Raw genomic sequence first — 72,089 nt, 5'->3', positions numbered from 1 at the left:
ACCCTTCGCATCAGTGATATCCTTCCGATCCAAAACAAAGTTCTGCAGTTAGTGGTGTTCTTTGTTCGATTTCTGAAATATTGCACGCTATAATCTAATCATATTTATATAAATACAGTATCGAGGTGAGTTATTATTATTATATATATATATTTTTAAATTTGTGATTCATCCTTTGATAACTTGGTGGGTTAGCAGCACACCTAAATATTTACCACAAATGCAGAATATAAATATACAGATTAAATATATAAATATACAGGTTCGTACACCAACAGTATATAATAACCATAATGTAACGAATGTGGTGCGAGTTATATCTTTTTATTTACAAACATTCTACACATGCTGTAAGTGATCTTGACAGACGATGCATCACTTCAAGATGCAATTGCAATTAGTATATATTGCTTATATTTATCATTCTGCTTTCTGTTAACCTATGTATATTACATACTTTGTATTTTTGTGACATGGCTGACTAGTTTTTAGCTTTTAGCAAGTATTTAGCCGTTATCGCTTTCCGTTTAGCCATGGCAACTAAACGCTGCCTACGGTTAAGTCCGAAACCACGTATTAGCACCCTAAATAGTACATCAACATGCTATAGGTCACAATACAGTAGGTAGTGCACTAGTTTGACATGCTACGCTGCTCTATTGCAGCAGGCTCGCGGAGTGATACAGCACTCTGCATATATAAACTATACACTCTAGAAAAATCGTCCCGTCCTTCTTTTACTCCACTGCGTCAGAGTGTGGAGGAGATAGGAAAGTGTTTGGTTGCATTTTGTTCAAGAGAAGTCAACGAAACGGAAGTCAAGGTACGAATTTTTTTTAAAATTATTAGTATTGTTATTCATTTTTATGTATTCGAAACGGGTCAAAGCCTTTAAAATGTAGAGTATAATTAGTTAGGTTTGTGGTGAGAATGCTTAGGGTTCCATTCAGCCGGTAACAAAGATGGTGGTTATGTGGGTGGCTAAATCAGCTAGCATTGCTTTTCGCTTAATTTAATTAAAAAACCGTGGTCTTGTGTTCACATTGACTAGTTAACTTCGTTAGCCAGCTAGTCAGTTATCTGTGGACGGAAAGGCTGCTATTAGCAGGTGCCGAGCTAAATTCAAGCCAAATATGGATATTCCTGTATAAAGTGTAGCTTGCTTTTTAAAGGTACTATTTTCCATTTAGATTATAATGGAGCAGAAATGATATGACCTTTTTAGTATTATTTAACGTCGACAGAAACAATGGGTCAGGCTAGCACGTTTTACGCCTAGCTCGCTATTTATTAACCGGCTCCATTCCAAATGGCGCGCTGCGCCCTGTCTAAGTGCACTACCTAGGGAGCGAAAGAATGGCGTTTCTGCACTACGCAGTGAAATGCGCGTCCAATAGCGAGTCGTTTGGGATTCAGCGATCGACCGCATTGCTCTCTTCTCTATGCTGTAGCTAGTCGTGTATGTGTGAATCGATAATGTACCGCGAGCTGTGTGTAACATCAGCATTACATGTATATTTATGAACACCGGACATAAAAGGCACTTCTTTTAAATCATTCAATAGTTTATCAGGGCGTTTTGCTGTTACTTCCTCATGGAACAAACTGTCTATGTTTAGGCGGTTTCGTTAGATAATCCTTTAGATATATGATTACCTAATCATTAGTTCTATGATTTTTGGGGTAAGCAGTCATCAATATTACTACATTTTGTTAAACTGCACGTGCGCCGCTGTCTCGTGCGCTTTCATGAAGCACGTGGCTGTGCCCTTTGTGCAGCCGGAAGTTCGGCCATGTTGAAGTGTATGGTGTAGGATCTGCTCTAGTTGCTAGGACTGTCAATTTAAGTTGCTGACTGATGTTTGTTTATTTATGCCCGTAACTCAGTTATGGTTTTAACCGTGTCTATCCGTACATTGAATATGATCACTATATGCATACACTAATGATGGTTCAGTTATTGGCATGGAGTCGAAATCTCTACTTTCTACTGCCAAGATAGTGTGTGAAAGAATCTAGTCAGTGTAGGGGTGGGATAGAAGCATGAGTATGAAATAAAGCTGTATCAGTAGATGAGAGTTGGTTGTTGTAATGTTATCAGTCAAAAAAAATGTTTTTTCGCCCCCCAGATGCCTGAAGAAATGCGCCAAGAGGAGGAGGCTGAGACCTTTGCCTTCCAAGCAGAGATTGCTCAGCTGATGTCCCTCATCATTAACACTTTTTATTCCAACAAGGAGATTTTCCTCAGGGAGCTTATTTCCAACGCCTCTGATGTAAGTGCTGTTACAGTAAAGGGAGGAGGTGTGGGTTGTATTGTCAAGATAAGAATTTTTATATCTATACTGTGGACAAATAAAGTTTGGCGTATCTGGAATAGCAGCATGCGTTCAACTTGGATGAGAAATGATGACCAATATATTACTGTTGCTGAGTAACTGCAGACTTCTCAGACCAATTTTAACCGGTTGTACAGAGCCAGATTAATCCAGTTTCTTACAGCTAATTTTTAGCAAACCTCAGAAATTGAATTACTTTGTCACACAATGAGTCATGTATCCATCTTCAATTATAGTATTTTACCCATTACAAGTTCTACATCTGTACATTTTTTAGTATGAAAAATTAAATGTGTTCTTGTCCTTTTTTATGTTGTAGGCCCTTGACAAAATCAGATATGAAAGTCTGACTGATCCATCTAAACTGGACAGTGGGAAGGACCTCAAGATTGACATCATTCCCAACAAGCATGAACGCACACTGACCATTATTGACACTGGAATCGGCATGACCAAGGCTGACCTCATCAATAACCTGGGAACCATCGCAAAGTCCGGAACCAAGGCCTTCATGGAGGCTCTTCAGGTAGTGTTGTGAAACATGAGCCACATCTCATTGCATTAATGAGTAATGCACTCGGAAAGCAAGAGGGGAGGAAATTAAATGGTCATTTTAGTACTGCACTCTGGCAGATGGTGAATGATTCTGCCCTTGATAAACAGGGTTCAGAATTTGTACCCTTTAAAAATATCCAGTTTCCTCTTGGGTATCAGTAAAGTCCGACTTTTTTATTAAACTGAACCTTTACTTGTTCGACTGTTTGCACAAGCTGCTTAAAACTTGACTGGAGTGGACACATTTATAGTGCAGTGGGACCTAATGCTGAATCTAAACAAATTGGTACCTGAAAGATGTACAGTTTAAACACCCCTACTTGAATAGGCAAGCTTTCTTTTTTTCCTTTTTTTTTTTTTTTAAAAGCCATCTTTTCCTCTTCAGGCTGGTGCAGATATCTCCATGATTGGGCAGTTTGGTGTGGGTTTCTACTCTGCCTATCTTGTGGCTGAGAAAGTGGTGGTCATCACTAAAAACAACGATGATGAGCAGTATGCCTGGGAGTCTTCAGCTGGTGGATCCTTCACAGTAAAGGTTGACCATGGTAGGTTGAGTCTAGTGCTTCTTTAACACTAGATGGCTGGTGTGCATTTTAGGGTGGAACCATTCGTTTCATGCTCGTCATATGCATATGAAACATGGTGACTTGGTTTGAAAACTTCAAATTTGCTAGGTTTGTCCAAGTTACTGATGGTTGGGGGGTCTGTTTACAGGTGAGCCCATTGGCCGTGGAACCAAAGTCATCCTTCATCTGAAGGAGGATCAGACAGAGTACGTTGAGGAGAAGCGGGTGAAGGAGGTGGTCAAGAAGCACTCTCAGTTCATCGGATACCCCATCACACTCTTTGTAAGTGTTGATGCTTCTGTACAGCCAAGTTCATTCTAGTCAGGTCCATATGAGCTCACTGCATTGATTGTTCAGTAATGCTGTGAATTTACTCAGGAAGCAGAAACTGGTGGCTAATGATGGCTTTGCATAAATGTCTGTGTAGGTAGAGAAGGAGCGTGACAAGGAGATCAGTGACGACGAGGCTGAAGACGAAAAAGAAGAGAAGGAAGAGAAAGAGGAGGAGGAGGAAGGAGAGGACAAGCCCAAAATTGAGGATGTAGGCTCTGATGATGAAGAGGACTCTTCCAAGGATAAAGACAAGAAGAAGAAGAAGAAAATCAAGGAGAAGTATATTGACCAGGAGGAGCTGAACAAGACCAAGCCCATCTGGACCAGGAACCCTGATGACATCACCAACGAGGAGTATGGAGAGTTCTACAAGAGCCTGACCAATGACTGGGAGGACCACCTTGCTGTTAAGGTGCAAAATCTCTGATGAATCAAATTCTTCATTTAGTAAGAATGGGTCTCTAGGCAGCAGTAAGTGGGACATGAATAGTTTCTGGAAGCAGTGGGTTATATAACTGTCCTAGCTGTACAACTAAGGAGCTAAATCCCTTTTTAGAAATATTTGAGTCATGGGCTTTCACGAGGTGTCTAGTTTCTTGTACGTGTTCAATAAACTTGGTTGAAGGCCTTCAGTGCCAGTCATTTGTAGTTCTTGTAAGTAAAGCCCACGTTGTCCAGCTCTAACATTTCCATTACATCTATGCCACAGCACTTCTCTGTTGAGGGACAGCTGGAATTCAGAGCCCTGCTCTTCATCCCCCGTCGTGCACCCTTCGACCTCTTTGAGAACAAGAAAAAGAAGAATAACATCAAACTGTACGTGAGGAGGGTGTTCATCATGGACAGCTGTGAGGAGCTCATCCCTGAGTACCTGAGTAAGTTCAGCCCTCAAGCCTCAACATCTGAACCTTTTATTAATTTTTTTGTTTAAAGTGATTCACAGTGAACTAATGCACATGCAGCTTGATGCACGATTTATCAGGGGTGCATTACTTCAGTAGCTATTTACGTGTTACCTTTTTACTTGTTTATTTACCTCAGACTTCATCCGTGGTGTGGTCGACTCTGAGGATCTTCCTCTGAACATCTCCAGAGAGATGCTGCAGCAGAGCAAAATTCTGAAGGTGATCCGTAAGAACATTGTGAAGAAATGCTTGGAACTGTTTGCTGAGCTCTGTGAGGACAAGGACAATTACAAGAAGTTCTATGAAGCCTTTTCCAAGAACATCAAGGTAAGAACAGACCCTGTAAATTAACAATTGTAGAGGCTTACCACTGTGCTTGGAGCTGTTACATCCACAATGACTCTGCCCTTTTTTTTTTTTTTTTTTTTTTTTTTTTTACACTTGCATTCATAGAGGTTTACCATGGATTAAGGTTTGCCTCACTTATGTGGCTCCTGTGACCTAGTACATATTGTTTAGTATTAATGATGTAGTCTCTCTAGTATTGTCTCCTGCAGCTGTGGTGCTTTTTGAAATGCTTTTAATGTTGTGTAGGTTTTTTATTCTTTTATTAAGCTTTTTTTTTTTTTTTTTTTTTTTTTTTTTTAACAATCGCTAGTAACTTAATGCAGTTAAGCACCTTACACTTCCAATAGTGTAAATATCCCATTAAGAAATTAGCTGTATTTGATACAAAGAGCAATAACATGGTTTTTTTTTTTTTTTTTTTTTTTTTTTTTTTTTTTTCCCCTTCTCCTCTTTTAAATATATTAAATAGCTGGGCATCCATGAGGACTCCCAGAACCGTAAGAAGCTCTCGGAGCTGCTGCGTTATCATAGCTCCCAGTCAGGAGATGAAATGACCTCACTCTCTGAGTACCTCAGCCGCATGAAGGACAACCAGAAATCCATTTACTACATCACTGGTGAGGCTTGTGGCATCTCTCTCTCCTTCCTCCAACCCTTATTACAATTTTCACTGTGTGATGGGTTCTGAGAATTTCTTCTTTCCCCAAAGGTGAGAGCAAGGACCAGGTGGCTAACTCTGCATTTGTTGAGCGTGTTCGTAAGCGTGGCTTTGAGGTGCTCTACATGGTGGAGCCTATTGATGAGTACTGTGTGCAACAGCTGAAGGAATTTGAGGGCAAGACCCTGGTCTCTGTCACAAAGGAGGGGCTGGAGCTGCCTGAGGATGAGGAGGAGAAGAAAAAGATGGAGGAGGACAAGGCCAAGTTTGAGAGCCTCTGCAAGCTGATGAAGGAGATCCTGGATAAGAAAGTTGAAAAGGTAAACACAATCTTGGGCATTAAATTGATGACATCCAGTGACAACCTTTTGGGTTTACATTCTCTTTCTATAACGATAACAGGTATCCTAGTTCTTGGAGTCAAGCTTTGTGGTAAGTCCAAGTACTCTATCGAGGCTTGGTGTGGTTGAACAAAGATGAACGGTTTGTGTTGTGATAAAGCTTGTTTGTGCAGCTGTCTTAAGAGCATTTTCAGTAATCTGGTCTTTATTTGATGCCCACTAAATCAAGGCCACACTCAGCTAAAATTCTCAGTCTTGGGTTGAACAGAATCCAGTTGCTTTGAGTTGTCAGACCTCCACTATCTTAAATATTTACTTTGTATGGTGTTATGAGACTTGTGGACTTGCATGTGATTGGATACCTTCCAATATGACTGAAGGATAATTAGTCCACGTCAAAATCTGTTCAGAAACCAGTGCCATTGGTCTATAAAAATCACCTGCATCTAATTAAGAGTTTGGCTGAAATCAAATGACTACCAAGTATGCAGAAAACTGTTAACTAGGACCTTTTGTGCCCACTAATGTTTTCCTGTGTGGCTGCTTACTACATGCCTTCTTACTAACAGTGGCATCACTGACTAGACCAACACACTTGTGATTTCTTATGCATGATAATCTCCCCCCATATCACCACAGGTTACCGTGTCTAACAGACTGGTTTCTTCACCTTGCTGCATCGTGACTAGCACGTACGGCTGGACTGCCAACATGGAGCGCATCATGAAGGCCCAAGCCCTGAGAGACAACTCCACCATGGGCTACATGATGGCAAAGAAGCACCTAGAGATCAATCCTGACCATCCTATCATGGAGATGCTGAGGCAAAAGGCAGAGGCTGATAAGAACGACAAGGCTGTGAAGGATCTGGTGATCCTGCTCTTTGAGACAGCGCTGCTCTCCTCAGGCTTCTCTCTGGATGACCCTCAGACACATTCTAACCGTATCTACAGGATGATCAAATTGGGACTTGGTAAGATTTCAGACACTACCAGATTTGGTCTCGGTAGTGTCTCACTGCTGATGTTCAGATGCGTTCTCAATACATCAGTATCGTTGTGTTTTACCAAATACTCCTCTTTCCACACAGGTATTGATGATGACGACGTACCCGCAGACGAACCGACTTCTGCTCCTGCTCCAGAGGAAATCCCACCACTAGAGGGAGATGATGATGCCTCTCGCATGGAGGAAGTTGATTAAATTCTTATGCCATCTATTATCCATTCAGCCTCTTTTTTTTTTTTTCTTTTCTTTTTTTTCTTTTACCAATATCATTCCCTTTGCCCTGTATTAGGGTAATTTGGTCAAACCCCCTTTTTTTTTGTTGTACAAATTGTAATTGGATGGTTCGTCTAGCTATAATTCGAGTACCTCGTTGCACTGAACTTCCTAAAGTGAGGGGACTTCTGGGTAATAACATTCCATCAGGTTTCGGATGTTGAGGGAGGGTTGGCTCTGCTACTCCATACGTTAAGAGGCGGACTGCAAAATGTGTTGTGCCTGAATCCAGGCTGGTCTGTTCAATGTTTGTTTTTTTGCAGAAATTAAATGTGATACAATGATTTGAGGCTCTTGGCTTTATTTATTTATTTTTTTTGTGCACGCATCAAGAGGATTCTAATGAATTAGATCAGTTTATGAACACTACCATTACTTCAGAGTGAAAAATGACATCAGATGTTCAGTCCCAAATTGGCATTAAAGTACTGCAGGACAGGTGCTCTTCAGGGGTGTGTAGTATACAGCATAGTGGGGTTTATCCTGTTACGAAATTGTAAGATTTCAAAAATGAGATTTTGGTGAGAAGCTGTGGTCCAAAGATCACTGTGTATTAATATTGAGTGATTGCAAGCCAGAGAATGCTGACTGAATGTGTGTGGGTTGGGGTTTTTTTTTTTTTTTTTTTTTATTTATTTATTTTTTTTTTAAGAGGAATTTCAAAGTTGCCTTGCTGGAAGTTCTATTAGTGACTGTGTCAAGCTGCTTTCATGTAAAGTGGCTGCATGCAACAGGCTGCAGAACACTACCTTTATACTAATGCAGAGGTTTCTCAACCTTTTGTAACTGAAGCCTCCCCTGTCATGTGGCAAACCCCCCCCCCCCCCCCCCCCCATATTGGAGAACAGGTATAATGATTATCTATTCTATATAAAATATATCTAATCTATAATGTGTTTTAGGTAGACTTAAATATTTATTTAACTCTAATTACTTCTCAACTTGTGATTTAAAAAAAAAAAAAAAAACTTATAAAACTAACACAGGTATGGAACATGAGTGATGAAAGATGTTTCAACACTAACTACTTTTGAACAGGCTGTAATAACTATTTTAAAGAGCTGTGATGACTACTTTCATGTTGCAGTCCATTTGTCTTGCATTTTAAAACATAAGAATGATGTAAATTGGGGTGAAGGGTGTGTCTCGTTATCCAGCACCGTGTTAAAGCGCCGGTTCTCAGCCCCTCACTGAACAGGGCAGACTCCGAGACAGGTGTGAGTGCAGTGGGAATGCAAGACCTCGTGTTTTGCAGGATAGTACTGGTGTCGTTTGGAAAGTCATAAGGTTTGTCCAAAAAGTTGCTAGATTTGTTGCTAGGTGCCTTTTTTTTTTTTTCTCCCCTTTTCACTGAAGGGGTCTGAAAAGTCACTAAGTAGGAAACACTGGTCTGCACTGACCGCTAGATAAAAGGCAGCTAAGCTCCACCTCTCCCCAGCAAAAAGTAAATACAGAGGGAGACGGAACACGGGGTTTTTCATTTATACACATTTTAAAAGCAATAAAATACACAGTACCAAAATGATTCCCTGTCTGTGTTTTTCTCTTAAACAATTTGCACCCCCCTTCCGATCTCTCCGTGCCCCCCTAGGTTGAGAACCACTGTACTAAGGTTTTCCAACCTTGTAGTGGCTTGTCTCAAAAAAATGTTTCTTTAGCCCAGAATAATTCTCCACTTGGAGCGATTTGTCACTACGTAACTGAACGTTGTTGATGTAATTTTATATCTTCAGTGGACGGAGCTGAGACCAACCACACAGGATTTACAGGAAAATACGTGGAAATACACGTTAATAGCTCTCAATTCTGCCAAACACTAGCTCACAAAGTCAGTTGATGTGGAGGGGGATGTGTATATATGCTGGTTTTTCTACCTGTAAATGGGTTGAAACTGAAAGAGTAACATTCTCTGAAGCTGAGCAGCAAAACAAGGCGTTTAAATATCTACATGAGTTCCAGTTCATGTGAACATGATATGAGCAGAGCATAAAGACAGGTAATGTACTCTGCATGGCACTGTAGCAGCTAAACCCATACAATGATAGCTTAGCTGTGCCCCCCCTTCGCTAGCGACACCAAACTAGCCTAGTTATAAATGTTTTATATTTTATCAGTCTGACAGTCCTACAAACAGTGACAACACCTGAAACATGTTTTCTGATCATATCATGATTGACGCACATCAAAGAGTTTCACTTTGTAGTATATTTGTGTAGGCGTGAGAACTTGGTAACTTGAAAGTAAAGTAATTAGTAATCTGATAACTTTTCACATGCAGTAATCAGTAATGTAATCAAATGACAATTTGAAAGCAGTCAGCCATCTGTAGTGCATTACTTTTTTTTTTGAGTATCTTACCCAACACTGCTAGCCTAGTTTTGTGTTAGATAGCCATAAAGTGTTATATTTTATTGTTCTGGAAGTCCTACAAACAGTGATAAGATACCTTGTGGCAAGTTTTTGTCCAATTTTCAAAATTTTTATGCAATTAGCCCTCACATGCAAGAAAAAAAAAAAAAAGCATGGAAACAGTCTATTTAGAAGTACATTTTTAAAGTTTTTTTTTGATGGAGAAGAATCTGGGCTCAGCCCAGGATGATTAACAGTCTGGCTAATGCTCCTGGGTCAATTTAGCCATAATTATAATAATTTTAACTTAAAATGTTGGTCCTTAGGCGCATGGTGGCTTAGTGGTTAGCACGTTCGCCTCACCTCCAGGGTCGGGGGTTCGAGTCCCACTGTGACCCTGTGTGTGCGGAGTTTGCATGTTCTCCCCGTGCTGCGGGGGTTTCCTCCGGTTACTCCGGTTTCCTCCCCCAGTCCAAAGATGCATGGTAGGCTGATTGGCGTGTCTAAAGTGTCCGTAGTGTATGAATGGCTGTGTGAATGTGTACCCCGCCTTGTGCCCAGTGCTCCCTGGGATAGGCTCCAGGTTCCCTGTGACCCTGAAGGAAGGATAAGTGGTATAGAACATGGATGGATGGATGTTGGTCCTTTCCCATTCACTAACATGGGAATAGGCAGGGTTAAAAACTGCACCGCAGCCAACCACTAGAAGGCCTCAGAGACCTTTTGGCTTCACTTTTGAATCCCTGTTATGTCGTCCACCCCATACACACACTGTCATTGGACTAACTGGCAGGGCATTCAGGCATTTCTGTTGAAATGAAAAATTTCATTGTAATTCCACTAGGTGGCGCTCCTCAATCAGGACACAAATAACATCTATATGGAAAAACAGACCTCCAATAACATGAGTGAACAGTATGTCATTTAAAAATGTAAAAGCACTTTGGCATTGCATTGTATTGCATGCAAACTAAAAAAAAGCAAAGCAAAGCAAAAAAAAAAAAAAACCCTCCAGAAGGTGATGCTAATAAACCTAATGAGAAGTGTAAGCTTTTTTTAAATTAAAAATCAAAAAAAAATTTTAACTAGTCACAGAAAGGTAAATGTCTACAGCTTTATTTCAGATAAATGAGGTATAAACTCTATACCTTAAATCTGGAAAATAAATAAATAAATCCATGTAATCAGCCACATGTCCTGCATGTACGTCAACTGCTGTGCTCATTCATTTAACCTTTAGTGTTTAACCTGAAGCCTTGCCTTCAGAAATGTTGCATCATATTTAGGCTTCTTCTAAGTCACATGTTTGAGAGAAAAAAGAGGCACCGCTGCGGGGGTGGCAGAGGAGGAGGCCTCCACTGAGGCCTCATGTCACATTCTCAGGTGCAGGAATGAGTCGCTCAAAGTCACTGAACAGGATTAAAGATCCTATCTCATCGTATGCTGGGAATCACAGAAACTGTGCGGTTTACATTGAACTTGAGCAAACTACAGGGACTAGTCTGCAGATAAGTTACAAATAACTATTCAAGAACAGGTGGTGCTTTCACCATTTGTCTGGTTGCTGAAACCCCAAACGTTGCTCTGCAACAAATCTGAGACTCAGCTATTAGCTGAAAACAGCACTAATTTACTGGGTTTACTTCTCTTCACCTAGTTTTTATCAACAGACATTGTCACAAAGTATCTTTACAGAAATCTGGATGTAGATTTCGATGCCTAATGAGCAAACCAGTGACAAGGAAAACCTCAGAGACAACATGAGGAAGACCCCTTAAAAGGGAACAAGACTCAAAAGGGAACCTATTATTATCATTACTCTTATTTATACTATTCTAACTGTACACTATAAAGTCAAAGTTCTTTAAAAAAAAAAAAAAAAAAAATTCAGCGTGAACATGTTTGTTAAAGGGAACACGTATTAATCGAGGCATAAATGCTTCATTACGTGACGCACAATGAAGCTCATAACGTTCCTCTAAATGTCTATAAAATAACACAAAAGCCCACAGCCAGGTTTACCCATCCCACTTCCTGTGGAAACTTGGTTCTTTTGTCTAATAAAAAGCAGACTGTGGTGTACAATTTCTAGGTCTGTCGTTTTCTAAACACCTACATGGTTTTAAGAGTTAGAACAAATCAGGAAGTGAGGGTGTTTTCTAAATCTGGGAATCCCTCTTCACCCACGGCCCAGAAAAGCTCTCAGTGGGACGCACTACGACCATGTGTCTTCATATCAAAACAACATAAAGCAAGAGCGCTCAGTGAAACACTGAGTCATTCCAGTTTGGTTTGATACCTAAGGGTATGGGGGATCTCATTTGCGTCATCTGATTTTTGCAAAATGTCTTTTCTCAACAGAACTGACCTTTTCGAACATTTCAATGAAACAAACTACGTAGTAGATTCTCATAAATGTTCTCTAGTCGGGTGAAGCTTGTGAACCTTCAAACTGATCAAGTCTGTTAGTCAATCCACCAAATAACCCTTTGCATTATACTTTGCTTTAAAAAAAAAAAAAAAAAAAAAAAAATCCTAACCCGTTATTCCCAGTGCTTGCCAGAAAAGAATGGACTTCCCCAGTTAAGTCTTGGTTCTTCCCGAAGTTACGTTATAAGTTCCATGTTCCTATAGAAGTTTCCCTTCACCATCAATGTCCTCAGATTGCGGTAAAACCGCTTTGAGACCGTCTGCGATGTCGAAAGCATGAAAACATTTGTGTTATTCTCTGATAAACCAGAAACAAGCAGAATACCTGAACAAAACAACATGATTTTACAAAACAGCACAATGTCCTCAAATCAGCAGGACAGTAGATGTATTTCTGAAAAATCACTGATTGTGTCAAACAGGCACAGGATGACGTGATGGTATGATGATGTAGAAATCAGAAATGATTGTACCATTAACTCTGGTGCTGTACCAGTAGCAGATAATGATATCTATCTAGTGATTCAGCTGATATTATATACAGGCAGGGGTTAACAAAATACCGAGAAGTTATACTTAAGTGAGAGCACGTATAATGTGTCAAGATCTTACGTGATGAAAAGTGGAAGTATCCAGGCAAAAAAAAGTAACTTTTTAAATGTATTATAGAGTAAAAAGTAAACGATTTTACCTGATGAAATTCTGATGTTAATGTCGGGTTTGAATGTGGAAAATAACTTTCACATTTCTTATCTAAAACTGCTAGAAGATGATGCATCATAAAACGTCATTCAATCTCTGTACTTTTTGATTATTTACCATTAAATAGAATTGGATTTGCTGCCCAGCGGTTAGGCTAGCTACTGGAACGGATGCTGTTCTATTCAAACATGGCATTAGTGAAGAAAACAGGTTAATTTAATTCAATATAGCCTTGTTAGTTTGTTAGAGAAACTTATTTCGACATGCCTTTCAGGGAGGCAAAGAAGATGCTCTGTTTTAAAGGACTCTTTGATTACTCCAGCATAGTGAAACGTTTCGTATTCAGATGCACACAAATAGGACTAACTACATGGTGTTGCCTGAGTAGGTCAACCACATGATGCTTTTCAACTGAAATGGGAATAGAATGTACTGGGGCTCATTTGATTGATACACTAAATAGTGCACAGTGAGATTTGAGATTTCCATCCATCTTCTATACCGCTTATCCTTTTCAGGGTCACGGGGAAACCTGGAGTCTATCCCAGGGAATATCAGGCACAAGGCGGGGTACACCCTGGACACTGTCAATCCATCACAGGGCACAATCACATACACACTCACACACCCATTCATACACTACGGACACTTTGGACACGCCAATCAGCCTACCGTGCATGTCTTTGGACTGGGGGAGGAAACCGGAGTACCCGGAGGAAACCCCCGCAGCACGGGGAGAACATGCAAACTCCACACACACAGGGCCACGGTGGGAATCGACCCCCCGACCCTGGAGGTGTGAGGCGACCGTGCTAACCTTTAAGCCACCGTGCGCGATTTGAGACGTACGAATTTAAAGGTCTAAATAAAATTGTAAGGAGTGAAAAAATTTCGAAACTAATATTTTTTTTTCCCACAAATAATAATTAAGTATAGTAACGAAGTACAATTACTCAAGTGTTTTCCACCCATGTATAGGCGAGTGCAAAAGCTTTATTAAAAAGAAACTTTTAATAACCTTAGAGAGCAGGGTTTCACAGGCTTTCCTTTTTAAATGGCGAAAATGGTCAACATGTGTATTTTAAAGTATTAGTAAATGTAAAAATCACCTCAGAAGGTAGTATTTCCAGTTTAAATCTTTTTTTAAATGTATTTTCCAATCACTTGTATGTCTACCTTAGTTACTGACAGAGGTGGGTAATAACGTGCTACATTTACTTGAGTAACTTTTTGAAAGAAAAAAGAGTACTTTTAAGAGCAGGTTTAACTGGCCATACTCATACTCTTACTCCAGCTCATGTTTAATCACAGAAATGTACTTGTACTTCGCTACATTCGCGTCACTGTTAAATATTAATGAATATATATCGTTTTAATAATTAGTATAATGAAGTCACGAGTCTTGTGGTACGCTGCTGTGGTCTGAATGCGTCCACAACGACCGCACACTCTTTTAGCTGCTCAGTACTGGAAGACAATGGCCGAAAAGGGGGGAGAAGCGAGCGTGTGGACGGAGGCAGGACACACACACACACACACTTTCTCTTCTCTGATCCACAGTCTGTTCTTTTGTTCTCTGTTGTCTTGTTTAAATGCAGATGCTGACAAGTTTGTGTTGTTAACATGTTGTGAAAATAAAGACAGTCAACTGTGATGTTTTTTTTTTTGTTTGTTTTTTGAGTGCGTGTGAGAGATTTTGTGTTGAAAATGACAGGTTCCGTGTAATTCTACCCATCACCAGATTGGGATATGGTGCTTCATCTTGAACCCAGGTTTTAAATCATATAAACCGAACAGACAGATGTTCAAGGAGAGATGGGACTTACAGTTCTCCATGTAGTCTGAGATTCAGTATTTTCCCTTCATTTGAATAATTTCTGTAGTAATTATAGTAACTTGCTACTTGAGTAGTCTTCTCATTATTATTCTTACTCAAGCAGTTACTACTACTGTAACTTGAGTCATTATTTTTATAAGTAGTTTTACTTGAGTAAAATGTTTTGCCTACTCTACTCACCTCTGTGTAGTTTCATATCGTTTGAATATCTTTTGGATCCACTCAGCTGTAATACTCGCCTATTGTTTCCTCCAACGATATCTCAGTTGTAACTCAGACGACTTGGCCAATCTTTGTAGATTTTTTAAATGATATTATTGACATTGATTTCTTTCTTTTGGTTCGTTTGAAACGTTCTTTAAAATCTTCAGTCTTGGATTGTAGTCTTGTTACAGGACACACCCATGTATACTTAGCATTACTAAAAATAAAAATAATAAAAAAGAAGGATAAAATGTAAACTAGAGGTACATTTTTCTTTTTTTTCTAATCCAAAATCCATGGGGGACACAAATATTTGCACACTGTACATATTATATAATCAGGCTACTTGATAAACAGGTGAAAATGGAAAAAGGACGGTTTCTACGTGGTTATGATGACACCGAAGGCTGAGAATGATTCTCAACAATGTCCGCTTTAAACAAAATTCTAGCAGTTTCCTGCCAGATTGGTGAATTTCCTGCTCAGGGGCACCTGCTTGAGCTCAACATTTAATATTAAGGTTCATTAGGTGTTTGAGAATGAGGACATCACCCAGTTGTGCTGGAATTCGCAAAAATCCAGCACTAATGACATAATCAAACCAGTGCATTGCTGCTAGAGGAAGGAAAACTAAAAACATAAAAGTGCTTACAGATTAACTCTGTACATTCCACTCTTCCCCCTTCTAACCCACCTTCTTTCTGACCCTTTCTGCACATTTATGCCCACGTTAGTGGATGTGAAACGATCACACTGCTGTGGCTGAAACTGTACTTGAGTGGGCGTCTCTCCGTTTCTGACCAAGCTGATGGGATTTTAATGTTAAACCCCAAGATGTCACTGAAAACATGATTCACTGCATTGCTGATATTTAACACGTGTCAAAATGATCCCCCTTTGAAGTGGATGACTTCGTAATCTTTGTGTCAAACAATTTACAGTTAATACAGTCCATGAAGTAATTATTCTAGGGCACGTTGTAACGATTATCATTATTAACAGCTGTAAAGAAATAAATTCATTAATTAAATTAAACGCCCCGTGAAACAAAACATATCAGCACAAGTCTGTATTAGATATAAAAGTGCTGTTGTACAAGTTGATGAGACTATTGTTTAAATGTCTTTACAGAAGTCATATACTACAGTTGAGTGCAAAAGTTTGCTTCCCCATGGGTATCTTGATTTTCCAGTTTGTCTACAAGACACATTTCTTTAGTAGAGTTTTCCTTCCTAATGCAAAGCTGTTACAACATGGCGTAAATGCTACGGCAATTACAACCAATTCATCATTTAACTTGATTAACAAGCTCAAAAGTTTCCCACAATGTTCACATGCTCTAATTAGTTTATTTGAATGTGCCTCATTATGTCACATCATTTACAGTTATGATTGGTTATATGGTTGGTTATATGGTTGGTTATATGATTGGTTATATGGTTGGTTACATGATTGGTTATATTATTGGTTATATTATTGGTTATATTGTTGGTTATATGGTTGGTTATATGGTTGGTTATACGATTGGTCATATTGTTGGTTATATGATTGGTTATATGATTGGTTACATGGTTGGTTACATGATTGGTTATATTGTTGGTTATATGGTCGGTTATATGATTAGTTATATGATTGGTTATATGATTGGTTATATGGTTGGTTATATGGTTGGTTATATGATTGGTTACATGGTTGGTTATATGATTGGTTATATGGTTGGTTATATGGTTGGTTATATGATTGGTTACATGGTTGGTTATATGATTGGTTATATTGTTAGTTATATGGTCGGTTATATGATTGGTTATATGATTGGTTATATGGTTGGTTATATGGTTGGTTATATGATTGGTTATATGGTTGGTTATATGATTGGTTATATGGTTGGTTATATGATTGGTTATATGATTGGTTATATGGTTGGTTACATGGTTGGTTACATGATTGGTTATATTGTTGGTTATATGATTGGGTTATATGGTTGGTTATATGATTGGGTATACGATTGGTTATATTGTTGGTTATATGATTGGTTATATAGTTGTTTAGTCAGGTTTCATTTAGGGTATAAAAAGTTCAAACAGGTTCAAACATCACATGACCTAAGAAGGAAAATACTGACGTTTCACAGTGCTGTAGAAGAGAATAAGAAGATATAAAAACAATTATTTAGGCATACCATTATTTATTTTTTCGTCTCCCGTAAGCGATTTGTCTGGAGCTTATACCAGGAATACTGGGCATAAAGCAGGAATATAGCAAGGAGAGGAATATCAGTCCATTGTAGGGTATCACCTAGCAGCCTACAGGCATGTTTTTGGGAAGCAGGAGGAACCTGGAGAACCCGAAGGAAAGCCACATAGACATGGAATGAACATGTGAAATCCCACACACAAACACTACAGTAATACCATTACCAATGGTTACAAAAAAAAAAATTCTGAAATTGAAGAAAAATAACGGGGGAAATTGGATTAACTGAGTGAAAAATGAGATTCGTAAATAATCAAAGACCTGAAATGTCCTTAGAGATAAGTGAGCTCAAAATCCACATATAGAAATATTTTTTAATGATCAATTATATTATGATCAATACTGATAATTTTTCTATCTTTGTTGCATTACATTGAAATTTAATTTGTATTTAATATCTATTTGACTAATCATTTTGACATAAGGGTCACTAGTGTAAGAAACTACAGTGTTTACCTGAAAGTGGATATTTATCAAGCAGCCCTGATGACTGCTTTTACACCATAAAGCTTATTATGCCGTTATGAAGAATGGTTGGATCGACAGGTTCCCCACCCTGGTCCCGGAGTACACCCTCTCCTGCACAGCTCAGTGTTTTCTCTGCTTTAACACACCCGATTCAAAGACTCAGAAATGAAGCCATACCCGAGTTAAAGTGGGTGTGTTAGACCAGGAAAAACACTAAGATGTGCAGGACAGGAGGAACCCCAGGACCTGGGAACCTGAGGTTCAATCCACAGACAAGAAATACAAGAAAGATCCTTTATGATACCTTAAATAAAAAAATACAGAAATTGATCAGAGTACAACATAAGGCCGAAGTGAAACATATTTAGATTGTAGTTGTCAATTAATTCCTTCGAATTGTGTTTGACTCTAAAACCCCACTTATCGGGTTACTTTAGCTGCGAGTCACTTGGTGACAGAAGGAAAAAACACCTCATTTGCATTACTGAAAAGACTGAAGTGTGTGGGTTTAGCTGGTAAGAGGAGTGGGAACATGTAGGTGGTGTATTTGCAGAAAAGTGGTGAAGTGTTGAGGTTGTAATCCTGAACTGATTTCCTAAATCTTGGGGTGAAGGTCAGATTTCTACAGGTTACTGTTAGGGCTGATTGTGAATCACTCTACATGTCATAAAGAACTGCTACACATACCTTCAGCGTGATGATTTATAGGAATTCAAGTATTTTATGAGCAAGAGAGAGAGAAAAAAAAACCCGGTTTAATGCATCTTTGTTTTTTAATATTCTCAGGAAAGCTTTGCTTGAACAACAAAAGACTTTATTTCTTTTGGTAATTTATACATATGTTATAACACTATATTTGGAGAAAACCCTACGATTCAATACGATTTCAGGTGCCACGATATTTCTACCATGTGATTATCTTCAACATAAATCGATGTACCTCGCTGTTATTCACACTACTCTCTTACTGTTAATAGTGTGCATTATTAGGCATCCTAACTAACCATCATATAGAAGCAGACGTTATACATAATAATACAGACTTGTACTAACAGACACATACAGTACGACCAAGTATGGCCGCTTTAGGTTTCGGTCACTTGTGGAACATTTGTACTGTTGCCAAGTCTTTGAACATCTCTGTATGTGGACTGAATTCAACCTCAGTTGAATTAAAATCATCTGTCTGCTTGAGAAATATAAATATAGACATGTCAACAGCCAATTTTAGATATCAGAGTTTGCTTTTACTAGACGCAATAGGGGTGGGGGGGTGGGGGGGAGAAGAAATACACCAGTTTCTTCAAGTATTCCAATGCATTTAATCCGCCAAACATAACATTAATACAGCCTTAAAAAAGTAGAAACAGAATACATTAGATAGATAGATTGCATTCCTTTCTCATTTCTCATGACTTCTACATGAACGATTTAAAAAAAGGGACACTTTCGCCTGATCAGTAGATACATAAATACAGTCTCTCTCCTGGAGAGAAGCCTGGCAGAAAGACGAGGATGACGAACGAGTCAAAGACCATCTCTTGAAGGACTCTTGGTGGTTTGTTTGGTGATTTTCTGTAAAAAAAAAAAAAGTGCCGTAAAACCATTTTCCTATTAATTTGCATAGCAGCATATGAAGCTATTAAAGGAGATCTGATCATGTAAGTAAAGGATTTACTCATCAAAAGCCCAGTAACACTATGCTTGATCAAATGTCACATGGTGAGGGAAGAAACAAGAACCTTCTAAATGAATCTGATCACTTACAGATTGCCATAGGTGTAAACTCTGAATAACCAGTATGTGTTCTTTATTTTATATATATAACATCATGGTATCAAGTAGGATGTTAGTATTAAAATAAAAAACAGGTATTGTTTGTGTAGTTCAAATAACCATAGTTACCACAAATTAAGGCAGATGACAAATCACACGGTGTTCTCTCTTTTAAAAATAAGGTGTAAAACAGCATCACTGCATTGTCTACCTGGTGCTTCTTCATATATGCTGAAAGCAGATCACCTGTGTTCATTTGGCTGACCGTTACTGCATACAGAACAACAACCCAAAGAAAGCTTAAACACTACAACTTAAACACATTAGTATCACATACAAACATTAGTGTTACTCAAAGGAACGAATGCAGAGTCATCTGTACAATCCTGTTACACGCTCAAGTCTTGTTTTGTTTTTTTGATGAATCATTAAAACAAGATAAAGAAGAAGAAGAAAAATAAAGCATTACTAGATCTGATCCTTTATATGGATAGTTTGCTGCCCAAAATAATCGGAGAAAATATCATACGTGTACATACGACACACGGTACATCCCTCACACCATTATTACTGACGGGCTGAGCGCTGGGTTCCCATGTAGCTGTGAAAAATGAACTTTGTGCAAAATACACTGATTACAGCTTCATTTTGAGTCACAAATTCACGGTCATCGATAAATCTGAAGCTGTTAGCGTAGTCATGTGTTAACCGATGTCTTGGCAGATATCCCATTTTCATACACGTACATCCTCCATCTATGATTCAGTGGTTACTCTGCCAAAGCACTCCAGATATATCACTAGTGTAACCTGCAGTGGAAGACTGGTAGGTTTCCTCCACATGGATTGGCTGTTTGTAACCTCACAAGGGAGGTTCAAACAGGGGCTCGAAATGGCAGCCATTATATTTACTGTAAATATAATTTTGTCAGAGGCTTCATAAACCATGAATATGTATATACAGTTACACTCAGAATCTCGCAAGCCGGTCTCTAAGGTTTTGAAGAGAGAGGACCAGGTGATCAGCTCCAGAGTGCTGAGTGGGTGTAGCTGAAAGCAAAACTCTACTAGGAATTTGCAAACTCTAAACAGGCCTACAGGTTCTACGTGGGGAAAGAAAACTACTGGCTTCTCTGGATCCTCTTCATCGATTCCTCTTACTTTCCACATTCAAATTGCGAACTTCAAAAATCAGTATCCCAGCTGAAAGGTGAATGAACTGTGGGGTTTGTAACGTGGTCGGTTGGGACACCCACTGCAAGCGACCCGGCATCATTAAACCCAAGCATACGGTACACGTGGTGAACAAACAGGACAGGAGAACGTCATACGAGAAAACATTTTTTTTTTTTTTTTTTTACAAGATCATTTAATCAAATCGTGTGCAAATGCACACACGGCCATGTCGAGTAGAACGACTGGCTGTCTTAAGTCATAATCTGACCCTCCGATGAACAATGGACCGATACGATGGAAAAGATTTAAAAGGTTCAAACACCACTTGAGTGAGAATATAGTGCTTCTAAGAAGGTAAATTAGCCCCGTGCTGATATTAAGTTTTCATAACAACAACCGGCTAGCCTTTAATCAAATGCTTAATAATAATTAGCATCAGGATGGTAATGGTACATAATAATAATAATAATAATAATAATAATAATAAGGCAAGAGTCTGCGCTTCTAGATTCATAGATTTCTCTTTACGTCATTTTGGCATTGTTATTCAGCCATGTTCAAAGGTGGTGAATATTTATTTTTAGAGAAATATGGATTTTTTTTTTTGTTCTGAACAAACCTGTGCCTCATCAGAAAAGTCCTCTTCTCAGCCAGTAAGAGAAGAAGAAGAAGAAGAAGAAAGAGCACCTTTTTAATCGGAGACATTAAAATGACCAGCGATGTTTCGTATAATATAGATCAGAGTAAAACGCCACACCTAATGTATGCTTTTATCAAAAAAAATCCGCACAATATTGTATTTAACAAAGATACCATGATCATCTGTATGTGTTCTGACTGAGCAGCGTTTTAATGTTAAATTAACCTCGGTCTTATCCTGCGTCTTATCCTGGCTAAGAAGGATGTAACTCCAGATTTGGCTAAATCAAGTCTCCTTGGACAGATTTTTAACTCCAGTGAATGTAACTTAGGTTAAGTGATGGTATTTGGAATAACAACAGCTGTTTATGTATGTATGTGTGTGTGTGTGTGTGTGTGTGTGTGTGTTATGTAGCACACGCAGCATAACTAATGATCAGCACATGCCCAATGTTCATTTTGAGTCTTGCTCAAGGTAAAGAACGCTGTGATTGCAGATCACCTGTTTCTATCTGCCAAGCTCCTATAATTACAGAAAAATCTACTTTATAATACAGTAGGCACTCACGGTCTGGTGCTGAAGAAATCTCAGCACTTACTCCAATCATCTTATTCAAGGGTAGAAAATACACACAAAAAAACAAAAAAAAAAAACAGACCCTCTGAAGGAAAAAATAAATAAATAAATAAATAAAAGCACAGGTGGATTTAAATATGTTTAGACAAGTTTTGAAAGGTGACAAGATTCAACTTAATCCCTTCACTCCATGTTTCCACTGTAACGACCATCAGATGATTGAGGGATTTTCTTACTTAAGCACACAGATTAAGTGAAAGTCCATCAATTGGATGTTGAATTGTATGACTGAACCAATCAGAGAAGGTATCTGACAGAAGTGTGAGATTTAGAGGCAGGATTAAAGGAGCAGATCAGTTACTGGCCTGAAATGCTGGATGTATTCGTCACATTCAGATGTTTTTTTTTAAATTACGAAAACAGTTTGCTTTTTAAGCAACGCTCAATGAGGATCGTCTCAAACTCATCATTACCTAAAAGAAATGGGAATGGGGTATCGTCACAAATAATAATGAAGCATTTTAAATGATTGTTTTTTTTTTTTTTAATTTGATGGGGGTAAAAATGATCAGCGGGTTGTAATTAAAATCTAAACCATAAATAATAAAGTTCACACTTATTCAGTAACAAAGACATACAGAGAAATCTTTGCACGTACCCAAGGGAGAGAATCCAACCTCTGACCAAACGCCGGCTCAGCAAAAACAGAACCCACAACAAACACACAACACAAAGTATGTAACTATCCCTTCTCTTCTCTTTTAGTCTGTGTTTAAAAAAAGAAAGAAGAAGAAAAAAAAAAAGAAAGAAAAAAAAAGATAAAGAGTGCCACCCTTTTCAGTACTTTTTTTATGCACAGAGTAGAAACAAAGCTTTATGAAACACACCCCCAGCTCGCACGCACGCACACAAGATACGCACAAGAAAATAGAGGAAGCAAAACCACAAATAACGTGGCTGTGTTATCACTGTCCTTCATCTAGACCTTCTGTAATGGTGCCTGTGCTGACTTCTTGCTGCTCTTTTTCACTCGGCTACGTGCATAGACCCGGAGAAAGAGTGCAAAGAACACCACGGCCACCCCAAAGATTCCCGTTGATGAGATGGCATGGCCGTAGAGGAGGCAGGAGAGCAGGATAGCGAAGGCCTGGCGCAGTGTCATAATGATGGTGAAGATGGCGGCGCCGAACTGTGCGATGGTATAGAAGATGAAGAGCTGGCCACAAGCGGAGCAGAGCGAGAGCAGAGCAGCGTGAGCTGCAAACTCGCTGTGGCGGCCCATGAACGCCAGCGAGTCGAACAGAGCACCTGTCTCCAACAGAGAGCCCACCGTCAGGAGGCAGGAGAACAGGTTCACGCCGAACATCATCTGCACCGAGGACATCTTGTGGCGGAAAAGCTCGTCCTGCCAGTTGGAAGTGAAGCTGTCGAACACGATGTAGCCGGCCAGGATGATGATGCCGGAGAAAGTAGTGATGGTTGCGTGCTTGGTACTGCTAGAGCTCGACAAAAGGAACATGCTCACACCCACTGAGATCAGCACAGCTGTAAAATATTCCCAGTATTCATAGCTCTTGTGTGACACCAGCTTGCCCATCAGCATCACAGGGATGACTTTAGATGCTTTGGCCAGCACCTGAAAACGTCAGCAAGAGAGCTCATTTTAAACCATACAGATACATAGAGCGTTAGACTGGAAAAATAGCAAACGACTGGAATTAGACTCGTAAATGTTCATAATCTTCACTGCTAACACTAGCCATGATTAACTTGGTACGAGACCTGAAATAAACCTCATCCGATTATAAAAAATGCGATTATAAAAAATGCTTTTGCGGGACAGATGCCAGTTCAAAAACATATGATGGATATATGTCTGAGTTTATACAAGACCTCGATCACCTTAAACATGAATGCCTGAAATAACTGATATCAAATTACTGTGCTGAGAACTGTTTACCACTGACTGCAATTTTCAAAGATCAAATTTCAGCATTTGTTTTGTCTTAAATAGTTCAACAGCATTTTAAGTAAAAACCTTGATAATTAGAGTGAAACTTTATGAGTTTATCATTTATTATGAATTACGTGTAGAATATCTGAATGATCAGTTTGCATCTTATTGGCATTTATTTATTTATTTATTTTTTAAAAACATGGCTGATAATTAAGACAAGAACTTTTATTTTAGCTTGTTTGTCTTGTTTCCACAGAATCAGAATTAAACTGCACAGCCTCCGACCACAAGACCCTACAGCGGATTGTGAGGACAGCTGAAAAGATCATCGGGGTCTCTCTATCCACCATCGACCCCTCTCACCCCTCTCACGGACTCGTCACCCTCCTGCCATCTGGCAGAAGTTACAGGAGCATCGATGCCACCACCAGCAGACTCCACAACAGTTCCTTCCCTGAGGCAGTCAGATTACTCAACACCCTGCTGCCTCCCAGTGCTTACCTGGGCTAATCAACCAGCTAACCCAGTAAGACTCATACCACTGAACACTGCACGTTACATAGCTGCATCACTCAAGTTATACCATGGAACTAATTTTTGCTGCCAGTATTGCTGCTACACTTGTACTGATACATTACGCAATAGTTTATAGTTTACAGCCCATGTCCGGTGTATTTATCGTCTTGCACTTGTCTCACATTGTTGTGTATTTGCTCTGTGTGTAGTCCTGCGTACTGTTCTGTGCTGCACCATGGTCCGGAAGAAACGACATTTCGTTCCAATGTATACAAGCTATATAGAGGATTGACAGTAAAAACGCCCTTGACTTGACTTGACTTGACCAAGGACAGGTTTGTATACTCCTATAGTTACTGAGCATCACCTGTGTAGGGAAGCTGATGTATTTGAGGGCTTCGTACTGACACCAGCTGCTCAGGACATTGGAGATGGAGGCAAACGAGTACTTGTACATGGGTGACGTGTGCCTGGGCTGTTTAAACAGTACGCAGCAGAGGCCGGACACGGTAAGAGCCAGGATGCGGTTCATGAACACCAGGAACTGAGAGTCCGTGAACCGCTCGCCGTTTTGCCCATCTTCACTGGCTCCATAGGAACGCGTCATCACTCGCTCCTGCAGCACGCCCCACGTCAAATACGAGCCCTATGACACCAAAAACATATTATACACTGCGGACTAAATACACTAAAGAACTCTCGTTAACTTGATTTTAAAACACTCTATTTGTCACGATGTTGTGCAGCAGTTTCGCACTTTGCTAAGATTTGATCGTTGTGTAGTGTGCACCTTCACAGGTAAAGTCTTATTTAAATGCAGAATTTGCATGTGCAGCCGTTTAAGAAAAACAGATCTTTGTCTTAAACAACTTTCTGTAATATTTCTTTAAGGAAAGACATCTTAGAATTATTCTGGACATATAAAGAAGCACAAATGACCAAAGATAAATGAAGGTTACATTTAAATGTCACAATTAAAGCTATCAGTTACCGTCTCATGCTTACCTGCAGTCCTGCTGCACAGAAAACAAGTTTGATGGCTTGCCATGACGGTGAAGTGGACTCGATTCTGGGTGTCTCAGTTACCTCATCCGGCAGCGTCGATTTAGAGTCAGTGCCAAACACACATGCTTTTATAAGGGGAAAACAGATCCCTCGGCCTGCAAGACAACAGAAAACGAGAAGCCTTTAGGAACCATCATGACCAAGATGAGAGACAAAAAGTGAAACACCACCAATAAGGCGAAGGGGAAGCTGGTCCAGTACAACAGATCTCACCAGATCACCGTTAAGGCAAGTGAGACCACTACAATATCCTTACAATATATTTTTGCCATCACCTACCGCTAATTATTATTAAGAGAAGAAACATTACTGAGCAAACCTGTCTCAAGATAGTTAATCCTCTTGAAGTAGTGAATCAGGAGATATCCAGGGATGATGATGGTGCTGTAGCCCAGGATGTTGAGGAAAAAACGGAAAACCCACACATCCTGCCAACTTTCCAGGAGCAGAGTTTCCCCGATGCCTGCCACCAGAGGCGTACAGAGGCATAGCAGCAGGACAGGACACACACTGCAAACACACACGGACACACAGCGGTTCGGGCTCATGTTTACTTTCTTAGCCGTTGGTGGACACTTCACACTCAAGGTACATAAAGACAACATTCAACTACACAACTGCCCCTTTCAGCAGATTTTCCATGCTAGTCCAAAACTCGATCACATCGTTGGGATTCAGCACACTCTCCTAAAATAAACCCAAATTCTTAGCTACGCTGAAAGTGAAGTCAAATATGAAATGCTTTCCGGGGCCCTCTGCTTGCACTGTATGAGTGCGGCGCGAAACCACTCTTTACAACCGTGGGGAGCAGAAAAGCATCGAAAGAACGCACAACACGTTGAACCTTGACGTAAACGTGCTACAAAAGTCAAAAGAAAACCACATCTGGTTCCAGTCCTGTCAGCCAAGAGCAGGAACCTGAGGCTACAGTGGTCACAGGTGACTCGTGATCTGTCTCTGTATGATTTTATGCACTGCACTGCTGCCTCACGATTGGCTTACTGGATAACCGCATGAAGCAGGTGTACAGGTGATTGATCCAAGATGGCGACGTGGCAGTAGCACGCAGCGGCCTCTCCGGATCCAAAATAGAGTTATGTAGAAATGTGTAGATCTTATTTAGTTCTGTGTCGCCTCATGTGGTTAGTGTGTTGTTGTACGTAGCACCGTGGTCCTGGACGAACGCTGTTTCGTTTCACTGTGTATTGTACAAGCTGTAAATGTTTGAAATGACAATAACGCGTCTTGACTTGACAGATGTGTTCATATACAGTACGATTATAAGGTTTACATTAGCATACCTACCAAAGGAAAATATTTGTTTTACAAAAGTCCATACGGAGCAGGACTTTGTCTTTCAATGGCTGTTGATTACGAGAAGAACAAACACGGCTTGCTTATGCATCAGCAAAAATTGCTTTTTGAAAAAAATTCCGGACATATATCCTGCGTATATCTCGAGTTAGAGACTCTGAATACTTTCGTTCAAAACCTGCTAGAATAACTGCCCCTGACGCACTTCAAATTACTGCCACCCCAATGATTAAAAACACCCAAAGTATGTCTGAGAGCAGAGCTTGAGCTACTGAGATAAGGACTGTCCAAGTACGAAGGCAGCATAAGAACAGCTGTACTCTAAAGGCTCTAGGAAATATTACGTGTCCTTCTCGATGAAGGCCATGCTATAATTCCTGTAGTGATTAGGTATGTTTTATGCAATAAACAGTCTGGTAGTATGAAATGTCGATAGTGGCTCATGACTAATATGGAGGAAAAATGGTCGAAAATAAAGAGAGAGAGAGAGAGAGAGAGAGAGAGAGAGAGAGAGAGAGAGAGAGAGAGAGAGAGAGAGAGAGAGAGAGAGAGTGTGTGAGTGTATGAATTACACATTCTTGGAGTGGGCCTCCTTCAAAGCCAAACAGAGCGTCTTTGTGAATGAGTCTCAACTCCTTAAGGCCACGACGGCAGGAGAGGAAACTCTGCTCAGTAAGGACGATGCACTAACCTATCCTGTCATTTGTTTATCTATCCATTTTTTTTTTCTTTCAGAACGAAAAGCACTAGACCTGAAGAATGCACGTCACCTCACGTCATTGATGACACCTGAAAGTATATGAACCGATCAAAGTGCATGAAGAAAACCCTTCAAATCTCAATGAGAAAAGTTCAAAGGTCACTACAACTTCTACATATAGAACACCTTTAAATAAAGAAAATATCTGCATACGGGATATCCATGCATTTTCACAATTAACTTGGACACACCTCCACGCAGACTATTTCAAATTCCTGTATAATCTCAGGGTTTCAAATGTAGACTGCAATTTTTATGCTCCTGCTGCAATTCCTGAGTTGATTTAGATGAATGTACCAGAAGAGAAAATCTTATTGAAATATACAACAGTGGCCAAAAGTATAGGATAGATACTGTGTGTTTTAAAACTGGAGGCTGTTTTAGCACAGATCAATAATGTGAGGTACTGCTCACTGCTTCAGTTTCATTTTTTTTTGTTTAACTATTCATTTTGTTTAACTATTATGGCTAAAATTACTTGTTGTTTGGCTTAATAAAGTGGGCAAATTAAAAATACAGTGGTTAAATTCAAACTTTTATTTTCTACTGGTCTTTAAAAAAAAAAAAAAAAAAAAGATTCAAATTGATCAATAATTATGGATACCGAAATATATGAAACATTATATCGTGATAGATTTTTTTTAGCTGTAGCACCCAGCCCTACTAGGCAGGCAAAAACATAGTGTACACAGATTCAGACTCTGTGTTTATCATGTCTTAATACAAATAAAAGAAATTACACTGCACCGATGGGTCACAGTTGGGAGCTTAAGAGGTTTTAAACCACTCGGCCCAAGCTAATACTTGACTATACAAGTCTGCATTAAAACTAATTCTCCTGTCAAATAGATCCCCCCCCCCCACGCCCAGACAAATAAAAAACACGCCACACCCACCTCGAGCAAATCCAGGATGTGGTGACACCCATCTTCGCAAATTATGAGGACCAAATATTTATGTATGATTTCTAGTGACACGATATGTCCATGGATGGATGGATGGCAATATGTATTCTCTGTATATTTGAGTGTTTTAACATTTCAAAATATCGGGTTTCCCAGACCAGAGCGTTCTGTGACCAGATAGGAGATCTTCATTTGTCCACTAAGACCTGACCATCAATTTGCTGGATTCCTCTGAACAACAAGCTAAATTTGTTAGCATTCCCAGCATTATACAATGTGATATATTAACTAAATGCTCGTCAATACACGTCTAGGCAAACTGTACTTTATATAAAACTTCCATTCATCCATTTCAGAAACAGGACTATTCACTGTATAAATAACCAGCTCCATATCATTTCCTACGCTCCAGACAGGATTGCTAAAGATGCTTTCAAATGAATATATGAAGAAATTTTGAATTTACAAGGCCCTAGTTTTTTTTTATTGTTTTTTTTTAAAGTTATACCTGAAGTGATATTCAGCATACAGGATTTTCAAGATTCCCCACAGTGAATTTCTAAAGCTGTACTACATTCATCTGATATATTATTATATTGATAGACAACACATTAGTCTTTAAGGCTCTTTGCGATGGAGCGTTGTAGTAATTCTTTGATTCTGAAAATTTTTCCGATTTTCATCAAAGGTGGATATTTTCCAGGATTTGTAGTCGTTAAATTTCAAAACACCTTAAGAAAACCCTGTTTAAACCGTCCTCACTCCATGCGTCACAGGGTGGTGTAACAGACAGATCACGATTAATGTCATCTCATTCATTTTCCTGCATGACGTGGGGGTTAAGTCATTAGCTGTCACTGACATTTCTCTGCACTGCAGTTTACAACAGCTTCAGCTCATAAAGGTTTCGGGTGTGAAGGGGTCTGTTAGTGTATAAACACCACAACAGTGGAAAATACCTACATCCATGAATAGCATAACCACATTACTAAATACTGCTCTAGATATCATAATAACATCTACAAAATCAGACATGAACTGCATAGATATGAAGTACCTGCTCCACAACATACCACAAATGTCATATCTATTCATTTAACAGGGATCAGGGAGTGGAAGATTCTTTTGTTAAGCCTTTTGTGAAGCCCTAACCTCTTGCATAATGTTTCAGTGAACATGAGAAATGCATGTTGTTGTTTTTTTTAAAGCTCTGTTGGTACTTTTAAATCCATTTGTTTAGCCAGGCCTATTCCACGTTCTTGGATCTTTCATCACGTTAAATATACTTTACGATTTTCATATATCTATAGTATCTAAGACAATACTGATTGCAGTCCGTCTTTAGAAAGATTTTATTCATTTATGAATAAAGCGTTACAATTTTGATATTTAACAGTGGTTGTTAGGGATCTTTATTAGGGGTTCAAGCCTGAAGGGCTGAAACCCTACTGTAATACTAAGGATTCTTCTTCTTCTCTTCTTATTATTATTCTGCCCTAAAACTGCTAGTGCAGATCAAACCATAAGTCGGAGAGAGCTGAAACTTTGAGGGAAGATAGGACCCCAGAGTATTACACTCGCAAAGCGCGATAGTGAGCATTTTTAGAAGAATGCCCATAACTTTTGAACCGTTTATCACAGACGCAAGTGTTATATCTATGGAATACTTGTGACCACTTGAACAAAACGTATATCTCGCCATCTTGGACTTGAAAAACATACGTTTGCGAACAAGTACTTGGTTTTTTTTGTCCGATCGAGATGAAACCAGTGCCACACGATTCTATGGAGTCTCTTTATCAATAATTATCAAAAAAAAAGTTTGAACTTTCGACTCTAGGTAGCTACGGTATGTTTCGCTTTTACGTAAATGGCTAGAACTCTGGAACGGAATGAGCTCTTTTCACCAAACTTGGGGTACGTTTACGCATGGGCTCAATCTGAGGACAGACCTAAAACAATTGTGACTAGTTGGTGGCGCTATGACAGAACAAAACCTGAAATTGGCACTAAATGTGGAACCATTGGTCCAATAGACATGATAAACAAATCTTGAAAAATGGACCTGGTCAAAAGGTCCAACCAGCATATACGAGGACAATTGTGAATCGTGAAAAACATGGCCACCATTGGTCGAGCAATGTTCAGCAGCTATTAGACGAGCTTGACTAAGGCCGATATTTCTTGAAATTATCTAGGTTTTTTCTTTGATTTAGGTGCTTATAGGATTACACAATAGTAATTAATATCTTTTAACGTCTTTAAGGGCCCTAAACGGCTTGCTGCTTGCAGCTATGTTTATTATTACAATTATTATTATTAGCATTAACCAACCTTCCCTAAACCAATGTCATGGATGAATCCTCCTGTCTGATTACACATCTAATTCTACTGACATATCAATTACTAACCACTTAATTAATAATTTGGCTGCACATCTATACATGAAGAGACGTTAAAGGGGTATATAAAGGGCATATTCTAGTAACTAGTACAGGTAAATCTCACACGTGTCCAATACCAGCCAGTTTGTTCAGTAGAACAGGTTTGTTACTGTTCTTGGCGCTCTGCCTGTAAAGTTAATTTAGTGAATTCCCCTCTGGGATTAATAAAGTGATCTAACAAACAAACAAACAAACAAACAAACAAACAAACAAACACACAAACCCATGCATTATTCCTATTCATTTCTAATCATTTGATTCAAAATGATTTTTATTTATGCAAATGTTAACATTACCAAGTTAACAACACAGCAATTAACATGGCGTCATATGGGATATGGACATTATTATTATTATTGGATTATAATAATGGAATAATTGTGTTTATGATGTCTTTATCTGTGAAATGTGCATCTGTGCAAGATTCTTCTTTCTTTCTTACAGTGCATTAGATGTATGCAGTATCCACAGTATGTACAAAGCAAGTGTGTGTGTGACGTTATCAGTCTTGTCTGAGTCCTGATCTTTATTTTATTGCAATATAAACATCCGAGCTACATTGCCTGTGATCTAGTGCACTTGGTGAGTCAATAAAGCAGTACTCTGATTATCGGGTACATCTGGAAGTCAGCCCACACACAGCTAACAGGCTACGAAGCACAGTAACAATGACAATAAACAGTCTCTTTGTTATTTGCGCGCTTGTTATTATAGACTACCATATTTGTACGCTCTATAATAGAGAAAGATAAACCCAGTCCGCTCTTACCTGCGGTGTAAAGGTGGCATTTTTCACAGGAAAGTTTTGCTAAGCTAGCTAGCTGGACGGCTAGCGTTACACCCCCCGAATAACTCTCTCACAGCCCTTACTTGTGCGGAACATGAACACTTAATACTTAGAGCCGGTACACAACTAAATGGTTAACATAAAGTGAAAATATTTCAGAACGCCTTCTTCCTCGAAAAGAAACTTTGCTCGTAACGAACTTATCGGTTAACAGTGACTCACTGATACGGCTCTCTTTCTGTACTGAGCCGACACCGATGAGCTGCTGGTGTCGCGACTACGTCTGTGTGCGCATGCGCAATGGAGATCAGGAACTATCCTGTGGTTGCTATTGCTGGCTTTAAAAAATAAAAACAAATAAATCATAATAACGGAAAGACAGAAATAACAGTCTGTTGAATGTGATTGGGAATATAGTATCATCATTAACGCACCTAGACCGCAAAATATATAACACGTAATTTAATAAAGAATAAGTTTGAAATTATTCCGGAAAATGCTATCGCTAGCTTTCATTAGCACGTTTCCCTGGTAACAAAGCCGCTTCCGGTGTTGCAGAAGTAAAGCACATTTTATAGATTCGTTGAGCTAGACCAAGACTGACAAAGGCTTTATAAAAGATACTAAATATTACAACTGGTCAAACTCCGTCCAATATATTTTTATGGCAAATTTTCGTGGTGATAAAATGCACAACGTGTTTTTTTTGCGTGTGTTTTTATTGTAATACAAAAACCGGAAATGACAAGAGCATTAGAAACAAACAGAAGTGTAAAGGAGACGGGCTTTTAAATGTTTTAAACAAACAAACAATAAAATAAAATCGACAGACCGTTTATTTTATGAACATAATTCAATTCAACTATTCAGATATTAGATACGTGTACAATAATATTTTGGCAATCCCTGCTGCAAAAAATAGTAGAAAACATCACAGAAATTCTAATGGTTTCCACTACAAATACCATTACAAACAATCAACTAACCATTAAAAGCATTACCATTACTGCACATGCACATTACCATTACCATTACCGGTCATTAATGGTGTCCACTAGACATAAAATGTTACCGATAGAAGGCAACAAATGACCAGTAGAGACCCACAGGGACTATTACAGCTTCCATTAAACCCAATACTTTTCCCATTATTACCGTTAAAACTATTACAAATTCTATGAGGGTTAGTATTGTTTTATTCAGCAGGGATTTGTCAGAGGACTTTTTTTTTTTTTTACATTAAAATTGTCGTTATGTTCAAATTGACATTTATAAGCCTACATTTTATTTTGAGTCATTAAGGTTTTATTCAGTGCAGTCAAATAGCCTAAAAAGTATGTGATCTCAATAATAAATATAATAATTTTGGTATTGGTGGGTTGTGATTTCCACCACTGTAATAAAATGTAATAAATTCTGGGCTCTCTGTATGGCTGTACTTCTCAGATCCCACTTTGAGAACCATGAGTGTCAACTATTTGCATGGTCATGTAATCCAAAAGTAATGGGCAAAAATCAATAAGTCATGATGATATAAAATCCTATCTTGATGTGAGAGTAGGTAAATTGTTAGTGGCCATTATAATCAAATGCAGGTGTGATATTTATTCCTGGCCATTATGAGCCATAGGCCTCAGTATGTCCTGATTCATGATACTAACTTTACAATAGAATCTTATACAAAAAAATTATTCCAAAAGCTATGAATTATTTCCCCATAAACATAACACTTTTACAATTAAATGTTATTTGTTTTTTTTTTAGAAATAAGAAATAAGCACAGAAGTTTACTATATGACTGATTTAACATAAATAGTTTAAAACCAGGAAATAATATGGAAAACAAGTAATGGGAATTCCCTCCATCCAAATCATTCACTTGCCTGTATGGACACAGCACTTCATTCACATGACACCTGAGGTTTTATTTTGCTATACAAACAGATCATTTTCTTGTCAAACGTTTCTGACGTGACCTTCTTCCCTTTCATGTTGCTGCTCTGATGTCTCTTCTACCCAGTAAGATAATGAGTAAACTGACCGTAATGAGATCGATAAACACAGACTACCTTCATGAAGATGTATCATTTTATTTATAAGGTACTTTTTAAAAAATAAAACGTTCCCAAAATGTTTCACACAAAGCAACTGTAACAGAAATATAAGAGTAAAAAGACACTATTAAATAAGAGCAAAAACAAGCCAATGCAGAATGCTCATGAAGCGTATTTTCATACTCTTTTAAAAGTCAGTGAAGTGGTTTGAGGTCAGGAGCGATGCGATCGTTAAAAATGACAGTTTCTTGCTGTCAGCAGTGGAGAGAACGTCCCAGACCTTGGAGATAGAATACAATCATCTTTGTGATTGTCTTGCACACATTTACATTGTCAACTTTGAAATTGAAGTCAATATCAAAGTGATTCTTCACAGGACATCAGTATCAAAGGACCGTGACAGTTTTTGGCCATCAGAGACAAGGAGTTACGAGAAGTTAGGAAGTCTTTCTTTTATAATTTGTATCTAATAATTTGAACCTTTTTTAAATTTTTTTTTTAATTATAGCACATCTCCGAGTTAATGTAATTTAAGCAGTAATGCAGGGACATAACCTGTTAACTGCATACCTGGGTGTCATTCTGAATAAAACCATGTGGCAAATCTGATGCCATACTGTGACATATCAAACCTTAAAAAGGTACGACCAACCTTATCAAACAAACAAACAACCTTTTTTTGTGTTTATTTTTTTTTATTTTTTACTACAAACGCTAAAACTCATATGATGCAAAAGGGATTTTCAGATGGAACACATACGACAAAGTGACTTTTTGTTACTATAAGTTCAATACAAAATAATCCTTTCTTGTGCTGTTTCAAAATGCATATGTATAAAATTGTAACTGTACATCTTGCAAGTGTGGATTTAAAGACATTTAAAAGAAAACAACAGTTTATGAGCATATCAAACATGTTTTTGAAATCCTTGGTTAAACCATTAAAATCCATCAACTGGTCCGGGTTAATTATTGTGAATTTGCCAGAAATACAGATTTTTTTCCCAACTGTTCAAAACGTATCAGTAGGGTGTAGTAAAAGGAGCAAATTCTGAAAAAAAAAAAAAAACACAACAAAAAAAACCCCCCAAAACAACAGAAAAAAAAAACCTACATAAAAACACAATTGCACAAGCTTATACATGGATATATAAATCTTTCGCATGTTAAGACAAATTCTAATAACTGTTACAGTTTATATGAATAGAAAATGATATATATTAAAATACGTATGAAATATTTGAAGACAACGATTGTTGTGATGGATCGAATATTTAGGATTAAGGTTGATCGCTGAAGATCCTTTCTTACTGCGTACACGGACAACCGATTTAGCAACCATTCGAAAGGATTCTCTATGCTTCGTCGGCAGCAGATATACAATGAATCAGTCTACAAACACCAATCACACTTTACAGTGGTGGTGCGAAACTATTCTCAAGTCTAGTATCTGAGGAGCAAAGGCCTGAACTCATGGCTGCTAAACTGAGAGATTAGATTCGGTTATTTTTCTACAGTTCATGGCTGGAGTTGGTCTTAATATACATTTGGCATTGATATGAATCATTTCAAATTTGAAGCCACATACTGTAAAACGGATCACTTGGTGTGCAGGTAACGTCGAAGTGATAGCTCATTGGAAAAAAACCCAAAAAAACACATTTACACACCTTCGGCCAAAATATGGGTGATGTTGGACACTAGCATTGTTTAGTTTTGCACTAAGTGGCTAATATTGCTAATGCAAAAAAAAAAATCCAAACAAACCCAAAAACACACCATAAAAAACCAAAAGACTCTCAACCAAGAACTTTGATGTAAATACAACAAATATACAAGTATCCTTGTTATATTTACAAACTGTTCATTTACGGAAAGCAGTGAAAACGATCTCTATTACGTGTTCGCTTCGTTAACCTCATAGCTTTTAACCTTGGCTGATGGCTAATGGAGGAACTTTATATAAATCTAATTTTCGTCAGAACAGAAGCGGGCTTTCAATAAAATCAGTAAATCCACCACGTGAGCATGATGTGCGGCCAGTGAAATTCTACTTGAGTAACAATACTGTCATTTACAAACAATTTTAAGAAGCATGAAACCAAACAATAATATATCCCTGCTAGGTCAATACCAGAATTATTTACATGAGGGAAATTACAGAGTTTAACAAAAACAACCCGGGAAGGCGGGGTTATAAAAAAAAAAAAAAAAAAAAAAGGGATTCGACAAACTTGTTACTTGAAGTCAGTTTAAAACTCAAAAGGGACATTTCCCTAAACCAGAAAAGTTGAGTGATGCTGTAAACTATGATTTGTGTTCTTACTCCTTATCTGAGCCTCCTCATCCTTCTACGAAGTGATAGTCACTTTCATAACCTAACAATTTAATGTCCGTTTCCATACTGTATGAGGTATTCCATAATTCAAGCTATACGTTCATACACATTTCAGCATGTGTGGCATTAAATGGTTAAGAAGCAACCACCAGAAACTGAAATATAGAAGAATATAGAAGAGAAAGGAAAAAAAAAAAAAAAAAAAAAAAACAACAACAAAAAACCAGGACATTCATTTGATTACTACAGAACAATTTGGAACAGATTTGGAAAATAAAAACTTCACTCCAAACTCGTGTATAAATTAACAGCTCTAATATAATCAACATTTAAAATAAACAAGGTCATAGAAAGTAAAGCCATGTAAAAATGGTAATAACTGAAGTCCCCAGAGTTTACAGATAGAGGAACACGCCGATTTTCACACTCAGTAGTTCAAGCTGACAGTCCTGCCCATGATCTGGATGTCATCAAACGGCAGTAGTGCAAGTATCTGAAAGGCAAAACACAGTCATCACTTAGACATGGTCCTGACACTGCATCCATTTTTAAAATAAAATAAATAAATAAATAAAAAAATTTAAAATCTGATCGTGTGTAAAGGTCACTGGAAATTCTCAGTATTCATCAGTTACATCTTCGCCATGTGCGTAATAATAATAATCTCACAAATCCTTATCAGTATTATCAATAGCGTAACACACGGTGGTGCTGTCATTTTTGTGAACCCTTTATAAAAATTTCTGCTATATATATATAAATCTGGTGGAATAATGTTTTGGAATGGCCGAGTCAAAGTCCTGACCTTAATCCAATAGAAATGTTTTGGAAGGACCTGAAGCAAGCAGTTCATGTGAGGAGGAAACCCACCAACATCCCAGAGTCGAAGCTGTTCTGTACTGAGGAACGGGATAAAACTCCTCCAAGCCGATGTGCAGGACTGATCGACAGTTACCAGAAATGTTTAGTTTGAATTATTTCTGCACAAGGGCGGTCACACCAGACACTGAAAGCACTGAAAGGTTCACATACTTTTGCCGCTCACAGAAATGTAATATTGGATCATTTCCCTCAAGAAATAAATGACAGAGTATAATATTTTTTCGTCTCATTTGTTTAACTGGGTTCTCTTTATCTACTTTTAGGACTATCTGTTGGTGTTTTAGGTCATATTCATGCAGATATATAGAGAAATTCTAAAGGGTTCACAAACTTTCAAGCACCACTGTATAATCGATGAAAACTAGACAAAAACTAAACATAATAATAAACGTGGAAGCCTGTCGTAAATCTCTGGCAAGTCAGAAATGTTTTATTTTTACCAACTTTGGCTCATCTTTAGAAGGCTTTAGCTTTAGTTAGCTTTGTCCTGCGTATCATGTCCAACATTAATCTCACCCGAAAGCAGGTAGTGATTTGGGTTCACTCGGGATTTAAAGGGGGAAGCCGTGAAATGAGCAGATATTATAGTCAAATGACTAATTCTTCTAAAAGTAGAGCTCTTCAAGGAATTCAGGTTATTCGTGTAGTGCCAGTGAGCTGTTCCGAAAAAGAGAACGCTCAGAATTTGAAGGAAGCGTTCAACACAAAAATCAAAACTACTAATGATCAAGATTTGCATGACATCAGTTAGAAGAACCACAACTGCCTTTTCACGGGCATTTCAGTTAGAGGTCATGTGACTTAGCGCTTCTGGCACGAGGAAGTGAAAATCATACTCGGTACAAATGATACTGACATAATGGCAACCAGCAGGATGAAACCTCAGGATTTGGGCATGTATACAAGACCTTTACCTGCACATTTCAGTGACAGCATTGGGTTCTACTTCACTTATAAGTGGATTTGGATTATTTCATGCAAATACACTCATATGAAGGTCAGAATGCTGTATTTGGACTTATAAAGGCTGGACTTTTGGGGGGGGGGTTTGCTGTCTCGTGTTGAAATCAAATCATTCTTACGTCATCGTTGCCGTCGGCGAGGTCCAACGCAGTCTCGTCCTCCATGTTGCGAATCATTTTATCAGCTCCCGCCTGGCACAGGTGGCTGGTGATGGCGGTGTCTTGACGCCCGACTGCCAGGTGGAGTGCCGTGCAACCGTTCAGCATAGCAGCATCTACGTTGGCGCCTCTTTTTAGCAGCAGAATCACTGCATCCACGTCATGCAGCTCCACGGCCATGTGTAACGCCGTTTTCCCACTCGTTCCCTCCTGAGGGCAGACGTGTAGCAGGGTCAGTACGTGTCAAAAAGCAGGGCCAAAGCTTGATTCGTGCTTATATAAGTGTTATGACAATGTGTTAGCATTTGTTAGAACTAAAGAAGAAAAAAACAAACAAACAAAAAAAAAAAAAACACAACAGTCTGTGCTAAATAAGGTATAAAAATTAGGTGATCTACAATATAAAAGTTACGAAAATCAAAGTTTCTATATTTTAAGTTTCTATAATTTATATATTAAGCAGATACTGCAACGTCAGGCATCCAGCAATGAGACGCAAACAGGTAGTGCAGCTTAGAGAAAGGAAAGCTTGGTCTTTTTAACTGACACTTCAGTGAATAAAAGTGTATTATTATTATTATTATTGTTGTTGTTGTTGTTGTTGTCGTCGTCATCATTATTATAACTGTATAAAAGCTCCGCTCACTTCTCACCTGGAGGTTCAGATCCACACTTTTCTTAATCATCATTTTCATGATTCTGTGTCGTTTGTGCAGTGTGGCAACGTGTAGGCAAGTCAGACCTGGTTAAAAACAAAACAAAACAAAACTCCTTAATGGTGCATTTATTAAAATAACAAAGAAAGAACAAAATATACGCTTCTGTATAATTTAAGAAAACCCGAAACATATCCTAAAATCTTGCACAAAATATTTGTACTAGAATTTGCCGAAACTCGTTAACATACCCAAGAGGCCGAGCTACAGATCAGTAGGTGTGTTTACACGCACCCGTTTTCATCCTTCACAATCCGAAAGTACCGTTTATACGGACCCTAAACACCGCAAGCCGATTCAGATATTCGTTTACACGTGCGTTATATACATTCTGAACAAAAACGTCTGCGAAAGTGCCGAGCGTCTGTCGTCGGGTTTCACTGCCCTGCGCATGCGAGTCGGATTCAAGCATTTACGTGGCTATTTTTTCCCCACTTTAATGGATTTTTTCAGATCTACACTTTCAATCCAATCGAAATTTCCATTCAAGCTCGATTGGATCGATCGAGGTGTTTACATGAAGGCTTTTCGAGCCGATTACTAACGGATTATTTGGTCGCATGTACATGCATCTAGTGAAGAATGGACCGAGTGTCATATACCGTATGCTACACCAAGAGGTTCTAGGCACTACTGGTGTGTGACACCATCAGGTGCAACGCTGAACTGCGCTAGCGCTGATGTCTCACTACATTTATTTATTTATTTTTTTAAAAATCTCCAAAAGTATAGTGGATTAGCAACGTGATCCCAGATTAATACCCCACAATCCTTTTATATTTAACGTGACTGGGTGTGTGGTATTTCTGTGGTATAAACCGTTACTACACAACGGTTTATTACGGTTTTATTCCGCTCATACCACAGTAATTTGTCAATGATTACAATTATGTACTTACTGAAGAACGACAAAGTACTTGGAACCGTTTAGTGTTATGTAGTTGTTATGGAATGTCTGCAGACAGGCTAGTCCCTGTTGTCACGTACATTATAACAGCTATAAACAGTTGTTCCCTCACTAGCCGGTCTTTTTTTCCCCCCTCTCTCGAGGTTTATACGACAAACATCTCGTCGTGTTACCGAGAAACCGGAACGCGCAAACTCCCGAGTCCCGAAGACATCCCTGTGGCAGAAAACGTACTAATAACCCTTACAAAGCGCTGACACCCGAGACTCTTTCCATAAACGTTACATAAAACGTCTCCATAATCAGTGCTTACGCGTCTTCGTTGTTTTGTGTTGTGGAGCGTCTGCAGGCTGCTACTATAGAACGAAGATTAAAAACAACTTCGAACCAATCAGACTGAAGAATTCAACAGCGCTGCGGTATAAACGCAGAACATGGTAGAACACGAATAAATAAATAAATAAATAAATAAATAAATAAATAACTGATTTTGTGGTATTCATTACGAAGCTCTGACTTAAAACCGAAAGGAGGACACTGTTAAAACTGCAACGTCAATGCGGATGTCAATTCCAAAACCTTTACACGGACTTCCCTGTTCTCTTACTGCTACGTTTCTGTTCGCTAAAAGGCCTAGACAAATGGAAAATGATCTCTCGCATTAAAATGCCAGCACATTATGTACTGTGCTTAACGTCCTTGTTTTGGTGCAAGTTGCCCAGATACGCAGAAAACTTGAAAGCAAACAGGAAGGATGAAACATTAACTAAAACCTTTACATGAGGAGATCATATTACGCTTTCATACTGCTTAGAGGGAAGTGAATGAATCAGCCCCAACTACACACACACACACACCCACACACCTGTTTATCAGGTACACCTACGACATAGATAGATCACTTTGTAGGTGTACAATCACTAAATGAAGATCATCGCTCACTCTGTGAAGTCCGACCATTAATGGAAATAGACCTCTACAGGATCACTGATGAGCAGATATCATTTGGGCGTTGGACCATTCTCAGAACAGCAGCAACGACGCCATGGCGACGTGCGTTATTGTTGCACCAGCCAATCAGGCATAGCAGAACTGTTGGGATTTATTTATTTATTTATTTATTTTAAACAAAAAACAGACCAGCGATGGAAAATACCCAGCGAACAGTGATAAGACACTGAAACCGAAAGGCCAGAGGACGATTAACACACTCCGTGAGCTTGGAGAAAGATGAGATCTAGTCTTTCGGTAGAAGTGTGCCGATGAATTACGCACTAAAGTGGTCTGTACGGTAGGAGGACCTCACTAGGGGGTTAAAGAATACCCGCACATGGCATGTGTAGCTGATAAACAGGCCAGTCTGTGAAGGTGTACGCCAAAATTAAGCTACGAGAGGATGTGAGTTACATTGATTTTATCACAGGGTTAAGGGGGTTTTAGGCAAATCGCTTAGCGTCATATCTAAAAGTGATCGAACCACTGTGAGCAAAACTGTGACAAAATTGATATGATAAAATCCAGTGTTGAATAAACAATTAAACGTATTAGTAGTAATATTCGCTATAAGAAATTCTTCTGCCACAAAACATAGTCCGTTAACAGTAACCTCTGGTCACTAAGCAACAAAACAGGCAGAAATTAGGATTAGGGTATTCAATGGACAGAACGATGTCCTAATGATTAGCATTAATCATTGCATTAATACAGAATTCAGTTATTATATGTAACGTATTGGATTTTATAACGGCTTTGAACAAAGCTCAGCCAATCAGAGGTCAGAACCAAGACTATCCATTTTTTATTTATTTATTTTTAAAAAAACAAAAGACGTTTTGGACGATTTTGGGAAGGTTAAGGAAGGTCGCCGTTATTTTATTTCATTCAGTTGCTCTGACTTATTGTGCTCATTTCAATTGACCACCGATCGCTCACAAGCACTTCCTTATCATCCCGTTTGGTGAAGTGTTCTGTAAATGGTCAGTGAAGGCAGTGATGCTGCTTCTCCTTCCCGACAACAACCATCATCAAATCAGACCAGAAGTGTCACCACTGACAGCAAACATACTTCTCTATTCGTCAGAATGACTTCAGTTGCCACAGAATCCTTATGGTTAATCTTTCTCTGTTGTGACATTCTATATTGCAGAGAAAAGCTGTTACACAAGCTAGCCTGGGAAATTCTAGACAGTCACTAGGCCAAAAACATAACTGCCGTTGTCCTGCCGCTGAAATGGTTCCTAGACCGTTTCATATATATTTATTAAAATGTAGTATGCTGCAGTATTACCTCTCCAGTTCTGTGTCTCGAACACCGGGGTCAGCATGGAGGGCGAAGCCTGACGGAGCATCTCATTAGCACAATCGAGCCTGCCTTGTTCGCAGGCCACGTGGAGCGGCGTGTTTCCATCCTGGTCCTGGAGCTCTAGACATGCACCGTTCGCCACCAGAGCCTTTACCACGGACACCTGGTTCAGGTAGACGGCCAGGTGCAGCGGCGTCTGAGTGAGAAGATCAGGCAGAAAAATCGTCTCAGCAACATCGCTTTCCAAAACAGAGTACACCTGCACGTCAGCGTTTAGGTGGTGATGTCAATGCGATTTATTTAACTAAGCTGAATATTATGGGAATTTTATGGTGGGCGGGAATGGGAGGTTCGAATCCTGCCTGTGCACGGAGCTTGCATGCTCTACCCGTGCTTTGGGGGTTTCCTCCGGGTACTCCGGTTTCCTCCCAAATACGTGATTGACATTTCCAAATTGTCCGGAGTGTGCGGGATTGTGCCCTGCGATGGGTTAGCACCCTGGCCAGGGTGACCCCGACCCTTTGCCCTGATCTCCCTTCAACAGACTTCCTGTGACCCGGTGTAGGATAAGCAGGATGGAAATATTATCTAGCTAAATCTTTTTACTTGGTTAAGATGTTATACACGATACGATATTGACACTGCAATAAATGACTTCATATCACTAATACACTCTTCTGAGAGTATCGTGGTTCTCAGAAATTACTACTCACAGCAACAAGAAGAACGATTTGACTAAATCGACAATTTTCGGGCAAATAAATTTCACGACTGGGGAACTCAACGGCGACGTTTTCCTCTAAAAGGTTCTCACGAAGGACGCGGTCCTTCTAGATCCAAAATACAGGAAGCGCTGATTTCGGCAGTGTGAGTGATTTAGAAGTCCCTCAATTATCTTTGGGCTATCGATTATTAAATGATTCTAATTAAATTTATCTATCGATTATTTGCCAAGCCGGTAAAACCAGAATAAATTCTCGAATACGGTAAAAACGGCACGTCTAAACTTGCTCAACTGCTAACTCCTCCACAAAGTTCCACTGGGACAGGATCGTTACTCTACCGGCCAGCTGAAGATATTAAGAACGAAATAAAACATGTTCATTCTGATCTAAACATTCATTTTAAACACGTTTTGGACAAATAGAACAGCACATACGAAATCATTGGCCTTTCCTAGAACGTGAAAACGCCGATCGTGAATTTGGATCACGTTTAAATGCGGCGTTTCCCCAAATTGCACCAGAGTTTTACGGTATAAATATAAATATGGAGCTAGGCAACAAGACGCCTGACGTTACAAACTGATACGAGTTTCATGAAACGATAGGATTATTATTTTAGATCTATGGGCTGAGAACCTGTTTACGGACTACTGTAGTATATTGCAGAACAATCATCATTATTGAAGACATTTTTAAGCGTCGTCACATGTGCGTATCTTTTAAACAAGAAAACTGTTCAAATACAATAATGTACAAAGGGGAAAACTCAACATGAGAGCACAAATATTCATATATAGAGTATATTATTGCCCCATGTGTGGCATGAGACCTCATTAAAGGGGATCTTGTAAGAGTGAAACACACATCTGTTAAACGCTTGCATCATATAGTAACTCATCCATGGTCTTTTGATAGCAGCAGTGCATAGTGAATTAGACTGAACCTACCCCAGCAGAACGAGAGCACCACTACATAGCTTACTCAGTTTAAGAGTGCTCACTTGTAGTGCTGAGGTGTTACTGACTAATCCGACCAAAGCCCCGACCTGCTTACGTGGATTTCGGTAAGCTTGGTGCACTACTACATTTCCATTAGTCACATGTTTTGAGTGCTGACTGCAACAGATTTGCTTCTTCTCACTTAATAGGCTTCTTATTTGAGACACTCTGCAGTGCAGCACCGATACGCCACGATTCTTTCAGATACTGCACGCTAGAGCAAAATCAGCCGACAATCAAACGCACACAATGTTCCTCTTACCCCAAATATAATCAAACATGTGATGTCTGATGCACTAGAGCTATTAGGCTAATGTAGCTAACAAGTAAAAGCCATTTAACGGCATGTCTAAATCTTTATGCTCCAAAAGACACTGCTCGGCACAGTAACAACATTTTCATGAAATCTCAGAATAACTCGGTATTAATGGAAATGTATAAAATATGGACAAATTTGACGTGTTCCTTTGTTTGTAATTTAAACACCATGCCAACTACCGTGGCTATTTGTAGCAAAATGTGAAGAATTCACAAAAAGTTTATCTTTAAAAATCTAAAACGAATTCTGGCCTCACGTAATTAAAAGTCTTTTCAGATGAATCAATCGAATAATAATAATAATAATAATAATAATAATAATAATAATAAAAAAGTCACAGAGGAGTTGAACCCATCACAGTCCATTAAAATATGCCTCAGAGATATTGGACTTTGGCATAAGGGGCATAAAGGAGGATCTTCACCTGTGTGTTGTAAATCGAGTTTATAATGGGTTTTAGGTCTGAAGATGGAATAAAATTAGAAAATTAAATACACTAAAATCATTAAAATGCCTACCTAAAAGCCTTTAACCTACAGATGTGTTCTACCTTTCACTTCCTACCCTCACTACAGATTCCAGATTTAAATGGGCTTATGAGGAGACATCATATTAACCTCGCGAGTGAGGGTGTTACCATGTCACAGTTAGTCACAGGTTTCAAAGCCAAGATTTAAATGCATTTGCATCTATAACCGCCCACCCATTTATTTTTTTATTTTTAACTTGATCAGTTTCCTTATTCCAGCGGTTCTTAATCTTTTTGCGTCAGCCTGGGACTCTCCAAAAATGTAGGTTGGATTTCACAACGCCCCTTTGTTTGGACTCGCCTTAGTACAATAGTACAGCTCCAACCTCCATTTCTCAGTGCAGGGAGCAATGATAGCATTTACATAACTTTATCATACACAGCGATCAAACGCACAGACATGGCATTGCTGACCAGAATGAGACAATCTAAACCCATCGAATTTTGGCGAAGGAGCCCTGCACAAAGCTTTGCTAGGGGTTTTTTTTGGTCTCAGCATGCCAAATTTTTCCTTTAATTTTCACTACCAGCTCGTGTGTTGTAAACTGCTGACTGATACCGACACAATTAAATGAAACATTCCAAACCATAACACCCCGATTAGCGAGGAGTCAATTTAATGTAGTCTCCCCCATTTCGCTAGGTGGTGACCTCACTATTCTGTGCACTTAGCTGGCTAGCAACTTCTGCGCTCTTTCCAATGACTTCGACGGACTCGTAACGAACTCGTCTTCGTGTCCCTATTACTACGACAGAAACTGTGAGGTCACAATATAAATATTGCGATAATCTTAATCTCAGTTTAAAGAAGTTGAGCAGTCAGTGTTATCAGTGATACAGAAAGGTCATTTTAAAAAAAAAACACACCGACCCATATCATATCCTCCTTCACAAATTGTATGCGACTTAGGGAAAAATTAAAATCTCTGTAATGGAAAATATGATAGAAGTAGTATTTTGGAATAAAATATGGAAATCAGTGAAACCCCTGAGTCTGATGACATTTCTAGCTTAAGATGGAGTTTCCCCTTACAACAGAAATGACATAACCAATACAATCCTGAAAAGCACTACATACACGTTTCACACTGAACTGGCTGGCTGTGTTAGTGAAGGCAAAAGCAGGAGACCAAAAATGTCACATTCTATGAAATGCGGGAAGTGTTACCTGATATAGATTATTCTGGATGTCCAGGATCTCTTTGGGGAACAGATTTATGAGCTGGTGGGCGAATTCCTCCACTTCATGGATTATCGCCAAATGGAGAAAACTGGACAGGAATGATGTATACATAAAAGAAAAGAAAAAAAAAAGAAGAAAAAAAAATTAAATAAAGCACTGGATTAAATAACGCAGTGTTATATTTAATCACATTCAGATGGGGAAAGAGGGAACAGAAGACCACACACCGACATTGGAAAGTGTTTCATAATCTGTGACGCAGAACAATACGGGGTAAATAAATAATACTAAGAAATTCTTCACACCCATGCAGAGCGAGCGGCACAGGAGTTGCACAACACTGGAACTTTTCTACACACCGCATTCAAGTCGGGGCGCACAGCTCAGCGCGGTTGTATCCGGTTCTTGGAAAACTACACTTTAAAATTAGATCAGGTTTTAGAAAAGGAGTTGAATTAAAACCACGCGTTCAGATGAAAAGTAGTTGACCCCATTCAGAATGCAAAGGAGGAAACAAACACTATGATAAGGAGGTTAAAGAGCACAGGAAACCGTACACGACTGCAAAAGACATGACTCTTTAACACACGCCCCTGAGCTGCCTTTTCACAGAAGAGATGGCTTTTAAAGGAATGGTTCAGTCAAGAATGATCTTTACATATTTTTATTGTTTTATATATGTGCGTGCATACATGAAAAACGTGTAGACGGTCATTCTTGGCGGAAACATTCCTTTAAAAGCCACCTAAATGAAAAGGCAGCTCAAGGGGCGGGTTGCCAAAAATCCCTGAGCCATTCATCAAGAATGCACAAATGAAAGTAGATAAACTTCCGCTCGCTTTGTGAATCAGACAATGACTGATGCGATGAAGATGAAAGCGGCTATTTCTGATTTTAGGCTAATAATTAAGCTGTTTAAAAACAACAGGCACTGAGATGAACCCTGCTTGGAGGAGGATGCAAGTGTACATCTCCAAGTCTGCCCCAGTGCACAGTGAGGAGCTAAGAGAGCTTAGACGATCATGGTTGGAGATTGTCACCAAGTCTGCAAATCTGCTATTAGATGCCACCTCCACGTCAATAAACTATACAGCTGTGCCAGGAGAAAGCCTTTCCTTTAATCGAACCACAAACGTAAAGGCCTGGAGTTTGCTAGATGCTTCTGGAAATGGAGTCTATGGTCAGATGAGTCAGAAATATAAAAAGAATGAAAAGATCCTAATCCCCAATGTTAAGTATGATGGAGGACCGGTGATGTTAGGATACAAGGCATCATGGACCATCAAGTACAAAACATACATCCAAGATATAAATACCATAAAATCAAGTTTTCCTAAATGACCATTCCAGTCTCCTGACCTAAACCCTATTAAAAAAAAAAAAAAAAAAAAAAGTGTGATGAAATGAAGTATTGCAGGAGAAGTCTCATTGCTGTAATCATTCGCAAGAAGTACTAAATGGAGGAGGGGTGCAAATAAGTATGACACTGTTTTGTTCAAAATGTGGATTTTCTATAAGGGTTTCTAGATTTACTTCAGTTAAAAGGTTAGATTTCCTTCCTATTTCCAACGTGCTAAAGATAAAGCTGAAGAGCCAACACGATCCCTGTTCGCAACCTTCGTTAGCCGTCTTTACCAAGGCTGCCGATAATTCTGGGAAAAAAAAATAAAAAAAATCACATGCCTAAGAATGACGTTATCAAAAAAGGAACGATTTTATCCGTGCTGTATTATACCGTTTACATATAGTGTAACGGTTATATTTTATGATAAAAGTACGTCTGCATTAGGTAAGTACCGATACTAAAGCTTAGTATGAAAATTTAATACAATATGAAACTTAACAAAATACGAAAATTTCGTAACTTTCATGCGTCATAGTTTATGATAATGATACAAGACCACTATATTACTCAGCTTGTTAGAGTTTTTTTTTTTTTTTTTTTCTTTAAAAAACACATCGATGTATTTCAACTATATCTGATATTACTACTAATAACGTCACTTGGCTGTGCTGCTTCTCACAGCTCGAGTATCAAACAGGAAGTGTTGCTCTAAAAAAAAAAAAACCCAAACACAAAAGTCATACACCAGGACACCAGCCAAGTGCACCTTGTATCAATGAACAATTATTTCACTTTCAGTAAATGATAAATACGAGGAAGAAACAATGGAATTTTTCAGAAGTATTTTGTCAGCAGCCCTGAAGTGAAAGTCCTTTCCAGAAGTGAGAAATCGCTCCTCCTGGATAGAGCTAGTGGGGATTTCACGAGGTCTCACAACATTGATAAAGACATGAAATGACTGTGTTCTGTCTGCTGATGGATCTTGCCATACGTGAACCCTCACCGACCCTTCTTAACATCTGATAAAACGACACATCAGACGTTTCCAAGAAACAAACATTCAAAGAACACATAGACTAGGTCTGCAAGGCTTTCCTTTCTGCTGTAAAATCCTAAGAGCGCTGACTCATGCGTCCATCATTTCTCACTGCAGCAATGCTTTGTTCACAAGTTCAAGTCGCTTTACTATCATTTCAACCATCTACAGCTGGTACAGTACACAGTGAAACGAAACCGCGTTCGTCCAGGAGTACACAGAACTCGGACAGACCGCAGTTCAGTTAGTTATACGTGCAGACGCATGTATACAGTGCGTTATAATTACACCGGTTTTATCCCATCACTTCACTCCTGACGTATAATTTAGAATTCATTTCAGTCACTTTAGGCTGCACTGCGAGTCAGGTTTTAGGCTCATGACGTTGACTTTCAGCTATCAAATTTTAGCAATGTATATATGTATTTTTTTTTGTTTTGTTGCAAAATTGTATAGCTATTTTTAATTGTTGCACCGACTAACGTTTACAGAAAATGTACAATTTTGCAATCAAGTTCAAGTGTACATGTGTGTTGATGCATCAGTCCTCCAAGCCCTTAACCATATGCTCTTTTTGTAGCACGGAGGTATCAGAATGTGTTTCCAGTAGAGCGCTGGGGAAATTCCACTGCCATGGTGTACTTCTGCTTTCTTGCGCAGATGCGCCACCGATAAGCGAGACAGAGTTTCTAGACGCGTGTGTGTCTGTGTGTGTGTGTGTGTGTGTGTGTATATAACTGCATGCAATGTTAGATTAGTGAACTTTAACGTAAATCACACGAGTGTGAATCACCACAGACGTTACACTAGACCATGAATCTACACTGCAGTCATCAAGGCATATCTATTACCACAAAACTCAAAGCTTTTAAACTATTTTCCTTATATAAAATACACAATAAACACATGCCAATATTTAGTTGTGGGTCTGCTCAGAGAATTGCATTCATCTGGGTGCCATGGTTTATATTTAAAAAAAAAAAAAAAAGTATACAATCACATTTTTTTTTTAAATCCAGTCGACAACTCGATGGCTTTTCTGTGCAACTCACAAATTTGTCCAGTATAAGAAAGACAGCTGTCTTGATCTCAGAAACGCGAACGCTGCCTAGCATACAGTAGTTGCAACTTCACTTCTGTTAACCACAAGTCAGTGGATTGACGTAAGCTGTGAAATTAAACTTCTTGGCAGATATAAAGATAGAGGAAGCACTGAAGTCAAAGGGTAATTTTTAGCAACAAACAAAACTAAAAAAAATCCCACAAGTAGGCCATCTCTCACACCCTGCGTGCAATCAGCCGTGCCATGCCAAGCCATGATTAACTCTACATGAGATGATGGTGACTGAAACAGCTCTTCCAAGCTCACAACAATGTAAGCACCACTTTTAGACAAACCTGGATCTGTTCCTTTCAGTAAACAAAAGAGAAAATACTTCCATTTATGAGAACTGTGACTTCAGACTATTATGGAGTTAAAATAATTGAAGTCTACCTGTACAAGACAACCCAGGGATGTCTGATCTACACAAAGACCAGGTGTGGCTGCAGGTTTTCATTCTGTCCGATGCATTATAATTAGCCTTCAGATAATTGAACCTAGGGTATGTCAATACATGTCCCCGAGTCCTGGAGACCTACTTCCATGCATGTTCTCTGTGAAGGAAGATGGTAAGGGTAACGTTTGTTTGGAATTAAAACCTGCAGCTGTGTCGGCCCTTTGTGATCAGATACGCGAGGGTTAAAGGGGAATTTGAATAGTTCAAATCAGATGGTTGAAATGAAACCCAGGAGCCACGGAGACTCGTTGGAGAAGTCAGTGGTTAGTTTAAACCAGAGTTTCTGAGTCGTGGTCCTGGCACACTACCACTCTGTACATTTTGGTGTTTTCTATTCGCTTAGTAATTAGCGCGGACGTTCAATCAAACGAGCCGTGAGCAGGAATATACCTGAACGCCTTAAACACTACTGGCCTGCGTTAATAATCGGATTTAGCTTGTTGTCTGGTTGTAACCGCGTTCAGTGGAAGTTTCTGACTGCATGTCTCAGCCGTTTAGGAACATCAAAGCCCTTCATGTCTGTGTGGTTTCTGATCTTGTCTGACATGCATTACCTCCAATGACGTACCAAAGGCCATCCACTGAATAAGCGAAACCCGGTTTGAACAAACAGGGCTTTATTTGATGTAAATATTCTTACTCATGTGCAAATAAATAAATAAATAAATAAAAACAGTACTACCCAGTCGTTTTGAGCCGTGTGTGAGGATCAGCTGATTGTGGTGGTGCTCAGAACCCTGCTGGGAATTTTTTTTTATTTAAAAAACAAACAAACAAAAAAACAACAACCACACAATAGAAACCATCACAGAAATTCTAATGGTTTCCACTACAAATACCATTACAAACCATCAGCCCACCAATAAAACCATTACTGGTCCTTAATGGTATCCACAAGACATGACATATGCCATTAAGAAAAGGCACCAAAATTACCAGTAGAGACCTACACAGTTTCCATTAAAACCAATACAATTCCCATTACAACCATTACAAATTCTATGAGGGTTTCTATTGTTTGTTTGTTTGTTTGTTTGTTTGTTTCCCAGCAAGGAAGCTTCCATTAACATAACTCATGCTAGATAGTGTTTTGGAAAACTAAAGTTAAATTGTTTAGTTAGTTAGTTAGTTAGTTAGCTGTAAGCTAATCTAGACGCCTTTTTTTTAGGTCACGAGTTAAATTTTCAGAAGAACCTACGTGTCTCCATCTTCTGTGACGGTTGTTAGCAGGTTCCCTTCCTCTTCGGTGTAATCCACTGGGTACAGGTTCTGGTTCTGGACCCCCTGGTCGGTTCGAGTCTCCGAAACGTTGCATTTGTCCATAAGATCACTCAGACTTTCTGTGGTCAGAGATGAAGAGCCGTAAGACGAGTCCAGACGCTCTTCCGTGCTCAGTTTGTCCTGCTCTGCTCTCCCACTGCTGTGATCCGGTACCGAACTCGTGGTACTGCACCGATCATCTCTGCTGAACGAGCCGAACGACTCGATCCCGGAGTCGATCCTGCTGTCCTCCAGCAAATCAAACTTGCTCTTCTCATCCCTGTCGCCTGCTCTCCTCTCCATGGTGCTCTGTTTATGTATGTGCGGGTTAATGAGAGTGTTCAGGCTTCACACCGCGTCGACGGTCAGCCGAAGTGCAGTCACCGCGCCGGGGAAAACAAACCCGTCCGTTTCAGCTGTTGGTCGCCGTCGTTGTTTTTCATTCCAGCTCCAGTTTTTGTTTTGTCTGAAATCGAAGGTACGAATACACTGAGACCAGCAGAACCCGTTCATAACCGATCCAGGGCGAGAAGAGGAAAAACAAGCCGCTAGTAACAAGCGCAGAGAAATGACCGACCTTTGACGGGTTTTGAATGTTTACGGGTGGTTAAGAGGAAGCTGTGAAAAGGGGGCGGGGCTAATCTTTAAACTACAAGGAAGTCGGGAGTGAAGTTTGCGGTCACGTGATTGCACACCACCGCTGCTAGATAAAGACAAAACATCACTACAGATCACTGTAATAATATTATAAATGCGTATATACTTTAAATCATCTTTCAAGTAAATTGACAACTTTGTTCTAAAGAGATGTCTTCCTTACTTTTGTTGTTGTTGTTGTTATTATGTTGTAATTTATTTTACTTTTATTTTATTTTTTATGTTGTAATTAGAAGGTTTCGTTTTTTTTTAGTCTGTAATTAAGATTTGTCGATATAAATCCAAGGTTATGACAACCCCGCATTTCTGCATTGATGTAAAACTGTTCTATTACTTTATACGAAGGTTAACTATAAACAAACAGCAACGAATACGATCTAGACTTCAGGGGACCTCAGATTTAGGAGACTATATGAAGGTGTTTTATTCCGATTAACTGGATTAGTCGGATTATTAATGGATTATTAACTAACACACACACACACGCACAATGCCACGCTGTTCCTGTGGGGATTTCCCAGATGGGAGGGGCAATATGCATACTGTAGTCCATTAAGCGTCATGGTAACCACGACAACCAAAATAAGCACTCTCATTTTTACTTATTCGTTAGTCTTCCTTGGATATTTTTCTTCATGTGAAACACTTTATAATAGGTTGGTAGACACAAATAATAATAATAATAATAATAATAATAATAATAATAATAATAATAATTATTATTATTATTATTATTATTATTATTAAAACACAGGAATTATGCTAAAATTTTAATTCTATACACTTAGGCATAATGAAGAACCATTATGTCACAGCTGTCCACAGTTTCCCCACAAAAATAATCACTGGGCATTTCCTGAATGAAATTCTGGACTGAACCGGAGCACACCCGTACTTTTCAGTAGTTTCTGTTCTTAAAAAAAAACAAACGTCAAAAAACTGAACAATGGGTATCTTTTTGTGTGTTTTTCTTTTGCAGAAATTGAATGTGAAAGTTGTGTTATATGTTGTGCGGTTGAATGAATTCTCTGTGCTGCCAGTAGGAGGCGCTGTAGCATCAGTTCATGTCTGTGTTGTGGAAATTAAAGAATAGAATTGAATTGAAAATGTAGTTGTTTGGTACGCACCTGAGTGGGCATTAGAGGAAAAATAAGGAAAAAATATATTAAACAACAACAACAACAATTATTTCTGTAAAAAAAAAAAAAAAAAAAAAAAAAAGATATCCTACAGCATTCCCATATAAACTCAGAATAGCCTATGACTCATTGCTGTTCATTTACAATAAGTGTGTCAGTTAAGAGGCACTGACATGTGAAATGTCTTGAATGATACATTAAGTTGAACACATGCAAGGGTAAAAGCAGATTAGATTACATGTCAAACCATATTTTGCTCAAGTATTGGCTTTTCTTAATGGTTAGAAAGGACTGGTAAAGTGTGACAGAAATATTGTCTCTTGTGAAATCCATGCTCCAACATCCATCCATCCATCCATCCATCCATCTTCTACCGCTTACTCCTTTTCAGGGTCACGGGGAACCTGGAGCCTATCCCAGGGAGCCATGCTCCAACATTTGTTCTTTATTACTTTTTTATATTTATTTGCTTTGTTAAAACTGAGTTTTAACAAAAACCCAACCACAGAATGCTACTTTTCCATCTATAGAAACTACTCTTACTGTTACAGCTACCTGATTAGCCTTTTAAGTTTTAGTTTATTTTCGTTTCACTGAATTAGTCTATACAGTAAGTTATATTCTAAATAAGTCATATTCCCCAGATTGAATAATGCAGTTATAGCTGACTAAAGATATTATTTCTTCTAACGAACCCCCCCCCCCCCAACCTTATATAATATATAGGCATTCGCCTTCGAATGCCTATATTCCGTTGATAACATTATATATATATATATATATATATATATATATATATATATATATATATATATATATATATATATATATATATAATGTTATCAACGGAAAGCAGCATTCATAAAGATGAAACCTCATACTTAAGTATCTTAATTAAAAGATTTTACTAGCTAGCATCGAGGCGAAGGCGAATGCGTTGCCAAGGTTACAGTCTCTCAGTAAACGCTAGGAGAGATGCTAGCAAGCTCCGCTAGCTGTCATGCTAATGCTAATCTCTCTCTCTCTCTCTCTCTCTCTCTCTCTCTCTCTCTCTCTCTCTCTCTCTCTCTCTCTCTCTCTCTCTCTCTCTCTGAGTGAAAACCAGCCCATCACATCCACCCAGCCTTCATCCTCACAGCGTTTTCTCTTGATTACTTTCAGCTTTATTTGCTTTTGGTTTATTCTTGATAAAGCCTGAGAACTGTAACAGGATCTACAATGCTGCTTTTCCACCTCTGTACAAAGTGTTTGTATTTATAGCTAATGGGTTATCTTTTATTTTTCTCCCCCGAACCACCAAAAACAGGTAATGTTCTTTTCTGTCTTTTCTGTTTTTCAGTATGTGACACCATATATGCCTGACCGTTTCTTTTTCCTAATGTTGAAGTTCTGTTGCGTGTGTGTGTGTGTGTGTGTGATGTGATGTGATGTGGAGCTCCGCGCTCACGCCCCAGGCTTCCGTATCCTCATCAGTACCAACATCAGGACCAGTCTCATTACCAGAGATATCATCTCCATGTCTCCAGCATCGTCCGGGGCAAACAACACCAGTCCAGTTCCCCCTGACCAAACAGAGAGAAGGAGAGAAGAGGTGAGAGTCTCAGTTTAGCAGTTGATATATTTATGTTCTTTCATGTTAATGATATTTGTTTTGTTTACCGAATGCATAAAACATTGAGCTCCTTCAGTCATTCTTCACAGTTTGACAAAGCGACATTATAATTACATCTACGTCGATATCATCTTCATATACAGCAGCCTATAGTGTGCTAAATAAGATAAAAAATACTTGGTGCTGCATGTCATCATGGCTTTGATCATCATGCTTGTGTGTGTGTGTGTGTGTGTGCATACAGAAATGGGCTGAGAAATCCCATTCTCTGTCACGGTGCCTGTGTGTCGCCTCTCCATTTGTTCTCCTATCAAATCAGCCACGAGACGAGACGCTTCCTCCATGATACATGCTACAGTCTTTACAGATGGGTTGTTTGTTTTAGATTCATAACGAAATGCGTTGCAAATTGCAAATTCATCCAACCACAAATAAGTTGATATTGGAATATACAGTCCTGCAAAAGCTATTATACAGACGTGAGGAGCATAAAAAAGTGTGTGGAAGTGAGCAGTGTCGCAGAAGTGAACGGAGACTGTGAGATGTTTATGGCATAATCAGTTAAGACTCTTTTCAAAACAAGGAAGAATGGTCATTTATACATTTCTGGTAGTTTAGAGTCTCAGAGAACTTGCAGTGATTCTGTGATTCTGTGAAATGTTCGATAATAAGGTCAGTGTTGATCGTAACGTTTCGCTCTCCCAATAATTTCCCATGTAGCTGTACCTGGTGTCACTCCTAGTCCATTTAATGTCAATTAATGAACTAGTGGATTAACTAAAAGTGCATTTGTCTCGTTATTGACAATTTGCTGAGAAATTAAACACTTCGTCTATATGATATTGCAATTCGGTAATAAAATAAATCGCAGTCTCATATAACACAGCCCAAAAAGGTTGGAGTGTGCACCCTCAGCTTGAAGAGAACGACGCCCCAGATATCGCCCTCACATAATCTGCTGGAAAGTGGGCCGTCTCTCGGCTCACTGCTCAGCACACTTATCTGAAGCAGCAACAGCTTGGAGAAACAGAGAGGAACGTCACAGCAAAACCCCAGCACAAGCTGCCAATATCACAGATGCTTTGTTGGACAGATTAGCAGCTTTAGAACGCAATCCGGATTTATTCATAACTGAGACAGTCGGAGCAGCCATTTCTGTTTTCATTGAGAAATGAATTCATCCAAAATCTTTTCTTTTTTTTATTCTCCGGGTCATATTTGTCTTTACTGGCTACTGTATGACAATGGACCGTTTGCTCTGGTTGGTTCTGATTCTGTACTGCTACTCTGCTCTGCTGAAGCAAGTGTCTTCTTTTCCTAAGAAGTCTTTAATGTCTCAGAGGACATTATGATAAATACTGACTTATGGCAATTATAGGCAAAAAAACATTAATAGTTAGGCATGTTTCAGTAATCAATATTCCATAGTTTATACCACAGTGCTCTTTAGTTCTCAATTTGATTGGTAAGAAGATTCATTGATTAATTTTCTGTAATATTATTTCTGACAATAGTGTCCTCTTCAAGCCAAATCACAGCTACGTTATTGTCTCTAGAGAAACAGCTAATTCACAGGGGCTTTGTATGATAGATGCTCGGCATAACCAAAGCCTAATAATAAATAAAGTGTTGTTTAACAAAGAAAAACATGTCATTATTGATATTGTGAAGATTTCTGTAAGGAGAGATTTATTTAGCATTTTTGGTAGGAGTCGCCGGTGTTCGAACTTTTAAACAGCCAGAGTTCAAGCTCTTCCTTTTAGTTTTCCACCACTAAGTCCTTTTGGACGAATGGCTTTTCAGTTTGCGGTTCCTCAGTAACACGACAGCTGGATTTTTTTTTTTTGTCTCGTAACAAGAAAGATAAAAGGAGACACTGATGAGGGAACACCTGCTTAATGTTGTTATGATGTAGCAGGAACTTGTCTCATAGATGTTCGTCAGCATTAAACGTAACGGTAAACTAAAATAAAATGTACACAGTGTCGTTCTTTAATTTAAAAAAAAAGAATTCATTCTTGAAAAATTGCTGTGCTATAAGGTGAAAATTATTATTTTGGGTCGGTAACAGTAACTCCGCTTCACATCGCTGTTCCTATAACATCACGTCCTGTCACGTTCAATTCCTTAAGTATATCATTTATCTGATTGGGGCCAGTGTCAAATATTTTCCCATTCTGCAATGTATTTAGGAAGAGTGAATAGATAGGCTAACGCTGGATAGAGTTTCTTCTCCCAATATAAAGTCTGTGCCACTCAGAAGACAGAATAAGGTCAGCCTTCTTCTAAGGGTCTTCTTTTTTGTCCTTCTCAGAGATGACAGTCTGTAATCCTGTATGAACATGTACACGTGAACAAACACAAAAAACCTAGGCAAAGGCCTCGGTAAAAATTTGATGACTAAACGCACTTTCGCTCATTCTGATTTTAATTATGGGAATGACTAAAAGACCACTAGCTAACAATTTGTGAGTTGTGTCTGATTTATACACAGTGGTCAAGTCTGAAATCTGTTCTTTGGGAGCAACGCTGTAAAGATCTAGTTCAAAATCAAATCCGTATTTAATCGCGAGCCAGTTGAACGACCTCATTTTTGGTCAAGTTGGATCGTTTTCATTGATTTTTTAAAGAAGTAAAGAGAGTTTTCCAATCTGCTGTAGATGAATTCATGAAGTAGTTCTTAAGTATCACAAGTCCAAATCGTTTAGGAACAAAACATCTTCAATCCATGGTTGTGGGCTAGACACTCGAGTCAGTGTTGGTCCTAAGTGGGACACACTGTATGCATATGTCCAGAACTCTATATCACTTAAAACACGAGATTATCCCGATCAGTAAGATTAGCAACAAAACGGAAGCAAGCAAGCAAAAAAAAAAACCATCCATAAGAAATTTCAGTTGAGGCTTTTATAACCTGCTCCCCATTTCACACACATCTCACTTTATAGCACAGTCTGCTCCGCTCATCAAAAGCTGCGATCACAAGCCTGTAAGTTGAGAAGAAAGTGAGGGATGATCTCACTTTGCTAAGCAACATTGCAAAATTGTGAACAAGAGAAGGAGCCATTTGTCATAGATTCAGTCCTTTCACGCCGGTTGGGGATCGTGGGTGGGTGGGGTGGGTGGGTGGGGGGGGGGCTGTTATAAGGGGCTGTTATAATGTGAAGAGGTAGGGACGAGAGTTATGGAAGAGCAGCATCAATTATTTAAAGCTTGCTGCTGTGTGAAGAACCCCAAACAGCCCTGGCTTTTTCACACACATGAAGCATGAAATGAAACCACACAGACAGAACCACTGTACTGTACAAACACTTCAGTTATTTCAGGATGTTTAAACATCCGAAGAAGCACATCTTAGTGCTAGGTGCTAAGTCTAATCAAGTGGACTTTAATCACGCTTTAATCATTCTGCCTCTCAATGGAGGGGATTCATTGTGGGGAAATTCCGTGACATTTAGACGCACACTGGTTCTTAATAAATTTCCCATCATTCAGTAGAGGTGATGAAGCCCCCTGGATGAGTCACTGAGCCTTGTAGCAACTAGACAGTCAACTTGACCTGGATGACTGAAAACCTCCACAGACAATCGATTTCAGTATGCTTACACAATCAGTATTTGTCCTACTCTTGACATTTTCCAACTCGTCATGAAGTCATATATTAAGGGCGTTTATTAATAAGAAAGTAATATGTGTATTCGACATCTCACCAGTCTGTTAGCTTAATGTGCCTGGGATGATCCAAAATAGCACTTTTTGTGATTTCTTTCACATTCAAAACCTCTTCAGTTGAGTCCTTATTTTCAAGGTCCATTCAAGCTTTTCAGACCTAAACAAGCCCACGTATCCTGAGATATTTTTGTTGTTCAGAAGACATTCAGACTCACTGTGGTGTTCTACAAAAACTGTTGTTTCTACAAAATGACAGCGCTTGTAATGAAGAACCAACTGTCCATTAAAAAAAAACAAAAAAAACGATGCACCAATATAATGATGGGAAGAAGGGAGTAATCCTCAGGGATTGGGGTTACTATCCCGATATCTTTAGTTTCACGGGAAATGTAGTACGTCTCCTGCTTAGAGAAGTGAGAAGTGCGTTATTTCGCCACACTAGTGGGGATAATGGCAAGGTATTTATGTGTAACTGCCACTTTAACACGACATTCAAGTTTACAGCATTTAGCCAACATCCTTATCCAGAGTGACTCACAGGGCTGCTTTGTGTCTACATTAAAACATATACGCATGCTAGTATAAATAGGTCAGGTACGTATGCACCTTTTTTGCCTCTGACTTGACTCTAAAAGATTTGACTATATAACCATTAGCTCTCTTCTTCCTTGTCTGTTTTGCCGTATACAGCAGAGGCCCCAGCAGCAGTCACTGACTGAGGCTCTATGGCGCGAGTCACACTGGAAATGCCTTCTCCTCACACTGCTCATGTACGGCTGTGCGCTCGCTATGATATGGTGCTGCGTGGCCAAGGTGACACTCCTCAGCATCGATAATAACCTCAAGGCCACGTCGACGGTATACCATGACAGTGCCTGCTCCAGTGGTTACATCTATATCCCCGTGGCTTTTTTGCTCATGCTTTACACCCTCTACTTGGTGGAGTGCTGGCACTGTTCCCTGCACTTCAACCTGCAGTATAAAGTGGATTTGGAGAGTATAGTGGAGCGGGTGCAGCGGATGCAGCAGGCCACACCGTGCATCTGGTGGAGGGCCATCAGTTACCACTATGTGCGACGCACACGTCATGTGACTCGCTACCGCAATAGTGATGCCTACAGTGCCACGCAGGTGTACCACGAACGGGTCAACACGCACGCAGCCGAGGCAGAGTTCGATTATGGAAACTGCGGCGTGAAGGATGTCTCCAAGCAGCTTGCGGGCGTGGAAGACTTCCCTATCACCAAGCTTCGCTTCACCAAGTGCTTCAGCTTTGCCAGTGCGGAGTCAGAGAACTCCTATCTGACACAGAGGGCACGGTTCTTCACCGAAAACGAGGGGCTGGATGACTACATGGAGGCTCGTGAGGGCATGCACCTTAAAAATGTAGACTTCAGGGAGCACGTAATGGTAATCTCTGGCCGACTGCCTTGGTTTTTGAGGCGCTGCGTGTTTTGGATAGCAGCGGTTCTGACGCTCTCTTGGCCCTTGCGTATTCTGAACGAGTATCGCACAGCTTATCTTCACTACCACGTGGAGAAGCTGTTCGGCTTTAATCATTTACACTACTGCCACCACATCTCCAGGATGAACGCAGTCGATAGCACAGAACTAGAGTGGCACATCCGCTCCAACCAGCAACTGGTGCCCAGTTACTCTGAAGCTGTGTTGATGGATGCGACTCTGTCTGGACGAGACTCCTTCTCCCCCCAGAACTGCGAGCGCTGCCGTAGGGCCTTGAGTGGCTCGTCCATTTTCTCACGCAGCGCCCTCAGTCTTTTTTCACTAGGTCATGCATATGGCAGCCTGAACGATAGCTCCGCCCCAGAGCACCAACAACCGTCTCCTCCAACCTATCAGGACGCATTGCGCTTCCCCGTGCTGATTGTGCACCGCAGCGACGGCTGCCTCAGCAATGAGCATCGCTTACTGCATCATAACGGCTCTAGCGTGGAGACTTCCTTATGACCTATGCTAATTTCATCGATTTTCAGGGATTTGAAAGAAATCACAGATACGGAGTGCTGAAAGACCTTTAAACTTGAAGGCTGAATGGAACTGCTTGTGTCAGTCTAGTTTTAGCACGATGGGAAAAACTTAGTTCGGCCAAGTTTTATGATTGCCCAGAATGCGGTAAAATTTCTGTCCTCGTAAGCAATGCATTACAGCAGGCTGATGGAAAATGACACAGCTAGCCTCATGCAGGCCAGCTTATCTTTTTTTTTTGCCATATTAGTTCAAGCCCTACGTAATATAAGAAAGTAATATCTTACTTGAATCTTGAATCTTGAGTCTTGAATCTTGAAAGTGATGGCAAATATTCACGAGAAGAGTTTATTCCAATGGTAAAAAAAGGTTTTAAAAAAAAACCCCCACAAAGAAACAAAAAACCCCACCTCTGATGCCATGATCACTATGACGAGGTAAATATAAACTAATCGGTCTTGCTAATACAAAAATCTATTTTGAAATTATTAAGTAGAAGAAGAAGCCTTTATTTGTCACAAACACATTACATCAGAGTAAAATTCTTTTCTTCACATATACCAGTATGTTAGGAAGTTGGGGTCGGTGCGCAGCGGCAGCCATGATACAGCGCCCCCTGGAGCGGAGAGGGTTAAGAGCCTTGCTCAAGGGCCCAACAGTGGCAGCGCTGGGGCTTGGAACCTCCGACCTTCTGATCAGTAACCCAGAGCCTTTAACCGTCAGTATAAAGGCAAATTAAAGTCCCAAATTTCAAGCAAATGTAGCAATAAGTCTGAAAAAGTGAAGAATATAAATCAGTTAGTCATAATGTTGCAGCCTTAATACAAATTCTTAAACAAATTAGTCGGACGTAATTTTCTCCTTCAATATTCAGTATTTTATATATGCTATTTAATATTGTGTAATTAAGCTAAAATGAGTTAATACCCTCTGAAAATGTTTATTTATTTCCTTCTTATTACATTACGCTAGCCATCTTTATGTCAGATGAAACGCTATGATATAATGGCAGTACACCTTCTCTGACACAGTTTATATTTCCAAACAAACACTTACTTAACTTCGATGTTAACTACTGTATCTCACCAACACTTACAACTAGAAATTACAGAAGCAATGGATCTGGTTATTTTCTTCATTTTCAGGCTTCCTTCAGGAGGTGTAATTTCCAATCAGCATCCGTTAACACCGAGAGAAACATCTCATTATCATTGAATTCATTATGTAGTCTCTACCACATTTGCCATCAGTGAAGACTTTAACGATCATGGGGATTGGACTGCAGGGCTGCAACTATGCAAAAAAAAAAAAAAAAAAAATGCTGGATAGCTCTAAAAGCAGTTTATTTCCAAACAAAAAGATTTTTTTCCGAACCTATTTATAGTGATTTTAGGCCTCAATGTAAATATTTTAAAACAAGCAGATGTAAGGACGATTTTAAGGAACAGAATAAATTATTTAAAGGATTCTGACAGATGTGTCTTGGTAACCATTACTACCTTTGATACATTTTCGTATCCTGCATAGTTTATCATTTAAATGACATTGTATCATTTTTTAAAATATTTTTTTTTTTAAAAATTCACCTGGAATTTTTTTTCTCTGTGATAAATGCTTCCATTTTTAATCTGTAATTTATTTATTTATTTTTTTTAAATCAGCACTAATGCTATATTTTGAGGTGCTTATACGCTGGGCCTTTTCATTGTGCTGTGTTGTCTTGACTTGTGCAGTGACCACCTGAGCGTCCATAAAAAAAAACGCTTTTGTGATTTTACACTTGTGATTTTACACTTGTGATTCCCTTCTTTATTGTATTGTGGTGTGAGCCGTGGGTTTTTAAAGGTTTTGCCAGACTGTGTGTTATACAGGCCGTTCCGTATGCCGTTCCTCTGGTTTGTAAATGTATAAAATTGTGAATGTGTTCAATACTATATTCATTAACAGGCTTCCCAGGGCCTCCGTGATGGAGGAGCCCACAGTGGTGCTAGAGTAAATGAGTAAACAATAAGAAATGAAATATTTCATCAAAGCCGTGACAAAAGCAGCGAGGTACACCGCAGGGCTTTGGGTGCTGTGAGTGTGTGGATGAGGGTTGTGAGATGGGGTTGTGGGAAATGGGACCAGTGTCATAACCATATGAAACATAATAAACTACTTTCACTGGTTAGCTTTTGCACTGTGTCATTTCTGGAATGCAGTCAAAAGTAATGCTGATAATACGGTAAATATCAGTGTGAAACACATGATACACGTTTCTGTGGCGTGGATGGTCGAAACTGTAGGTCGTTCATGGATGGAGTCATGAAGCATACAAATCGAAATTCCAGTAAGTGGTAAATCTGGGAAAGCTGAATCATTAAAATCAAAATGGCCGTTGCTGATTCATGTCTGGAATTATACACTCAGGGCCAAGACGGTGATCATCTACTATAATTACAGCTCACTTTGGGAAATCCTAAAGCTGATATGTAGATGCTACAGGATGTAACTCTTTTTAAGAAGAGAAACAGCGAGAACCTGAGAGAGGATCTATCAGTCCCCTATACAGTCCTATTTATAGTACATTTATAAGACAAACACAGAAACTCCTACTAAGGGTAGGGGAAATTATAATAAACAGTACACGTGTTATTTGTTCATTTTCTACAAATGTTTCCCCAGATTATGTCAGCTATTTTTATTAATATATGGAGGGGGGACGACACATGAAGCCAGCCAGTCATATCTTTTCAGACTGCTGCTCATGCTGCGTCACAGGGTGGAGAAACAAACTCAAGGAAAGCACTATTGCCCTTGATTGACAGGTGTTGCTGTGACTGACAGGGGAGAGACAGAATGGCCGATATGCTCTCTTGGACGCCCAGCCGGAGATGGTTGTGGTATCACCGGGATTCAAACTCACAATCTCCATACAATAGGGCTAATATATTTTTTTTGTTGTGCCACTTGGGAGCCCTGAACGTCAGCTATTTTAAGACGTAGCATAAGACACATAGTGTAAAACCTGTTTACAGTGTCATGATTCATTCCTCTACAGGACATGCTTTATGCTAGTCAGGGTCACGATGCATCTGGAGTCAGTCCCAGGAAGATTGGATGCAAGTCGGGAGAATTCACTCCAGATGGGATGCCACTCCATCACAGAGCACCACCGACACACACTGAGCTGAGCTCTACGGGTTTACCATCGCTGGCATGTTTTTGGACAGTGGGAGGACGCTGGAGAACCCAACGCAAACCCACACAGACACGGGGAGAACATGCACAACTCCACACAGTAACCTGAGCTCAGGAATGCTACCCGCTGTGCCACTGAGCTGCCCCAAGATTCTGATAATATTGTGAAATCATAGTAAATGTGATTTGATCAGGATTTACATTTGATGTGTAAATGCATTTATTGTAGATTTTGACTCGACCTCACTAGTGCTGGTCGTAGAGGATTGTAGCGTCAAATACACATTCAAATATAAGATACATTTGACAAGAAGAGATTTGAAGGCACCGTTGATAAAACGATCAGAGTCACATGGTGCTTGGATTCCAGAATTTGAATTTAAAAGTTCAGAACCTTCTTCTGTCATAATAGTTGAGAACAGAGGAAATCTTGATGATACGATCGCTAGACCCATTCATAGTCTTTATGAAGTCACCAAAAGTTATCGGCCATTATTGTTTACATTGTGTTAATTGAAGCAGGAAAAAATGCTTGCGAGGACTCTGATCTTTCTTTCCTGGGTATTCACAGTAATACAGTGACGAACATCACTGTATCAACATCAGCATTCAGCATCAACATCAGTTAAATACTGAAAACCCACAGAATATACATTATACATCAATCTCAATCTCTAATTATTAATCATTAAGTATTAATATTAATTAATATTCATATTAATTAATTATTAATTATTAATATTATTATATTAAAATTAGACCAATTACTAATGAGATGTGTTGAAGAAATTTGACAGGAAGTTAACAATGAAATTCACTCAGCTGGGCGTCCGCCATTACTCAAAGCCTATTGGCTGATTTCGGTCATGTGACTGGACTCTGATCATTTTTCCATAGCATGGCTTTATTTTAAATGGAAAATTCTGTGACCCTGATCTTTCTATCATCCAAGTGCATTTATGAGATCATTCTTCAATGCTCAGTCAACAGCCGTGGATGCACAACTCCAAAAATACCGTTTTGAGACTCTGATCGTTTTTTTCATTGTGGTCCTCATTTAATAGTTTGAACCTGAGCCTTTTGCACTTCCATCCATACTTCTACAATTATAAGTGTAGGAGAAACAGCCCTTATGTATCACCTCCAGCCGTTTCATTTGAGTTTTTTGAGATAAAGAGCTCTTATCTGAATTCATTCTACCCACTAATGCAACTTATTCAATACATAAATCTAGATCTATGATATAAGGTTAAGAAGTTAAAAAAAAAAGCTAGGTAATACTCATAAACTTGAGGCTGACTGATAGTCAGGTGATTGGCAAACAGGAACACACGACACTAAATCGGGAAATATGTAGCAGGTTATGATCAAAGACTGATCCAGACGAGCAGATAACTAAGGCTTGGAATCACAAAGCAACGCAGAGTCCGGGTTACTTAAAGCCAGTAGTAGTGTGACTGCAAAACAAGTGCGTTTCAATAGGAAACAGAATAGGAACTTGACTGTTCATGATGAGTTTGTGGGAAAAGTCAAGTTCCTATACTGTTCCTATTCTGTCAGCAAAAACAGGTCTTGACATTTAGCGGATTTTTGATTTTTTTTTGGTTCCTGATGCACACACACACACACACACACACACACACACACACACACACACACACACACACACACACATTACTTCTGTTCTGTCCTTTTTTCTCACAGCAGGAGTGAGAGGATGTCTGACAGCTTTCTCAGCACTGATACAAGAGGGGGCGGTGGGGCGGGAGTGGGGGGGATAGATCTGTTCCTGTGAGAGGTAACCGTTCAGCTCACCACCTTCACACGGCTCATATTTTCCATCAGGCAGAAGAAGAAAGGTCATGGAGAGATTATGCTTAACTGAACGTACTGAAAATGTCAAAAATGCCAAAAGTAAAACAGAGTCAAGTTTTCATGAACATTTATTACTTATCCTTTTATTCTTAATTAATAAACTGTTATATGCACAACTGTATTATTCAATGTAAAAAAAAAATAAAAAATCTTGTGGACATGGGCATGACTACTATATAGTTTGCGAATGAATAAATCAGAAGTAAAATATCCTGTAAATAACCAGTATTTACCATTAGAATGAAAACAGGGTAACACAGTTAGATAGTCATTTAACATTAGAAAATGAGCAAATCTTACCTCAGCAGTGGGAGGTAAAGAAGACGCCTCATTGTTTAAATACAAATAAGTAATTGTTTTCCTCCAGCATACTGAAGGATTTTACGGCCAGGGAAAGGCTGACATTGCACTGCATCTCCACAGTGGCTTATTCATCTTCAAACACACACGGATTGCTCAAGTGCAAGAATCCCATTTCAGCTTATTTCAGCTTCCAGAAAGGGGACATCAAAGGTCCTACTGTAGTAAACACGGATAATGATAACAAGGACGTAGTTATTAGTACTAAATGACTACTAAATGTATTTCCGTTTTTTTTAAGAGCCACACATTCATTCTTTATCTCAAACATTCACGAGGATTATCTGAAATAGGCATTCGAAGGGAACGTATCTGCTGTTAACTGTCAGTAACTGCACTGTAAAACATGATAGTGATCTCATCTCTTCAATTGAACTCCAGTTGTCATGACAAGTTTTGGAAATTGGACTCAAGTTTGCAGGTTTTCAAAGATTTTAACTTGAAGTCATCCATTGACTTCAAGTTAAAATCTTTGAAAACCTGCAAGCTTTCATTTCTAAATTTAACCCCATGTGTGTAAAACATTATGAGCAATATATACAGTAAAATAATAATACGAGGTTTAGCCTCATTGCCTTTTCTCAGCTTGTGCACAATGTATTGTGTAGGCCTACGGGAATAACAGGCTTCCATCCAAACATTTTCTGTACCGCTTATCCTACATAGCATGGAGCCTATCCCAGGGACTCAGGGCACAATGCCGACCTATTTCAGGGCACAATCGGACACACACACACTACAGACAATTTAGAGATGCCTACAGCGATGAGACTACGACGCATATCTTTGGACTGGGGAGGAAACTGGAGGCGATGCGTGCAAGCTCCGCACACACCGGGCTGAGGCAGGAATCGAACCCCCAACCGCGGAGGGGCGAGGCAAATGTGCTAACCTCTAAGCCTCTGTGCCTCCCCCAATAACAGGCTTAGGTTGTTTAATCAAAACTATATTGAGCCTGACAACAATTGTTGTTCTGTACTGACTCGACTGACAGTCTTTTCTCCCCACAGAACTGATAATAATATCTTTACAATGAACATAAAGCTTAAAAACAGTACAGATCCAAAAGCAAAATAAATACTTCAGAAACAAGTAAATGAAGAAATCCAGATAAATCATCCGAAACGTATGTAATGTAATGTAATTCTGGTCCATTAATTTGATTGGTTGAGCGGTGTTCCAAGAGTGCCTATATTTCCTGTACGTTTCACGTAAAATTCCTCTTCCTAATTCGAAACAGTTACTACAATAAAGTTAATGACATCATCAGCGGACATGACAAACAATCCATTTTGACTTTAAATATGAAAGCTTGTCAGACGAAGATGAAACGGAAGAAAGGGACGCTGATTTTTTTTCCCGGGAACGTACAAATCGATGTGAGCTAGCTAGCCAGCTAGCCGACGTTCTATAAAGTGAGCGAGTGTGGCTTTCTTCGGGATCTGTTTCTGTTAGCGGAGCAAAAATAATCAAAACATTTTGCTGTAACATGTTCAAAATGTCACTTAGTCTATATTAAGTTCTTGTTTACAGATCTGATATATAAAGTGTAGCATAAGAAGGTCAGTGCAGATGAATAATTGACGTGATTCATGTCGGAACACATTATAGTGAAGTGCAGTATGTAGATTCGTTGGCTGGAGGCAAGGAGAAGAGATTTGTAATGAGTACTTTGAAGGTCAGAATAAATATGTAACTAGTAAAAAGTGTGTGTGTGTTTTTTTTTTTACTTGGAAATGTAATTAAGTAACAGTACAAGCATTACATATCCAAAACACTGAAGTACAGTATAAATGCACCCAAATCATACAAACATGACTAGTGTAAATAAGGCCAATATATTTCACTTTATCAGCCTCTTGCAAATCATTTTAATGCATAACACATTTTGTGAAGATTTCATTTGATAATACATTTTTGTTGATTTGTTACTGTATCAGAAATCTGATATTCATGAAAATCTGATATTCATATTCATGAATAACACAAGGTTGATTTTCTTTTTTTTTCTTTTTTTTTGCTTTTGTTCCATTTACTAAAATATGACTGTTTTTTCCCCCCAGTTGTTTATTTTTCTTCAGGAAGATAAGGAAAAAATTAAGTAGCACATGATCAGCGAGAGAGAGAGAGAGGCCCTGTGAGTGCGGAGTTCGCATGTTCTCCCCGTGCTGCGGTGGTTTCCTCCGGGTACTCCGGTTTCCTTCCCCAGTCCAAAGACATGCATGGTAGGCTGATTGGCGTGTCTAAAGTGTCCATAGTGTATGAATGTGTGTGTGAATGTGTATGTCATTGTGCCCTGCGATGGACTGGCACCCTGTCCAGGGTGTACCCCGCCTTGTGCCCCATGCTCCCTGGGATAGGCTCCAGGTTCACCATGACCCTGAAAAGAATTAAGCGGTGAAGAAGATGGATGGATGGATGGATGGATAATCAAAATAAGCCACTGAAGAGGAAGCATTGAGTTCGGGAATTTTCATTTTATTACCGATGCAGTTAAATGTTGCAAATACTTAATGATAGATATGTACCTCTTTTAGCTATGATATACGGTAGCATTTGTAGATAATTGCATAGCAGAGTACTGTGAATATGATATACTGTATGTAGGAATCGTTAGTAATGGGACTAAGTAAAAATCGAACTGTTTTGGAACAAATACAATCCCTTTCTTTATGGGTTTGGTTCCAGCTATTTTCACTTCCTAGCTTTGGGGCCCTGTTCTTCATTTTTTCTATAGTCAGTAAACTATAAATGTTTGCATTCTTTGAGGTTGGAGGCTTTCACTTGAACCTTCCACATTCTCTGTAGTTCCTGTTTCATTCCCTGTGACAGAACAGGAACAGTTAGAAAATGAAAACTCTACTCTGTTGTATAAAGATTGGAGGCCTAATATTGGCACAAAGTGCACATGTACTCTAAACATACTTGTGTAACTTCTATTATTATCACACATATTATGAACAGTGAATTCTTTGAGTACGTTCTTTGAATGCCGGTGATTATAACGAAATGACCATTTTCCTCTCTTATCAAAGGCTCAGCCTGACTTAAGCATGAGTACTATTCTGACTCACAGGAGCAAGAGCTTTTTTTTTTTTTATCTTATACCGTGAGTTAATGGAATTTTCCAGTAGCTGCTGCTACACTGTGTGGCCAAATGTATGTGGACACCTGACCATCACACCCATATGTTCTTCCCCAGACTGTTTCCACATAGCTGGAAGCACACAACTGAATAGGATTCTGTAGCATTAAAATTTCCCTTCACTGGAGCTAAGAGGCCCAAACATGAAGACATGGTTTGGGAAGGATGAAGTTACCTGTACAGAGCCCTGACCTCAACCCCACTGAAGACGTTTGGGATGTGGCCTCCTTATGCGACACCGGCGTCTGAGCTCACTAATGCGCTTGTGTCTGAATGAGCACAAATCCCAATGGCAAAGTCTAAAGGAAAGAGTGGAGGTTATTCTAACAGCAAAGGGGTAATGAAATGTTTAAAAAGCACATATGGGTGTGTTGGTCAAGTGTCCACAAATATTTGGCCATATAGTGTCATTATAGTGAATTCAGGGGTCAGACCAATGTAGTTCTGTTTATGATCTTCCGTTCGAGGTGGGAACTGTCTGTGCTTTTATTCAAAATAAACCAGAAATCCACTTCTGAATTGAGTCTGTAAAGTCGACATTTAACCACCAGTCCTGTTATTTAAGTCAAGTTTCAGTGCTTGTTTAATGTAACTAAAGTATTAGTTACGCCATTTAGGCTATGTCCATACTAATAAAAATAAATAAATATAAAAAACCATATGTTTTTCATCCACAGTGGTATTTTTAGATCATTTTAAAAATGCTTTCTGTCCACAATGGATCACAGAAACACAGAATACTGAGCATGAGCACATTGCACGCATTCAAATGACTTAACATTATTAAGCAATCAGACATCTGTCATAACAGTAGTGGATACAAAAACGCAGGACTGTTTGTGTTTATATCGCACATCGCGAGGTTCAATTCGGAGGAAAACAGCGTCAAAAACAAATGAACGAACTTCTCTGTTTTCGTCGTGTTGGAGCCGGATCGCGACGCAATCACAGAATAATCCTTTATCTGGCCGTTCAAAAACATGAAGCCATGTAGTGTGGTGGAGAAAAATAGACAAGGCCTGACAAGGTCATCGTTAACTGCTTAATTCTGCAGCACTGTATAGTATACTCACTATCTGGTTATTACAATGGCCATAAACTTATGTGTAGCTATGCTTATAGGAAAGAAGTAACATGGGAACTCTGCTGAATTCTTGAATCAGATTGGTCAGAAGTGTTGAGTGGTTTTCTACAACAGCAGACAATGTCGTAGAAGATGCTTGAAAGACGTACCACATGAATGGATTTTAAAAATTTGTGTAATTGTAGTAATTGTAACGATTATTGCATATATGGCGCAGGGTCAAGAATACTGTAGGTTTTTTACAGTAATTCACTGGCAACTTTGGTTGCCAATAAAGTACTGTAATATTTACAGTAAACAACTGTAAAACATATTTATAATAAAGAAGTGTAATATGATACATAGTATAAAATAACACACAACTCATAACTCAGGATATTTTGCTCTTTGGGTTAAGGTATGAGCTGAAGGGTCTTTCTCAAGGACCCAGTCCAGGCAGTTTAGTGGTGCTGGGATTTGAACACAAATCTCATTATCTATGACTCAAAACCTTAACCACTAAGCCATCATAACTAGCTTAACTAGCTAGCATTGATTCAACTGAGCACAAGTTACCAGTAAATTACTGTAAACTTCACAGCAATTTGTTTTTTTCTCCAAAAACCCAGGGTGGCTGTGGATCAGGTGGTAGAGCAGGTTGTCCACGAATCGCAGGGTTGGAGGTTCGATTCCCGGCCCACGTGACTCCACATACCAAATTGTCCTTGGGTGAGACACTGGATCCCAAGTTGCTCCCGATGGCAAGTTAGCACCTTGCCATCGGGGTAGCTCTGCTACCATTGGTGTGTGTGAATAGATGAATGAGACACATCGCTATATAACTGCAGACCATTTTACAGTATGATGTTTTTTTTTCTGTGAGGGGGTATTCATTTAATATTTTTGGAAGGAGTCTCCAGTGTCAGCACTTTGTAAGAGTGTGACACATGCTAGTGTTCAGGAAAGAGAACATCGAGGTGTCTCAGTAACATAACAAGCTGTGTCTTTTTTTTTTAAAATCAACTTTAAGAGAGAAAACAAGATAAACTGCTGAGAGTGTGATAATGTCAGTGATAACGGGAAGGAACTTGTTTTGGGGACATTCCACAATATTATATGTAACCATAAGTTACATTTATTATAACAGCCATTTACTAGAACAAGCCCTGTTATGTTTTATTTCTTACCTATTATAAAAGTGTGCATGTCTGTGCAGATATTACACACTGAACTGGTATGTATACCTAATAAACTAGTGTTTGAAATGAACATGTTCCCATTTAATGGGAATAGCTAACTCTGAATGACATTTTTTTTTTTAGTGTTTAATACTTCCCTTGTCCAGTTCTTTGCCATGAATGAAATTTGTCTTCCTTCCTCATTATTCTGAAGGTTAGAAAACAGCACTTGATCAAGCAAATCTTATCATTCTGCTTATTACTTTGCCTACACTTTATTGTGCACCAAATAAATAAAGCCGTGAGATACTAAATCAAGGTCTGGATATTGTACCGTGTGCAGAATATAGACTTGTCACTATTTTTAATTTCATGTTTGGATTCGTCAGTTTAATAAATTCCTGGCAGTGTTTTTGTTCATTGGTGCTCTCCTGTAAAGGTCGAGTGCGAATTAATGCTATTCCTTTTGTTCAGTCCCTGATTTTTTTTTTTTTCAGGCTTAAAGACAAGTGCTCGTGTTCAAGGGCGATGGTCTAGATAGTATTAACAAACCTGCATTCTATCAATATATTAAAAATCCTATAGGTTGAAATATGTGAGTATCTTTACATTCCATTGGTGAAAATTTTAAGACGAGAAATATTTGACATATTTGGCCTCAAATGGCATTCCGTAGATTTTTCAGTGAATATGAATTTCAGCATAACATATTGTGGTTCAATCTGACTGTGGGACAGTGGCACTGGTCTTAATACAGAAGTGGTAGAGAGATTTAACAGCAAAAAAAAAAAAAAAAGGTTATTAAAAAACATTAAGAGTTTCGTCGTTTTTGGCTTATTATATTTATTTAATAATATGTCATTAATAACTGCAGTGCATTTGACCATAACAAGACAAGACCCATCTTAGAAGGAAACATGATCTTGTGTAACGTCAGAGAGGAAGTCATAAGCACGAGCTGGTTTAAAAAAAAAAAAAAAAAAAAAAAAAAAAAAGGAATAAAAAGTAGCACTTATCAGTAGAATGTCCCATTTCACCATGAATCAGCTTCACTGTTGGATCTCCTCATTTGGGCTCCTGCTCTGCCTCACAGGTAAGACTTGCAAAAAGTTATCTAACATATGCTCAGAAATCTACGATTATAACATATATGGTTCATACTGCAGGGTATCGTCATCTCTATAAAGCCTTATTTTATATAATAATGACATTTTATACATTAAAGGTTACATTAAAGAATTTCACACAAATTAAAGACTTCAAGTAATAAAACAATCTCAGATTTTATTGTACGTGGTCGTAGATTTTTAGGGTTTGTTTTTTTTTAGGTTCTTAACCTTGAGATTTTAAAAATTTTTTCCGAACTTTTAAATGGATCACTCACACAAGGCAGGATCTGGAAATAAAATCGGGATACCGTTAGCTACCATGTATTAAGTTAACATGTCCAGAAACATAACAGTATAG

General features: G+C 39.0%; 5 protein-coding genes across 28 annotated transcripts in view; 3 read left to right on the top strand and 2 right to left on the bottom strand.

Moving 5' to 3' along the window:
* Positions 1-725: 725 nt before the first annotated feature.
* On the top strand, positions 726-7,607 carry hsp90ab1 (heat shock protein 90, alpha (cytosolic), class B member 1; the record flags this gene model as incomplete). The annotated part of the gene is given in 12 exon segments (NM_001329313.1): positions 726-823; positions 2,130-2,273; positions 2,656-2,862; positions 3,277-3,436; positions 3,606-3,739; positions 3,885-4,202; positions 4,500-4,665; positions 4,832-5,022; positions 5,513-5,660; positions 5,753-6,021; positions 6,682-7,015; positions 7,133-7,607. Coding segments are annotated over 11 exon segments (2,184 nt in total). The 3' UTR covers positions 7,246-7,607.
* Positions 7,608-19,358: 11,751 nt separating this feature from the next.
* On the bottom strand, positions 19,359-31,771 carry slc35b2 (solute carrier family 35 member B2). The gene is made up of 5 exons (XM_017456487.3): positions 31,464-31,771; positions 25,591-25,781; positions 25,212-25,366; positions 24,574-24,852; positions 19,359-23,369 (listed from the first exon to the last, which is right to left on the bottom strand). The coding sequence occupies exons 1-5, from the start codon at positions 31,481-31,483 to the stop codon at positions 22,713-22,715; spliced, it is 1,302 nt and encodes a 433-aa protein (XP_017311976.1). The 5' UTR covers positions 31,484-31,771; the 3' UTR covers positions 19,359-22,712.
* Positions 31,772-33,555: 1,784 nt separating this feature from the next.
* On the bottom strand, positions 33,556-51,384 carry nfkbie (nuclear factor of kappa light polypeptide gene enhancer in B-cells inhibitor, epsilon). The gene is made up of 6 exons (XM_017456551.3): positions 50,694-51,384; positions 45,541-45,643; positions 41,787-41,997; positions 38,530-38,618; positions 37,838-38,086; positions 33,556-36,366 (listed from the first exon to the last, which is right to left on the bottom strand). Exons 1-6 carry the CDS (start codon positions 51,056-51,058, stop codon positions 36,301-36,303), a joined length of 1,083 nt encoding a protein of 360 aa, XP_017312040.1. The 5' UTR covers positions 51,059-51,384; the 3' UTR covers positions 33,556-36,300.
* Positions 51,385-53,527: 2,143 nt separating this feature from the next.
* tmem151ba (transmembrane protein 151Ba) lies at positions 53,528-61,961 on the top strand. Its single transcript, XM_053675909.1, has 2 exons — positions 53,528-54,142; positions 58,526-61,961. The coding sequence occupies exons 1-2, from the start codon at positions 54,068-54,070 to the stop codon at positions 59,801-59,803; spliced, it is 1,353 nt and encodes a 450-aa protein (XP_053531884.1). The 5' UTR covers positions 53,528-54,067; the 3' UTR covers positions 59,804-61,961.
* A 9,692-nt stretch (positions 61,962-71,653) lies between these two features.
* The window catches only part of LOC108258075 (hepatitis A virus cellular receptor 1), a 16,381-nt gene continuing 15,945 nt past the window's right edge, over positions 71,654-72,089 (top strand). For all 24 annotated transcript variants that reach the window (XM_017456404.3, XM_017456396.3, XM_017456385.3 and 21 more), the window contains exon 1: positions 71,654-71,715. In XM_017456404.3, the coding sequence (XP_017311893.2) occupies positions 71,661-71,715 (55 nt within the window). In that variant the 5' untranslated portion in view covers positions 71,654-71,660. The remainder of the gene's footprint in view (positions 71,716-72,089) is intronic.

Source organism: Ictalurus punctatus, chromosome 25, assembly GCF_001660625.3.
Source record: "Ictalurus punctatus breed USDA103 chromosome 25, Coco_2.0, whole genome shotgun sequence".
Classification (NCBI taxonomy): domain Eukaryota; kingdom Metazoa; phylum Chordata; class Actinopteri; order Siluriformes; family Ictaluridae; genus Ictalurus; species Ictalurus punctatus.
The sequence above is the reverse complement of the archived record's forward strand: the minus strand, read 5'-3'. Positions and strand labels throughout refer to the sequence as shown.

What these genes read in the sequence shown, in the direction of transcription:
- slc35b2 (XM_017456487.3), bottom strand. Translation starts at nt 31,483, where the DNA reads ATGCCACCTTTACACCGCAG. An exon ending in ATGCCACCTTTACACCGCAG is followed by an intron (nt 25,782 to 31,463) that starts GTAAGAGCGGAC and finishes GTGTGTTTGCAG; the next exon opens with TGTGTGTCCTGTCCTGCTGC. An exon ending in TCTGTGCAGCAGGACTGCAG is followed by an intron (nt 24,853 to 25,211) that starts GTAAGCATGAGA and finishes TTGGTGTCATAG; the next exon opens with GGCTCGTATTTGACGTGGGG.
- nfkbie (XM_017456551.3), bottom strand. Translation starts at nt 51,058, where the DNA reads ATGGAGAGGAGAGCAGGCGACAGGGATGAGAAGAGCAAGTTTGATTTG. An exon ending in CGAGACACAGAACTGGAGAG is followed by an intron (nt 38,619 to 41,786) that starts GTAATACTGCAG and finishes GTTTTTAACCAG; the next exon opens with GTCTGACTTGCCTACACGTT. An exon ending in TCGCCGACGGCAACGATGAC is followed by an intron (nt 36,367 to 37,837) that starts GTAAGAATGATT and finishes TTTGCCTTTCAG; the next exon opens with ATACTTGCACTACTGCCGTT.
- tmem151ba (XM_053675909.1), top strand. Translation starts at nt 54,068, where the DNA reads ATGTCTCCAGCATCGTCCGGGGCAAACAACACCAGTCCAGTTCCCCCT. An exon ending in CAGAGAGAAGGAGAGAAGAG is followed by an intron (nt 54,143 to 58,525) that starts GTGAGAGTCTCA and finishes TGCCGTATACAG; the next exon opens with CAGAGGCCCCAGCAGCAGTC.